The following is a 61,040-nucleotide window of genomic DNA, read 5'->3' on the forward strand; positions in this document are numbered from 1 at the left end:
CGGCCGAGCTCTCGTCACAGCAATGGAATCAGTTAAGTAATCGATTAGACGGCACTCTACACACAAAGAACTCGTGGTCCCTCCTCCGCCATATGCTAACCCATGTTCCTCACGGTCAGAAAATAATAAACAAATCACCAAACTACTGCACGAGGCGGAGAAACAGGTGCAAGACGTTGAAGCAGCTCTTAAAGCCACATACTTCCCGACCTAAAGCAGGAACCATTACCGGCTTACAAAGGAACCCCCAATTCAGACCTGGACGCTCCCATCACAGAGGCGGAGGTATGGGCTGCCCTGGGTAGGCTCTGCACCACGTCCGCACCAGGTCTTGATGGAGTAACTAACAAAGCGCTGCGAAATTTAGAAGCCAAATCATTAGCCTCTCTCACTAGGTACATGAATCAACACTGGGACCAGGGCACGCTGCCCCCGGAATGGAAATTAGCCAAGGTAACTTTCATACCAAAACCTAACAAACCTTTAGACCTTAAGAATCTGAGACAAATCTCTCTCACCTCCTGCACAGGTAAAGCCATGGAACAGTTCAGTTCAGTTCAGTCGTTCAGTCGTGTCCGACTCTTCGTGACCCTATTGACCATGTCACGCCACGCTTTCCGGTCTCTCACTATCTTCCTAACATCACATAACTTCATCTGCAGTGCCTCGAGGATGCCATCTAACCATCGCGTTCGCTGCCTACCCCTTCTCCGGCAACCCTCAAGCTTTCCCAACATCAAATCTTTCTCCAGCGACTCCTCTCTTCTCATCAGATGACCAAAGTAGCTGAGCTTTAACTTTAGAATTTGACCCTCCAATGAGCAGTCAGGGTTTATGGTCGACAATATTGACTGATTTGATCTTCTGGCAGTCCAAGGAACTCTCAAGAGTCTTCGCCAGCACCACAATTCAAACGCGTCAATTGAAACACGTAATCTCGTGAAACACGTGAAACACGTAGTCGATTTAGGATTACGTGTTCCACGTAAGCCATGGAACACGTAATCCTAAATCGACTTAACCGATACATGGAGCAACACCAGCTCTTCCCCATCACCATGCTTGGCTTCCGCGCGGGCCTGTCAACTCAAGACGTCATGTTACAACTTAAGGAGGATATGCTCAATCCCGTTTTCCCTCACATCACCAGAGCTATCCTTGCATTGGACCTGACGAAGGCCTTTGATAATGTTGCCCACTCCTCCATTTTACAATCACTGAGCGACCTAAACGTGGGATCTCGCACGCATGACTATATTGCTGCCTTTCTCAGCAACCGATCCGTCTGCCTACAATTAGGCACAGTAAAAACTTGCCCTTTCATCCTAGGCAGTAAGAGAACGCCCCAGGGAGCAGTTTGTCCCCATTTCTATTTAACATTACTCTTATCCCGTTAGCGAGAGATCTTGACAAAATTCCTTCCATCTACCACTCCGTGTATGCGGATGACATCACCATCTGGGTCAATACCGGCAACCATGGCGAAATAGAACCCAAACTTCAGCTGGCCGCTGACACTGTTGCTACGCATGCAAGCAGCATTGGTCTAAGCTGCTCGGCAGCTAAATCTGAGCTCATAGTCATGGACCTAAAAGAACGGAACCCCCCTAATATTCAAGTCACATTAAACGACACCCCCATCCGCAGGGCCAGTAGAATCAAAATTTTAGGTCTCAGTATTTCTGACAACGGCTCCAACGCCGAGACCATAAAATTAATTCGTGCTGCCATTTTGAATACAGCCTCATTAATTAAGCGTATCGCCAATCGCCATCGCGGCATGAGGGAAGCAGACACACGTCGCCTCATTCAAGCATTTTGCCTATGCAGGATCACCTACTCCATCCCTTACCTCTACCTCACACCCACGGAGACCGAGCAACTCAACAGACTTATCCGCACAGCTTACAAAAGCGCTCTCCTCCTCCCTAAATCAACGCCTACTGAAAAACTACTTCAACTAGGGGTTCGCAACACCTTGGGAGAGCTGGTAGAAGCTCACCTCATTAGTGAGTACCACAGACTCTCACATACCGAGACCGGCCAAATTCTTCTGCGCCGAATTGGGATAAACCTACCCGGTCATACCCCGCGGCCACGCGCAATCCTCCCACCGCTGTTAGCAACAATCTTTACATTTCGCCTCTTCCCAAAAATACCCACCCGGAGCATAATCATGAGAGACGAAAAGCTAGAGCCAAGACTTTGCACAAGCACTACCCTCCTGGCGCTCCGGCAGTTTACGTAGACGCGGCCGAATATTCAAACCGACCAGCTTTCGCATTAGCCGTCGTGGATAGATTCCACAACACGATAGTCAGTGCGTCCATTCCAAATTTGCAGGATTCCCAGCAAGCTGAAGAAGCAGCAATTGTCCTAGCAATCACACACTCCTCTGCTGAGTATATCTTCTCAGACTCCAAAACAGCAATTAGTAATTATGCCCATCGCAAAATCCCCTCCCCGGCCGCAAACATTCTAGCATCATCCCCTCCACCGAATCACCTCATCACCCTCCTCTGGGTCCCTGCGCACAGCGAACACCCAGGCAACACGGCCGCTCACTCCCAAGCCCGAGCACTCGTCAACCGGGCTGAGAGCGACCTGGTGCCTTCGTCTCGCAGTGCCAGAGATCGGCTTCTTAACTACCACAACCTCACCGTATTTTATATAAATTCCCGCCTGCTGTACCCTCCTCCGCATAAATCTCTTCCCAAAAGCGACCAGGCTTTCTGGCGCAGACTTCAGACGGCCACAGTCATGACCCCTTTCCTTCTCTCTGTTATAAACTGTGGCGAAACCTCTCCTCACTGCCACTTGTGTCCTAGCACCAGAGCCGACTTTACTCACGTCTTCCTGAACTGCCCGAACAAACCCAAGCCCCCGTGGCAAGGGCCAAGACACCAGGAGCGATGGGAGGCTGCTCTGCGCAGCTCGCTGCAGGAGGTACAGCTTCTGACAGTGAGCTGGGCCCGAGGGGTCGCCGAAGCTCAAAAGGGCCCGGCCATCTAGAGCGCCCTGAGGGCCCATCGTCGTCCTGCTCCCTCGCTTCCCTTTACCCCCCCTCACGTGGTTCTTTTTTGAATCATTAAAGTTGCTACCTACCTACCTAGAAAGGAAAATGCACGGGCCTGCAACTGGCTCTGTAGCTGAGCCACCTCCGCTGCGGACAGAAGAGAGAAAGTAGAAAGAGAAAAACGTTTGCTGTGATTCAACTTGGTTAAGCCCGGGGAATTGCGAAAGCGATTGATCCTGCTTATACATTAACCACCCAGTTCAGCTAAACATTCAAGCTAGGCCTAGTTGAGCCAAGCGTAGCCAGGCGGTCGTGCTTTCGCAATTCCCCGCGCTTAACCAAGTTGAGCCACAGCAAACTTGGTCCAATGTACGCGCTCCTTTTCGAGACGTTTCTCTCGTTCTCCTGGTTTCTTGAGCGCGTCGTAACCGCTTACTTTCAATCCAACGTTCAGCACTGGAAAGACTTGAGTCCTCGCTAGCGTTAAGTGCACTCATTAAAGTGATTTCAGACTCCCTAGAGCTAGAACGCGTTCGACGAGCTGCGTCTTGTGCCCGGCATTTAGAAAGCCATTGTTCCCGTTCTTCAGCGGTGTCCGCAGCCCTTCGACTCTTCCTGACCTCGCATTGGCGAGCTGTCTTCTGCTGCTCCGCCTGGGTGGTGCAGTGGTAAGACGCCCGACCACTGTGCCGGAGTTCCCGGGTGCGAACCCGACCTCGGCGGCTGCGTTTCGATGGAGGTGAAACGAAGAGGCGTCCGTGTGCTGTGCGATGTCAGCGCACGTTAAAGATCCCCAGGAGGTCGAAATTACTCCGTAGCCCTCCGCTACGGCTCCTCTTTCTCTCTTTCCACTTTCACTCCCACCTTCCTCCCTTCCCTTACGGCGCGGTTGCGGTGACCACAGAAAACAAGTGAGACAGTTACCGTGCCTTTCCCTTCCTATAAATAAATCAGTCTTCTGCTTACTAGTCGATAGCATGGCCAAGCGCGGCGCATGTCTCCCGCCGTGTTCTACGAGCCGAGCTGGGGCCCCTTTTCTCTGCAGCTGGTATGTCGTCACACCGACAGTAGCGCCACTGGTGAGCGGCGCGTGTGCACCGCCATGTTCTCCGACGAGCCAAGCTGGGGTACGGTGGCTACACTGTAGCTGGGGCCCCTTTTCTCTGCACCTGGTAAGACGTCACACCGACAGTAGCGCCACTGGTGAGCGGCGCGCTAAGCGCGGCGCGTGTCCGCCGCCGTGTTTTCTGACGAGCCGAGCTGGGGCCACTTTTCTCTATACTGGCACAACTACAGTGGCACTGTAGCACAACTAATACTCAGCTAGACGCGAAGATCCCGTTCGCCGAAGTACAAACAGCTCTCCAGAAACTTCTAAACGCAACACCACAGCAACACTGAGTCACAAACGCCATACTCCGCAATCTCGACGACAGATCACTGCATACACTCACAGACCTTTTCAACCATCACTAGGAAGCCGGTACACTCCCAAACGAATGGGTGCATGGAAAGATAATCTTTATACCGAAACTGAACAAGCCAATCACCTCCACGAACATGCGCCCCATATCGCTCACATCTTGCATCGGGATACTCTTTGAACACGCCGTGTTAGTACGTCTTACAGCATACATGGACGGTAGCCACATACTATGCTAGGCTTTCAATCTCGGCTCTCCGCTCCAGGATGCCTTACTATAGATAACTACTGACGTACTCGACCCGAGCGCGCCAGTACACACGAAGGCAATTCTAGCCATTGACCTCGAAAAATATTTCGATAACGTCAAACACACCGCCATTCTACAAGTACTGACGGAACCCAACGTAGGTATCAAGGTACATGGGTACGTAAAGGCCTTATTAGAAAACAACAGCCAAGCTGCGCGTCGACAACGCCCACACACAATCCTACACGTTGGCCCGCATAAGAACACCACAAGGCTCTGTCCTATCTCCCTTCCTATTAATATAACGCTTATTCCCCTTGCTCATAGATTACAGGCTATCCCCCACCTTCAGCACACGCTGTATGCTGACATTACCCTCTGGACAATGCATGGGTCTGAAGGACAAATCGAAAATACCCTACAAATCGCAGCGTACACCATAGCTATTATCACACATACCATCAGTCTCGAATGTTCTCCAGAGAAATCGGAGATCCTAATCCTGCCGCCAAAAGGTGGGCTCTACCACACGAACATTGAGATACACATCCAAGGTAGACGCGTCTCTTGTGTCAATACGCTACGTATACTTCTGCAAAACGACGGGAAGAACAAGGAGACACTAGAAAGGCTGAAACAAGCCCTCGCCGCACCCGCGCAACTAATAAGACGGTTCACGGGCAAAGCGCCCGGACTCCGAGAAGCTGATACTCTCCGCATAATCCATGCCTACACAGTTAGTCGTATCCGCTATGCGACCTCTTATCTTAGACTTACCGCAGGCGAAACTCAACAGCTAGACACCATGATTTGGCAAGCGACAAGAAAAGCTCTTAATCTGCCAGGGAGCACAAGAAACGAGAAACTGCTTGCCTTGGGGCTGCACAATACAATACGCGATTTAGGTGAATCACACCTTCAAACCCAATACTTGCGCCTTGCTGCCACACCCACAGGTAGAAAAATATTGCACAAACTCAGCATAAGGATTCCTGCCAACTATCCAAAGCTAAGCACGCTTCCATCTCACAATCTCTACATCAAACCGCTACCTCGAAACTTGCACCTTTTGCGGGATCAAGGCCGCAGGACTGCAAGGGCACAAGCACTGCACAAGGGGTACGGGGACGCCCAAATGCGGTCTGGGCAGATGCAGCTGTAGACGACCGGAAAGCTACGGCTGTAGTATACAAACCAAATACCGACCCCCTCCGTTTCTAACTGCCATCAGGCACCACAGCAGTAGAGGCTGAAGAGACCGCCATCGTCATGCCCTGACAGACACTAGGGCCATTTACATAATCAGGAACTCCAAGACCGCAATCTTCAATTATGCTAGAGGCAGGGTACACCTCTCTGCCAAATGGCTGCTAGCCACAACAACCCCCCACTACCCCCCACCCATTGAGCTCATCTGGGTGCCTGCGCACTCGGGAAATCCCGGCAACGAGGCAGCCGACTCCTTAGCCCGAGGATCAAGAAACCGGGCAAAGGCGGACCTCGGGGGGGATTTCTCGAAGGAGCGCATGCATACCTTCGCTGAGCTCACCGTACACTTCCGCGCCGAACGGAAACAATACCCACCACCACGCTCCTCCCTTTCCACTAGGGAACAGCATCTCTGGCGACAATTGCAAACGAGGACCCTCCCCACTCCCTCCCTATTATCTCACTATCAATCAACCCAGCCAACCTGCCCCCTCTACCAAGCCCCTAAAGCGACACTGACCCATATCCTGCTAAACTGCCCGGTGTCTCCTCCTCCCGGCGGATCGGTGCCACTCCGGACTTGGGAAGACTGGGCTCCAAGGACCCGGCGAAGTAAAGGCCGCAGTTCGCCGGGCTGCCGACGTCATGGACAAATTGAACATGAATGTTTGAGTGCAGTGGGGCTGTGCTGGAACCCAGGGGGCAAGGGGGGCCCCGAATACCCTTGCGAAAATAAACATTTTTTTCCTCCTCCTCCTCTCTTCAGCTGGTATGACGTCACTTCCCTTAACATCAAACGTGTCCACCGCCGTGTTACGCGAATAGCTTGAAAAAGCGCGTAGTAGTGCTTTCGCAAAAAAGAGGCAGAGAAAGACGCGCGCCGCAACAGCCGTCGTCCACCACCAAAGCGGTGGCCCGTCGCAGCCTCGTCCGCCGTTGGCGACGCCAGAAACACAAGCACAAGCTTAAAGCTCGAATTACCGAGCTCACCCAGAAAGCGGCTTAATACGCGGCCCAACTCGCCGACTCCAACTGGGTGGATAGATGTAACACGGCCGCGCCACAAATGTCCAGCCGCAACACATGGCGCCTTTTTCGAGCCCTCATCGACCCAACCCAAACACGAACCGAAACACAGAAACATTTGCAGAGAGCCATACATGCTTTCTCTGGCAACACGACTCAACTGGCACAGAAACTCAGGGACCAGTATCTGTGTACAGCCCAAGACCCCTGTGGATCAGCATACTCTTATGCAGGCAGAGAGAACACAGAGCTGGATCAACTTTTCCAGCTTCATGATCTGCGGGCGGCTCTTGCCAAAATGAAACGAGGCACTGCCGCGGAAAGGGATAAGGTCACCGTCAAGCTATTGGCGAACCTGCCCGACTCGGCATACCTCCTCGACTACATCAATGCAATTTGGCGCGGGGACACCCCCCTATCAAGCGACTGGAAAACGGCTCTGGTAACCTTTATTCCTAAATCAGGCAAACCAATTGACACAGATAACCTCCGCCCCATCTCTTTCACCTCCTGTGTGGGCAAACTAATGGAGACGATGGTGCGGGACCGGCTATCTGAATATCTTGAAGAAAAACATGCATTCGCGGACACTATGTTCGGATTCCGCCCACACATATCCGCTCAAGATGTCCTCCTGCAACTCAATTGGGAAATCCTTGACCCACTCGAATGCCCCCATAATGACCGGGTAGTACTCGCCTTAGATCTCAAACGGGCATTTGATAACGTAACACACGAGATCATACTCACTAACCTAAGCCAGACCGACTGTGGCCTCAACACATTCCAATGCATAAAGCAATTTCTCACGGATCGTGAATCCTACATTCGCATCCAAGATAATGAGCATGGTCCTTACCTACTCGGCACGCGGGGAACCCCCCAAGGTGCGGTACTTTTCCCGCTGCTCTTCAATTTGGCTACGATGCACCTGCCTGCCCAGCTCGATGGTGTCACTGGTGTGCAGCACGCCCTGTATGCCGATGACATCACCCTGTGGGCCACGCATGGCAACATAGGGGACATTGAAACCAGCCTGAAAACAGCGGCGACGATAGTAGACCGCTACGCCCGCCGCTGTGGTCTTCAGTGTTCCCCACAAAAATCGGAATTTGTGCACCTCCACCCCTAGCCAAAGTTCACAACTCAAATCACTCTTTCTTTAGACAGTGGTCCCATACACGAAGCTGACGAGATACGGGTACTCAGACTTTACATTCACAAACAAACACGGTCAGACACAACATTGGCCAAACTCCGTAAGGTGGGGGACCAGGTGGGCCGCATGGTCCGCCGGGTTTCAAACAAACGCGGGGGGTTACGAAGTAAATATGCATTGCGGCTGGCAAACGCCTTCGTGACCAGTCGGATTTTCTATTCAACACCTTATATCCACCTACGGAAACAAGATGAGGATGCCCTTGAGGTCATCCACCGCAAAATTATTAAGCGTGCCCTAGACCTCCCCATCACTACTTTGAACAGCCGTCTTATGGCCCTTGGGGCGGTGAATACTTTCCTGGAGCTCCGGGAGGCGCACCTTACAAATCAGTACACGCGTTTATCACGAACGGAGGCGGGTCGCCGCCGTCTTGCTCGACTCCGTATCGAACACACCACTCTCATGAAAGACAAGTTTCGCATCCCAGAACTGTGGAGACCTCTTCCAGCCAATATGTCACACGAAGATCATAATGGTCGGCGCCTGGCACGAGCGGAAGCCCTAGCCCGACATTATGGCAACAGAACAGGTGTATACGACGTGGACGCCTCTGGCCCTCACCATGGGGGATGGTACACGGCCGTGGTAGGTCGCAACAGCAAAACGGTTAGCGGTCTCACCTTCAGAGTCCACAGTACAACACACGCAGAAGAGGTGGCGATTGCTCTCGCGGCCTCACACTCAGCTTCAAAATACATCATTACCGACTCGCGAGGAGCCTGTCGGAACGTCAGACAAGGCTGGACTCCCTTACTAGCCTATCAAATCTACTCAAATTGCATACGGGTTACGGACCCCGCACTCCGTTACCTTATATGGGCTACTGCTCATCAGGGTTTGGCAGGAAACGAGGCAGCAGACGCAGCCGCCCGCGCGCTCTCTCACCGAGCTGTTTTCTCCTCCCCACCCGATCAGGAACCCGATTTTAATCCAGCCTACACCTTCAAAGATATCACAATGTGCTATCAGAATTGTCATCACCTCAAAACGATGGATGAGCGGCTCCTTCTCCGCCTTTTTACCAATACATTGCTGTGCCCGGCAGCCCTAAAAACATTTTGACCTCTCCTTTAGTGGCAGCTGCCCACACTGTGGAGCGGTGTCTTCCGACATCTATCACATAGTGTGGGCCTGCCCCTCTAATCCGGCTGTTCCCCCATCCCCAACCCAACCCGGGAGGACTGGGAGGCGATCCTGCTCGGCTGCCACGACTTACAGGCCCAACAAGCCTTAGTCGGGCACACCCGGGCGGCGGCAACCGCCACTGGTGTCCCAAACTAGGGACGCCACCTAGTGCTTGTAAGGACCGGTCCCATATGGGCCGATCCGAACATACCTTCAGGCCTTTGTATAGGTAATAAATGTTCTTACCACCACCACCACCGGTGCAATGACGGCCTAAAACAGATAAATATTCGGTGGCTGGCTAGCCCCCGCCGCGAGCGGCGTTGACCTACCGTCCCAGCCCTGTAGGGCCAAGAACAGCCATCCTTCACCACCTCCGTAAGAGAAGGAAGAACGGAAGGCACAATAACTGTTACGCATCTCCATGAACATCTTAACCGCGCTGTAAGAGAAGGAACGATGATCGGATTGAAAGAAGAGGGACCGTGATGAAGTTTGAAAACTTTGCAATGGCTTAGCTCAGCTAGGCCAGGATATACGCATCAAAAGCTTAGGCTTAGCTTGGTCGAGCTTCGTTATCCGATATGTTAGGCTGCACCGGTTAAGGAACTGAGACACTATCACGGTTTCTGATATGTACAAAGCACACGTTTATTCAATGTTAGATTTTATAGACACAAAGCCAGATTAGTGGTATGTTAAGTAGCGTGCCATGATGTTAATTTCGGATACACGGATACTGTTGATAATCTTCCACAAATATGCACCCGCAAGTACTTCGAGTACTGTAACTTTAAAAAGATCGTCTATTACGAAGACATTCTCGGTGAATTATTGGACCAACTAGGCACATCCTGTCTTCCTGCGAGGTGGCTAACAGGGTGATATGAAAACAAATGATCAATCAGTCAATAAATGTGCTCTACCTTAATTGCCTGCCAATGTGATCATTTCTTCCACCTAGTTCTAGATCCATAGTCTGAGTTCACTGCCTCACGCGAAGGTGCTAGTGAAGTTACAGTTGGGAGTTTTTTGTTTTAATAATGGTCGGCCCTCAATACTTTCTCACTGCATAGAAAACAAAGGAGGCATATAATAAATATAATAATAATAATAAAACCAATAATCAGCCAATATTTACGTAATATGCGCAGGAACAACCATGTGGTCTTTGTACTGCAGCACAAATAAGAATTTAAGCATTTGTACGCAAGATTTACACACGCAGATAGAAAACAAAAGAAAGAAATCCCACAGTAAAGGGAATTTAGATATAAGCAGTCAAGCAGATAATGAAAACAAGCAGGAAGGGGTCGTAGAAATGTGACGAAAAAAATCATCCAAAAGAAGAAAGAACAAATTACAGTCAAATACAACGCATACAGCCATTGAAAGCGATAAAAGGATCACCAGAACAGGAGTTGGCCACCCTGGTGCAGTAATTGGCCGCAACCTCCTATGATAAGCTCCATAAAACCCCGGCCCTCAGTCACCAGCGGCTGCGGAACAACTGTCCACGGCGGCGGTCAGACCTGTGACGCAGCAGGGGGTGCTAAGAAAGCCTGGCTCCGCTGGACAGGCCGCCATTGGAAACTGACCCGGGCAACGTTTAATGCTAGAACCCTAGCTAGTGAAGCTAGTTTAGCAGTGCTGTTAGACGAACTAGAGGGCATGAATTGGGATGTCATAGGGCTTAGTGAGGTTAGGAGGCCGAATGAGGCATATACTATACTCAAGGATGGGCATGTATTGTGTTATCGAGGTTTACCAGAGAGGCGACAACTAGGAGTAGGTTTCCTTGTCAATAAGTATATAGCGGATAATATAGATGAATTCTATAGTGTTAATGAGAGGGTTGCAGGCATCGTAATTAGGCTTAATAAGCGGTATAAACTGAAGGTTGTACAAGCCTATGCACCTACATGTAGTTATGATGACCAGGCAGTTGAAAGCTTCTATGAAGATGTAGAATCAGCAATGCGAAAAGTAAAGACGCAGTATACTGTACTAATGGGCGACTTCAATGCCAAGGTAGGAAAAAAACAGGCAGGAGACCAGGCAGTAGGTGACTATGGCATTGGTTCTAGGAATAGCATGGGGGAGTTACTAGTTGAGTTTACAGAGCGCAATAATTTACGAATCATGAATACCTTCTTCAGCAAACGGAAGAACCGAAAATGGACATGGAAAGTCCTAACGGAGAGACTAAAAATGAAATCGACTTCATAATGTGTTCAACCCCCGCCATTGTGCAGGATGTAGAGGTAATCGGGAAAGTTCGATGTAGTGACCACAGGATGGTGAGGTCCCGAATTAGCCTAAATCTGAAGAAGGAACGCAATAGATTAGTAAGAAAGAAACCCATCAACGAATTAGCGGTGAGGGGGAGGGCAGAAGAGTTCAGGATCTCGCTATAGAATAGATATTCAGCTCTAACTGAGGATGGCGACATTACCCTAGAGGCAAGGAACAATAATTTTAAAGATATCATTACTGAGTACGCGGTAGAAGTAGGCGGTAGGATAGTTAGAGAGGATACCGGTAAGCTGTCTAAGGAGACAAAAGATTTGATTAAGGAACGCCATAGTATGAAAGCTTCCAATTCAACAGAACAGATCGAATTGGCCGAGATATCAAAGCTAATCAATAAGCGCAAGGTGGCCGATATAAGGAAGTATAATATGGAGAAAATTTAGCATGCTGTAAAGAACGGTGGAAGCCTTAAAGCGGTAAAGAAAAAATTGGGCATAGGCAAAAACCAGATGTATGCGATAAGGGACAAGGCGGGCAACGTCATCACTAATATGGAAAAGATAGTCAAAGTAGCCGAGAAGTTCTATACAGATCTCTACAGTAGCCAAAGTAGTCAGGACCGTAATGAGATTGACGGTAGGGAAAAACAGTCAGACGTTCCACTAGTGACGAAGGACGAGGTCGAGAAAGCACTAGAAACTATGAAAAGGGGGAAGTTAGCTAGAGACGATCAGATAACTACAGATTTGCTGAAGGACGGGGGGGATATCGTGCTAGAAAAACTGGTCACCCTGTATACACAGTGCTTGGTGTCATCGACGGTACCGGAACCATGGAAGAATGCAAACATTATCCTCATTCACAAGAAAGGGGACTCTAAGGACCTTAAAAATTACAAACCAATCAGCTTACTGTCTGTTACTTATAAGGTATTTACTAAGGTAATCGCTAATAGAATCAGGACAACCTTAGACTGCAAGCAAAGGATCAAACAGGGTTTCGGAAACGGTACTCTACTATCGATCATATCCATACCATCAATCAGGTGATAGAAAAATGCTCGGAATATAACCAGCCCTTATACATAGCATTCATTGATTACGAAAAAGCATTTGACTCAGTTGAAACCTCGGCGGTGATGCAGGCCTTGCGGAATCAGGGGGTAGACGAGCCGTACGTGAAAGTGCTGGAAGATATATATAGTGGCTGCACAGCAACCATAGTTCTGCATAAAGAAAGTAACAAAATTTCCATAAAGAAAGGTTTTAGGCAAGGAGACATAATCTCCCCAGTACTATTCACGTCTTGTTTAGAGGAAGTATTCAGAGACTTGAAATGGGAGCAGTTAGGGATAAGGTTAGATGGAGAATACCTCAGTAATCTGCGATTTGCTGATGACATTGCCTTGCTAAGCAACTCGGGGATGAACTGCAGATAATGATTGATGACCTAGACAGGAAAAGTAGAAAGGTAGGCTTGAAAATCAATATGCAGAACACTAAGGTAATGTTCAACAGCCTCGGGAAGGAACAGCAGTTTACATTAGGTAGCGAAATACTGGAAGTAGTAGGCGAATATGTCTACTTATGACAGGTAGTAACCGCAGATCCGGACCACGAAGAGGAAATAACAAGAAGAATAAGATTGGGATGGAGCGCATTTGGCAAGCACTCGCAGATTATGACTAGCAGCTTACCGATATCGCTCAAGACGAAAGTATACAACAGTTGTATCTTACCTGTACTCACCTATGGGGCTGAAACGTGGAGGCTAACCAAGAGAGCTCTACTTAAGCTGAGGACAACCCAGAGGGCTATGGAACGAAAAATGGTAGGGGTAACATAAGGAGATAGGAAGCGTGCAGAGTGGGTTAGATAAATAACTCAAGTTACCGACATTCTAGTAGAAATTAAGAAGAAGAAATGGACATGGGCAGGACATGTTTTGCGAAGAGAGGATAACCGATGGTCGCTGAGGGTAACAAACTGGATTCCAATGGAAGGAAAGCGTAGCAGGGGGCGGCAGAAAGTTAGGTGGGCGGATGAGATTAAGAAGTTCGTAGGGGTCAAGTGGATGCAGCTAGCACAGAACCGGGTTAAGTGGAGAAATATGGGAGAGGCCTTCGCCCTGCAGTGGGTATAATCAGGCTGATGATGATGATGATGATGATGATTATGATGATGATGATGATGATGAAAAGGGATCAGATACGAATACACAGTGCTAAAGTAAAAATGTGAATGAAACAGATTAAAGCAACTTTGGCAACATAGACAAATATAAGCAGGAGGAAAACTTTAATGGAAATATGTACGAATGACTTGAAAGGGGACGTAATTACGTCTACGTGATAAAAAGAATCGTTCAGACTAGGACGCTACGAACTTCCAGTGAAAAGCAAGAGAGCGAGTTTGCGGAAGCATCAACATGAGGACAAAGAGAATTAGGCAGCTTGTGCGTTCTGTCCAGAGGAAAGATAGAATGCAGAAGCGAAAAAACTTGAAATGGTCTAATTTTCCTCATGCTCTTCTGCGGAATCCGAAGAAGGATGCACTCGAGTATATCAGAGCACATAAAGTGACCAAGAAGGAGTTTATACAAGAAAATGATATATGCCCTGACCCGACGGAAGTTTAAAGAAGGAAGATGCGGCGAATTACTGCGTGTGGAGCGAGAGTTATAGTATTTGTACAGGATGGTTGGTTGGTTGGTTTGTGGGGTTTAACGTCCCAAAGCAACTCGGGCTATGAGAGACGCCGTAGTGGAGGACTCCGGAAATTTCGACCACCTGGGGTCTTTAACGTGCACTGACATCGCACAGCACACGGACGCCTTGCTTTTCGCCTCCACCGAAAAGCTGCCGCCGAGGCCGGGATTTGATCCCGCGTCCTTGGGAACAGTAGTCGAGCGTCGTAACCACTGCAGGAAAACCGATGTTGAAATATGCATAAAATCATTTCCTATATTCTGTCCATTTTGCCACAGTTCGAACAACAGACACATATTCTAAGAGCGGCAAGCATACGGACATGTACAGCTCTAAGAAATGAAGTGAAATACGAAACTCTTATTATTATTATTATTATTATTATTTTTTTTTTTTTTTTTTCAAGATGGCGCCCAGTAAGGACGCATGTGCGCTGTGCTCCCGCCCGTTTTTTGGCAAGCAGCAGTTTTTACGATGTGCCGACTGTGCGAAACGTGTTCACACGAAGTGCGTCACCTGGGCGGATGACGAGCTGCAACTTCTGAAGTCCGGCTCTCGGCCATTCTTGTGTAATTTGTGTGCGTCGTCGTCGTCTGACGGTGTTAGTCTTAGCGACGGTGGTGCTAGAGTCCCTGGTGCCCCGCTCCTGCCCAGCCACCCGACCGGTTTTCCTCCTTCAGCCGCGACCGGCGAACATTGCGGTGAGTTTGCCTCGCTACGGGCTCTCCTCCTCGACGCGCTTGAGGGAATCTCTTTTCTGAGCGATGAGGTTGCCCAGCTACGGGAAGAGAACGAGCGCCTTCGTGTAGAGAACTCGCGGGCTTTCGTGCAACAAGCCGAGGTTATCGCCTCTTTACGTGCCGATGTTCGCGGCCTACGCCAGGAGCTTGTGCGGTGCGCTGCTTCGCAGTGTGAGCGTCCTCTCGTCGAGCGTCCTCTCGTTGTCTCCGTGGGCAATCCTACCCGTGAGGAGCAGCCATCTGTGGACTACTCCGCCGCTCTTCATCGAGGGATGACTCCTGGAGATATTCCCTGTTCATCTTCTGCCTCTGCTCCTCGCCGTGCGGTTGACTTACCCAGTGAGATGAAGAAGCACCGAAGTCGAGCCATTACTGGCGCATCGAGCTCATCTGTCCTGAACGTTGCCATTTACCAAAAGAAGCGTCCGAAGACTATTTTCGTCTCTAAACTCAGTCCCGATACTACATCGGTAGACCTTACCAACCATCTAAAATCAGTGAATATTATTCCCATTTCCTGCCGGCAGCTGAAAACAAGGTATGACTCCTACTCGTCCTTCCATATTGAAGTTGATGAAGAATCCTATAGTAAGCTTGTTGAGCCTTCGATGTGGCCGATGGGTTGCATATACAAGGACTTTCGTGGGAAGCTTTACGACGATATGCTTCATCCCTCTGAACTGACGCAAAATTGCAGTGGCCCCTAATTTGGATATCTATTATCAAAACGCCCGAGGTCTTCGGACTAAGGGATCAGAATTTTTTTCTAGCGTCTTGTCCTCTTGTTATACCGCTGTTGTGGTTACCGAAACCTGGCTGTCAAGTGATATTCCTTCCAATGATTTCTTTCCAAATAATTACTCTGTTTTTCGTAGCGACCGCCCTGAAACAGGTCCCAAATCAAGAGGAGGTGGAGTGCTCATTGCTATTGACAGTTTTGTGAAGTGTGTTCGACGTTCCGATCTGGAAACTGTTGAAGAATGTGTGTGGCTCGAGCTCACTTTAAATCGACATGAAAAACTTTTACTTGCAGCTTTCTACATTCCTCCGAATCTACCTCCTTCAGCCTATGATGATGTTCTGCTCTCAATCGAACATGTTATAACTCGTCATAGCAAACACAAACTTCTTATTTTAGGTGATTTTAATACTCCTGGTATCAACTGGAACTCACTTATTTCTTCTCACAACAATCATTACATATTAAGTAAGTGTAACTCTCTACTTGATTTCATAGCCTCTAACTCTTTGCAGCAACACAATTTCATTGAAAACTGTTGCGGTAATATTCTTGACATCTGTCTATCGAATTTTGAAAGTGTTCGAGTCTCGAGTTCGGACATACCGCTGACTCGCTGTGACAAATTTCACCCTCCGCTTCTAGTTACTACTGCTGTCTCTGCCTCACCTTCTACTAACTCAGATCGGGTGGGGAATTCGCCCCGTTTCGCGTATGCACGTGGTGATTATGTCGGTCTTTTCAATTTCTTCTCTTCCGTCGACTGGTCCCTTTTAAATGACATTAATGATTCAGATGGACAAGTCAGTCGCTTTACAGAAATAGTTCTTGATGGTATGCGTCGGTACATACCTTTGCATACTCCTACGCGTAGGAAGTTCCCTTCCTGGTTTTCAAGGGAACTAATAACGGCGTTAAAGCTCAAGGAACGGGCCCATCGTAAAGCGAAACGCCCTGGGTTTCACAATTGGGCAGATGAGTTTCGCCGTGTGCGTTCTCTTTGCAAACGCTTATACAAGCGGGACTACGACTCCTATCTTGAGTCTTTAGAGAGGTATGCCTCAAATCGTCCTAGTCAGTTCTGGCGTTACGTTCGCAAGCGTTCCATTAAATCAGATTTAAGTATCAGCTTAGTTGACTCTCAGGGTTCGGAAATTCGGGATGTTGCCGACAGTTTTGCACAACATTTTTCCTCCGTTTACAAACATCCACATTGTGATTCCGTTTGCCTCCCATCTGGTGCACTATCTAATTCCATTCTCTTTGACGAGGAGTTGATAACTGAGAGTCTTAAGCGTCTGAGACCATCTTTGTCTCCTGGACCTGATGGCATTCCAGCTGCCATAATAAAAGCCTTCAGTTATATATTCGTACCAGTACTGACTGCCATATTTAATAACTGTTTAAAAAATGCTGCCTTTCCTCGCGTGTGGAAAATGGCACGCGTGTTTCCTGTCTTCAAGTCTGGAAACAAAACTGATGTTTCCAATTATCGTCCGATTTCTCTTCTATGTGCAACCTCTAAGCTTTTCGAATTAGCTTTGCACAGCGTACTTTCCTTCCATCTCAAACATATCATAGTACCGAATCAACATGGCTTCATGTCGGGTCGCTCTACTTCCACCAACCTAGTCACGTTTATGACGTATGCCTCTGCAGCAGTCCTTCAGAGGGGTCAGGTTGACACTGTGTACTGTGATATGAGCAAAGCTTTCGACGTTGTTACTAACTCAGTACTTCTTGAAAAACTTCTACTCTCTGGCGTTGAAGTCTCTCTCGTAGCCCTCCTACGCAACTATCTCCTTGATCGCTTCTGCTTTGTCAGTGTCAATGGACAGACTTCTTTCGTTTACCCTGCAACGAGTGGAGTTCCTCAAGGTTCAGTACTAGGCCCGCTTCTCTTCTCCGTTTTTATTAATGACGTTTCCTCGGCGATAAAGAACTCCTCGTTTCTTCTTTATGCTGATGATATAAAAATATTCAAGGTAATACATTCTTTTCAAGATTGCGTGTTGTTGCAATCTGACATATCTGCTTTTTCTGATTGGTGTGCGATGAATCGACTTACCCTCAATTCTTCCAAAACTAGGGTTGTGTCCTTTACTCGTAAAACACATAGCTTTCTCTACCATTATTCTGTCAATTCTGTGCTGTTGGATAGGGTTGATGAAATTAATGACCTTGGTGTACTTTTTGACCGCACCCTCAGCTTCTCCTCTCACACTAAACGCATTGCTCAGCGGGCTATGCGCACACTCGGATTCGTTTGCAGACTTTCGAGAGAGTTCCATACTCCACTTCCGTTCCTAAAACTGTACCTGTCCATATGCCTCCCGGTCTTGGAGTATGCGTCGGTTGTTTGGAATGGCACTTGCAAATCGAACTTGGACAAGGTTGACAGAGTACAAAAAAAATTTTTACGGATATTTCATTATCGCTTTCCTTTTGCAACTTCCCCCTCTCGCTCCACCAGGAGCGCCCAACTGAATCTTCCTTCCCTTCACTGCCGTCGTATCAGACTTGATATCATATTTCTGTACAAACTCCTTCATGGCCACATTATGTGCCCTCAGCTCTTAGAGTACATCCTACTGCGCGTTCCGCGAAAGAGCATGAGGGAATTCAGACCATTTCAGGTTTCTCCTCTTCATTCCCACTCCCCTCTGGACAGGATGCAGTGGTTATTTAACTCTTTTTGTCCTCACCTTGACATCTTCCAAAACTCGCTCTGTTCATTTACATTGGATGTTCGTAGCGTTGTATTCTAAATAGTACTTTATCACATATAACTCCCACTTTCTAGCCTTAAATTGTATTTACTTCACTTTTTGCTTTTTCTCCTGTTCAATGCTGTCTGTATCTTGAACTACTTTTTATCCGTTTCTTGCTTATATTTCAACTTTAAACTTTATATTCGAATCTTACTGTCCCTTGTTCAATTTTACTTCTTTATTGTATTATTCTGTATTTCTAGCCTGTGTTTTAAGTACCATGCACTTGTTGTGCCTGGAATGGTTGTTTATTTTATGTATATTTCTATATTACTATAATCAATGTCAGTCATCTGTTTTTTTTTTCTTTTCCTCTTCTACCTACCGTTCTTTTTTTTTTCTTTATTTCCTGGTGTGCTAAAAAATTATCTCACTGTATATATAAGTGATGATACTCATTGTTTGCTTAATTTCCGTGATACTTTTCGTCTCAGTTTCATTTCATGTATTACTTAGTTCTTTTTTTTTTGTGTTCTCTCTGTGTGTGTAAACATGTTTGTGCTTTTTCATTTTTTTTTTTTGTGCTGCAGCACAAAGACCACATGGTTGTTCCTGCGCACATTAAATAATGATTGATTGATTGATTGATTATTATTATTATTATTATTTGGTATTTCAGTTTATGCTAGTATACTGTATCCACATCGCCTAGCCGACGAAGCCGGGCCACGTCAAGAGAGCCATTATGGCTTAGACAGGCCCGTTTCGCTGGGCTTATTCCTGGGTGTTCAACAAAGCTTATCATTATTATTACTTTTATTATTATTATTGTAAATAAGAAGATGACCCGGCGCCAGTGCGCCGGCACGAGACGCGAGCACCAGCAGTTCGAGCCAGCGCCTACCTTGCAAGCGCCTATTTGCGAGCCTCAACCTAACCCAAGAAGACAAGCTGGCCTTACAATAAAGCTCGTTATATTACTATTGAATTGCTCAGTATTCATCTTGTTAACCTGTCTCTTTCATATTTTTTTGCTCTCGCGGGGATATAACGAGTAGTGTTATTTGCTCTATACCTATTGCCAATTTTTGTCGTCTTCGCCATAGCTGCCGGGCCCAAACCAGAAGCCGCTTATTGCCTTTGACGGGCCTGAAGCGTTTTGTATCATCTTCAAAGTGGAATAAACCTCATTATATTATTATTATTATTGTTCAAGATTTTTTCAAGATGGCGCCCATTAAGGACGCATGTGCGCTGTTCTCTCGTCCGTTCTTTGGCAAGCAGCTGTGTCGGTAGTGAGAAACGTGTACACTCCAAGTGCGTCACTTGGGCGGATGATGAGAGACAGCTCGTGTGCAATTTACATGCCTCGACGCCTGATGGTGCTAGGCTTAGCGATGGTGATGTGCTGGCAGCTGCGTTCCTTTCTTCCGTCGCCCCGCTCCTGTCTAACTACCCGACCGGTTTTCCCCCTTCAACCCCGACCGGCGAACATGGCGGTGAGTTTGCCTCGCTGCGGGCTCTCCTCCTCAACGCGCTTGAGGGGATCTCTTTGCTGAGCGATGAACTTGCCCAGCTGCAGGAGGAGAATGAGCGCCTTCGTGGGGAAAACTCGCAGGCCTACGCAGAACAAGCCGAAGTCATTGCCTCTCTACGTGCCGACGTTCGCGGCCTACGCCAGGAGCTAGTGCGGCGCGCTGCTTCGCAGTGTGAGCGTCCTCTCGTCGAGTCCGTTTCCGCGGGAAATCCTACCCGGGATGAGCAGCCGTCTGTGGACTACTGCGCCCCTCTTCATAGAGGATTGACTACCGGCGATGTTGCCTGTACATCTGCCTCTGCTCTTCCCCGTGTAGTTAACCCACCTAGTGCAATGAAGAAGCACCGAAGTCCAGCCATCACTGGCGCATCGAGCTCATCCGGCCTCAACGTTGCCAACCAAAAGAAGCGTCCGAAGGCTTTTTTCGGCTCTAAGCACAGTCCCGAAACGACATCGGTAGACCTTACTAGGCATCTGAAGACAGTCAATGTCACCCCCATTTCATGCCGGCAGCTGAAATCAATGTACAACTCCCATTCATCCTTCCATGATGCAGTTATGAAAAATCGCCAGTAAGCTTGACGAGCCTTCGATGTGGCCGACGGTTTGCATTTACAAGGACTTTTGTAAGAAGCTTCACGACGACAGGTTGCATCCCTCAGAACTGACGCTAATTGCAGTGGCTCCTAATTTGATCATCTGTTATCAAAACGCCCGAGGTCTTCGCACTAAGGGACCTGAACTTTTTTCTAGCGTTTTGGCCTGTTGTACGTCGCTGTTGTAGCTATCGAAACCTGCCGGTCAAGCGATATCTCTTCCAGTGATTTCTTTCCTAACTATTACTCTGTTTTTCATAGCGACCGCCCTGAAACCGGACCCAAACAAAGAGGATGGCGAGTGCTCATTGGGTTTGAGTTTTTTGCAGTGTGTTCGACGTTCAATCTGGAAGCTGTTGAAAAATGTGTATGGCTTGAGCTCACGGTAAATCGACAGGAAAAACATTTACTGGCAGTTTTCTCCATTCCTCCTAATCTTCCTCCTTCAACCTATTATGATGTTTTGCTATCAATCGAACATGTTATAACTTATAGCAAACACAAACTTCTCATTTTAGGCGATTTTAATACTTCAGGTATCAACAGGAACTCCTTTACTTCTCGCAACAATCATTATATATTAAGTAAGTGTAACGTGCTACTTGATTTTGTAGTCTTTAACTCATTGCGGCCACACAATTTCATTGAAAACTACTGTGGTAATATTCTTGATATCTGTCTATCGAACCTTTGAAAGTGCTCAAGTCTCGTGTTCCAACATACCGCTGACTCGCTGTGACAAATTTCACCCTCTACTTCTAGTTACTACTTTTGTCTCTGCCTCACCTTCTACTAACTCAGGTCGGGCGAGGAATTCGCCCAGTTTCGGGTATGCATGTGCGATCCCCGCTTATCGACCGATTCTCCGCCGTCGATCACAGCCACAGCCTTCCAGCCCCTGGCGCACGCAAGACTACAGACCTATTTGCCACGCCTCTAGAGTCGCCGGCCATGTGGCTCGTTTGTGCCGCAATCGTGGCCCTCGTCCCTACGACTACACGCGTGAGCCAGAGTACAATCTTTCCCCGTTCCCTTCGCCCGTGTTCTCTGAACCTTCCCGGCAGTCCTCTTCAAGTTACGATCGCCGCTCCCACCACTCGCCGTCGCCTAGCCGTCGTTCCTGTTCTCCGATGCTCAGCCGCCAATCAGTCATTCACACGGAAAACTAACGGCCGCAGTTCCGGAGGCAAGAACTGCGCCATCAGGGTCTAATGCAAGACCTGTTTTCGTACCAGCCAGCAATATTACCGTATTCATTGAGGGAGTTCCTGTCGAAGCCCTTGTGGACACTGGCGCAGCCGTTTCAGTTCTTAATTACGCCCTCTGTCGCAGACTCGACAAAGTGATGACGCCGCTTCCTGCCGTTTCTCTCTGCACCGCCAGCGCTCAGGACATTCGACCCTTAGCCGCCTGCCCCACCCGCCTTCTCATCGACGACGTTCCCTACAGAATAGAATGCATCTTCCTCGCCCGCTCATCACGACGTCATCCTAGGTTAGGACTTCCTTTCCAATCATCACGCCATAATAGACTGCGCCCGTGCTCAACTTGAGTTATCAACCCTCAATGACAATTCTTTCGACATATCCGGTGCCGCTACCATGCACATCGCAGAGGACACCGACATACCGCCTTTCTCCTCAGTGCTTGTGCCTCTTTCTTGTGCTGCTCTTTCCGACGTCACTGTTATCTACATACATTCGTTACGATGCGCTGATTGAAAATCCGTGTTGCTGCCCCATGCTGGGCTGACAATTTTTCGTAGTTCAAGTGTGAATTATGTTTCTAACCCGTGCCCCTGCCCTACCACTTTGCTCCGTGGCCACTCACTGGGTAGCGCTGCCATGTTCGATTGTACTGCCACCTATCCCTTCCTCGATACCACCGCCGGTCTTCACATCAACGTCATAAAGCCTCTTTCTGTCGCCACTCCATCTTCGCTTGCAGTTTTTCGTATGTCCATCGACGCTGGCCTGACGCCCTTACAACCATCCCAGCTTCTCGCTATCCTACAACGTTTCACGCCTTCGTTCGACTCCCAGAAACCTTCGTTGGGACGCACAACTATATATCGTTACCCACCGTATTGATACCGGCACCCATGACCCTTTGTGCCAGCATACGTACCGTGTCTCAGAGGCAGAGCGCCGCATCATTGACGAACAGGTGACCGAAATGCTCCAGCGCAACGTGATCCAACCGTCACACAGTCCTTGGACGTCTCCGGTCGTCTTGGTCAAGACAAAAGACGATTTCCTCCGATTCTGTATAGACTACCGCCGACTGAACAAGATCACTCGCAAGGACGTTTACCCTCTCGCTCGCATTGACGACGCCCTTGACTGTTTGCAGGGAGCTGAGTTCTTTTCTTCATTAGACCTGCGTTCCAGTTACTGGCAGGTGCCGATGGCAGAGGCCGATCGCCCAAAACCACTTTCGTCACACCCGATAGGCTCTATGAATTTGATGTCATGCCATTTGGACTGTGCAATGCCCCTGCCACATTCGAACGCATGATGAACCACCTACTCAGAGGGCTCAAATGGCACACTTGCCTTTGTTACCTGGACGACGCTGTCATCTTTTACCCGGATTTTTCATCCCACTTTTAGCGCCTTGAGACTGTTCTGCGATGTCTGACCGACGCTGGACCCTAATTAAATTTAAAGACGTGCCGTGTCGGAGCACGGCAGCTAACCATTCTCGGACATGTTGTCTCCAAGGATGGCGTTTTTCCAGATCCGGTCAAATTACGCACTGTAGCAGAATTTCCCAAGCCCACTGCTGCGAAAAAGCTCCGCAGCTTCGTCGGCCTCTGTTCTTACTTCCGCCGCTTCGTTCCCAATTTGGCCACAATCATCGATCCTCTGACCAAGCTTCCTTTCAACTACGATCTTTCAGCCTGGTCTCTACACTGCGATAAAGCCTTCGCGACACTCCGCCATCTTCGGACGACTCCGTCAATCCTGCGTCATTTCAACCCTTCTTCTCCCACGGAAATCCACACTGATGCCAGCAGCGTTGGCCTCGGCGCAGTACTCGCTAAGCGGAAGTCTGGCTTTGATGAGTATGTCGTCTCTTACGCCAGCCGGACCTTGACAAAAGCTGAAGCAAACTATTCCGTCACCACGAAAGAGTATCTGGCTATCCTCTGGGCAATAGCCAAATTTAGCCCCTACTTGTATGGCTGTTCGTTTTGATGTGGTCACCGATCATGACTCCTCTCTGCTGGCTCTCTTCTTTGAAAGATTCTTCCGGTCGACTGGCCCGTTCGGCTCTGAGGCTCCAAGAATACGACATCAACGTCGTCTATCGCTCTGGCTGCAACATGCCGAAGCTGATGCCCTCTCACGTTCTCCCTTGGCGTAGCTATATCTGTCCTACAACCATGCCCACCGACATTACCACCGATATGACATCCGAGCAACGCAAAGACGCATGGATCGCTTCCCTCTTCGATTTTTTATCTGGCCGCTCGTGCCGACCTCCTTGCCGCACTCTCCGTCGCCAGTCTCATCTCACCATTTCGCCATCAGAGACAAGCTTCTTTACCATAGGAATTACCTTCCGGATGGTCGAAAGTGGCTGCTTGTCATTCCTAACCATCTGCGCTCTTTGATTTGTTCCCACTACCACAACGATCCCCAGTGCGCCCACGCCGGCTTATTGAAATCCTTCACTCGCCTACGACAGCGGTACTACTGGCGTGGGATGTACAGTTACGTTCGCCGGTTCGTCCAGTCCTGCCCAGAGTGTCAGCGCCGAACAAACACACCTCGCCAGCCCGCCGCTCCTCTGCAGCAGCTGACCCGCCCAGCTGAGCCATTTGAGTGCGTTGTAATTGACCTGTACGGCCCTCTTCCAAGCACATCAACAGGCAATCGCTGTATCATCATTGCAATTGATCACCTCACACGCTACGCCGAAACGGCGTCTTTACCATCTGCTACAGCCCAAGACATTACCTCCCTCAACCTCCATCATATCGTTCTTCGTTAAGGGGCTCCTAAAAAATTGCTGAGTGACAGAGTTCTAAAGTTGTCGAAGCTGTTCTTCGAGAATGCAAAATCGTTTACCGCGTCACCTCTGCATACCATGAAATAAATGGAATGGTTGAGCATTTTAACCGCACCATGGGCGACATGCTGGCAATGTATATTGCTTCCGACCACTTCAACTGGGACCACGTTCTTCCATTCGTCACGTTTGCTAATAACTCTGCCACTCAAGCAACCAGCGGATTCTCGCCCTACTTCCTCCTGTACTACCGTGAGCCTTCTTGTACCATGGACACCATTCTCCCATACCTACCGGATTCTTCTGAACTTACGACTGTTTCAAAAGCTGCAACTTATGCTGAAGGATGCCGCCAGCTTGCCCGGGCCTTCACTTCTCACGCACAGAAGCTGCAGAAAGCCACCCGAGATCAATCTGCACTTCTTCCTGCTTACCGTAAAGACTCTTTCGTCTGGCTATGGGTACCTTCCTCTAGCCCCGGCTTTTCATCAAAACGTCTCAGCAAGTACCAGGGCCCCTACTGTATTGTCAAGCAAACATCCCCCATCAACTACCTCATCGAACCCCTTACGCCAGCTATTGACCACCGTCGCCGCAACCGTGAAATAGTACACAGTAGCCACCTGAAACCTTACTACGATCCTGCCATCGTCACATCGCCATACGCCATCAGGATGGCGCCTTTAAACCAGGGGAAATTTGTAAGGTAATTATTCGGCTCTGAAATGTTCAGCGCCTGATCCTGAAGGAAGAGGATGACAATGCTGACATAAGCTCTACGACTGGTCGCCGAACATTCCCTTGACTGTTCACGGCGTACCGCCCTGTACAAAGTCTTCTATTACATTATTATTATTATTATTATTTACTGCTGGCAGTTGAAAACAAGGTACAAATCCTACTCGTCCCTCCATATTGCAGTCGATGACGAACCGTACAGTAAGCTTGTCGAGGGTTCGATGTGGCCGATAGAAGCACTTTCGTGGGAAGCTTCACGGCGATATACTGCATCCCTCAGAACTGACCCTAAATATCAGTGGCCCCTAATTTGGACATCTGTTATAAAAACTCCTGAGGTCTTCGGCCTAAGGGATCTGAAGCTTTTTATAGCGTTTTGGCCTGCTGTTACAGCGCTATTATAGTTACAGAAATCTGGAGGTCAAGCGATATCCCTTCCAGTTATTTTTTTCCTAAATATTACTGTTTTTCGAACCGACCGCCCTGCAACAAGGCCCAAATAAAGACTGCTCATTGCTACAGTTCTGTGCTGTGCGTTCGGCGTTCCGATCTGGAAACTGTTGAATGTGCGATGCTTGAGCTCACTTTAAGTCAACATGAAAATATTTTACTGGTAGCTTTCTACATTCCTCCGAATTTTCCGCCTCCAGGCTGTGATGATGTTTTGCTCTCAATTGAACACATTGTAACTTGTCGTAGCAAACACAAACTTCTCAGTTTAGCCGATTTCAATACACCAAGTATCAACAGGAACTCATTTACTTCTTCTCACAACAGTCAATATATATTAACTAAGTGTAACATGATACTTGATTCTAGAGCATTTAACTCTTTGCAGCAACACAATTTCATTGAAAACTGCTGTGGTAATGTTCTTGATTTCTATCTATCTACCTTGATCTTCCTTGATATTTATCTCGATATCTGCCTATGGACTTTTTAGTGTCGAGTTCTGACACACCGCTGACTCTCTGTGACAAATTTCACCCTCCACTTCTAGTTACTACTTTTGTCTCTGCCTCACCTTCTACTAATTGAGGTCGGGCGAGGAATTCGCCCCGTTTCGCGTATGCAGGTGGTGGTTATGTCGATCTTTTCAATTTCTTCTCTTTCGTCGATTGGTTACATTTAAATGACATTAGTGATGCCGCATGACAAGTCAGTCGCTTCACATAAATAGTTCTTGATGGTATGTGTTAGTACATACCTCTGCATACTCCAACTCGTAAAAATCCTTTCTGGTTTTCTAGGAAACTGAGAACGGCGTTAAAACTCAAGGAACGGGCCCATCGTAAAGCGAAACGCCCTGGGTCAGATGAGTTTCGCCGCTTGCGTTTTCTTTGCAAAGTCTTATGCAAGCGGGACCACGACTCTTATCTTGAGTCTTTAGAGAAGAGTGCCGCTAATAGTCGTAGTGAGTTCTGGCGATATGTTCGCAAGCGTTCTATTAAATCGGATTCGAGTATCCGCTTAGTAGACTCTCACGGGCTGGAAATTCGGGATGTTGCCGACAGTTTTACATATCTTTCCTCCGTATACAAACCTCCACATTGCGATTCCGTATGCCTCCCATCTGGTGCATCATCTAATTCCGCTCTCTGTGACGAGAAGTTGATAACTGCAAGTCTTAAGCGTTTGAGACCATCCTTGTGTCCTTGACCTGATGGCATTCCAGCCGTTATTATAAAAGCCTTCTGTTGTATCTTTATGCTGGTATTGACTCCTATATTTAATAACGGTTGGACAAGTGCTGCCTTTCCTAGCGTGTAGAAAATGGCACGCGTGTTTCCTGTCTTCAAGTCAGGAAACAAATCTGATGTTTCCAATTATCGTCCGATTTCTCTTCTAGGTGCAGCCTCTAAGCTTTTCGAATTAGCTTTGCACAGCGTACTTTCCTTCCATCTCAAACATATCATAGTACCGAATCAACATGGCTTCATGTCGGGTCGCTCTACTTCTACCAACCTAGTCACGTTTATGGCGTATGCCTCTGCAGCAGTCCTTCAGAGTGGTCAGGTTGGCACAGTGTACTGTGATATGAGCAAAGCTTTCGACGTTGTTACTCACTCACTACTTCTTGAAAAACTTCTACTCTCTGGCGTTGAACTCTCACTCGTAGCCCTCCTACGCAACTATCTCCTTGATCGCTTCTGCTTTGTCAGTGTCAATGGACAGACTTCTTTCGTTTACCCTGCAACGAGTGGAGTTCCTCAAGGTTCAGTACTAGGCCCGCTTCTCTTATCCGTTTTTATTTATGATGTTTCCTCGGCGATAAAGAACTCCTCGTTTCTTCTTTATGCTGATGATATAAAAATATTCAAAGCAATACATTCTTTTCAAGATTGCTTGTTGTTGGAATCGGACATATCTGCTTTTTCTGATTGGTGTGCGAAGAATCGACTTACCCTCAATTCTTACAAAACTAGGGTTGTGTCCTTTACTCGTAAAACACATAGTTTCCCTGCCATTATTCTATGAATTCTGTGCTCTTGGACAGGGTTGATGAAATTAATGACTTTGGTGTACTTTTTGACCGCACCCTAAGCTTCTCCTCTCACACTAAACGCATTGCTCAGCGGGCTATGCGCACACTCGGATTCGTTTGCAGACTTTCGAGAGATTTCCATACTCCACTTCCGTTCCTAAAACTGTACCTGTCCATATGCTTGCCGGTCTTGGAGTATGCGTCGGTTGTTTGGAATGGCACTTGCAAATCGAATTTGGACAAGGTTGACAGAGTACAAAAAAAAAATTTTTACGGATATTTCATTATCGCTTTCCTTGCGCAACTTTCCCCTCTCGCTCCACCAGGAGCGCCAAACTGAATCTTCCTTCTCTTCACTGCCGTCGTATCAGACTTGATATCATATTTTTGTACAAACTCCTTCACAGCCCCATTATGTGCCCTCAGCTCTTAGAGTGGATCCTACTGCGCATTCCGCGAAAGAGCATGAGGGAATTCCGACCATTTCAGGTTTCTCCTCTTCATTCCCACTCCCCTCTGGACAGGATGCAGTGGTTATTTAACTCTTTTTGTCCTCACCTCGACATCTTCCAAAACTCGCTCTGTTCATTTACATTGGATGTTCGTAGCGTTGTATTCTAAATAGTACGTTATCACATATAACTCACACTTTCTAGCCATAATATTGTATTTACTTCCCTTTTTGCGTTTTCCCCTGTTCAATGCTGTCTGTATCTTGAACTACTTTTTATCCGTTTCTTACTTATATTTCAACTTTAAGCTTTATATTCGAATCTTACTGTCCCTTGTTCAATTCTACTTCTTTATTGTATTATTCTGAATTTCTAGCCTGTGTTTTAAGTACCATGCACTTGTTGCGCCTGGAATGGTTGTTTTTTATTTATATTTCTATATTAGTATAATCAATGTCAGTTATTTGTTGTTGTTGTTTTTTTTTCCTCTTCTATCTACCGTTCTTTTTTGTTTCTTTCCTGACGTGCTCAAAAATTCTTTCACTGTGTATATAAGTGATGCTACTTATTTATTGATAACTTTGCGTGATACTTTTCGCCTCAGTTTCATTTTTTTTTTGCTTGTTTGTTTGTTTGTTTTGATCCCTTTTCGCCGTGTTATTGTTTCTCCTATGTTGTTTTATGCTGCACTGTACCCTGTACCAATGTATCTTTCCCACTCCCCTCTTTAATGCCTTCGGGCCCTGAGGGTATATGAATAAATAAATAAATAAAAAATATTTATTTCTTCTTTTGTGTTCTCTCTGTGTGTGTAAATATGTTTGTGCATTTTCATTTTTCTTTCTTTTTTTTAGTTGTGCTGCAGCACTAAGACCACATGGTTGTTCCTGCGCACAATAAATAAAGATTGATTGATTAAAGATTGATTATTATTATTATTATTATTATTATTATTATTATTATTATTATTATTATTATTATTATTATTATTATTATTATTATTATTATTATTATTATTATTATTATTATTATTATTATTATTATTATTATTATCATTATTATATAATAAATATAATAATAATAACCCTCAGCTTCTCCTCTCACACTAAACTCATTGCTCAGCGGGCTATGCGCACACTCGGAATCGTTTGCAGACTTTCGAGAGAGTTCCATACTCCACTTCCGTTCCTAAAACTGTACCTGTCCATATGCTTGCCGGTCTTGGAGTATGCGTCGGTTGTTTGGAATGGCACTTGCAAATCGAACTTGGACAAGGTTGACAGAGTACAAAAAAATAGTTTTTGCGGATATTTCATTATCGCTTTCCTTGCGCAACTTCCCCCTCTCGCTCCACCAAGAGCGCCCAACTGAATCTTCCTTCTCTTCACTGCCGCCGTATCAGACTTGATATCATATTTCTGTACAAACTCCTTCATGGCCACATTATGTGCCCTCAGCTCTTAGAGTACATCCTACTGCGCGTTCCACGAAAGAGCATGAGGGAATTCAGACCATTTCAGGTTTCTCCTTTTCATTCCCACTCCCCTCTGGACAGGATGCAGTGGTTATTTAACTCTTTTTGTCCTCACCTTGACATCTTCCAAAACTCGCTCTGTTCATTTACATTGGATGTTCGTAGCGTTGTATTCTAAATAGTACGTTATCACATATAACTCCCACTTTCTATCCATAATATTGTATTTAGTTCACTTTTCGCGTTTTCTACTGTTCAATGCTGTCTGTATCTTGAACTACTTTTTATCCGTTTCTTACTTATATTTCAACTTTAAGCTTTATATTCGAATCTTACTGTCCCTTGTTCAATTGTACTTCTTTATTGTATTATTCTGAATTTCTAGCCTGTGTTTTAAGTACCATGCACTTGTTGCGCCTGGAATGGTTGTTTTTTATGTATATTTCTATATTAGTATAATCAATGTCAGTTATTTGTTGTTGTTTTTTTCTCTTCAATTTACCGTTCTTTTTTTTTTCTTTCTTTCTTTCCTGGTGTGCTCAAAATTCTCTCACTGTGTATATAAGTGATACTACTCATTGTTTGCTTACTTTCCGTGATACTTTTCGTCTCAGTTTCATTTCATGTATTATTTATTTCTTTTTTTTGTGTGTTCTCTCTGTGTCTGTAAACATGTTCGCGCTTTTCATTTTTGTTTCTTTTTTTTATTTGTGCTGCAGCACAAAGACCACATGGTTGTTCCTGCGCACATTAAATAAAGATTGATTGATTGATTGATTGATTGATTGATTGATTGATTGATTGCCAAGGTAATGATTAGGCCCGCTTCTTTTCTCCGTTTTTACTAATGACGTTTCTTCCGTGATCAAGATTCCTCGTTTCTTCTTTATGCTGATATAAGAATATTCAAGGTCATACATTCTTTTCAAGATTGCCTATTGTTGCAATCGGACATATCTGCTTTTTCTGATTCGCGTGCGAAGAATCGACTTACCCTCAATCTTTCCAAAACTAGGGTTGTTTCATTTACTGGTAAAACGCACAGCTGTCTCTACCATTATTCTGTGAATTCTGTGCTGTTGGAGACGGTTGTCGAAATTAATGACCTTTGTGTACTTTTTGACCGCACCCTCAGCTCCTCCTCTCATACTAAACGCATTGCTCAGCGGGCTATGCGCACACTCTGATTCGTTTGCAGACTTTCGAGAGAGTTCCATACACCACTTCCGTTCCTAAAACTGTACCTGTCCATATGCTTGCCGCGTTTGGGGTACGCGTCGGTTGCTTGGAATGGCACTTGCAAATCGAACTTGGACAAGGCTGACAGAGTACAGCAAAAAATAGAGCAACCCTAGCAATCAGTTATTTGTTGTTGTTTTTTCTCTATCTATTGTTTCTTTTTCGTGATGTGCTCTACAATCCTCTGACTGTGTATATAAGACATGCTGCTCATTGATTTCTTTCTTTCCCTGACACTTTTCATATCAGTTTCATTTCATGTGTTATTTCTTCTTTTGTGTTCTATCTGTATGTGTACATTCTCATTTTTTTTTTCATTTATTTTTATTTGTGCTGCAGGCCGAAGACCACATGGTTGTTCCTGCGTACATTAAATAAACATTGATTGATTGATTATTATTATTATCTTATTTATATTCCAACATTAAACTTTATATTGGAATCTTACTGTCCCGCGTTCAGTTCTATTTATTTACTGTATTTCCCTGCATTTCTAGCCTGTGTTTTAGGCATCGCACACTTGTTGCGCCTCGAGTGGTTGTTTATTTTATGTATGTTTCTATATCACTATAGCCAATTACTGTTATTTTTGTCTCTATCTATAGTTTTTTTTTCTTTTTTCGTGATGTGCTCAACAATTCTCTCACCATGTATAAATGTCGTGCTACTTACTGATTTCTGTCTCTCCGTGACTGTTTTCGTCTCAATTTCTTGTCATGTGTTATTTAATTGTTTCTTTATTTGTGTTCTATCTGAGTGGGTAAAACTTGTGTGTGCATTTTTTTTATTTTTGCTGCAGCACCAATACCACATGGCTATTCCTGCGCACATTAAATAAACATTGATTGATTGATTGACTGATTGATTGATTGATTGATTGATTAATTGATTGATTGATTGACTGATTGATTGATTGATTACATGCTTCCTTTATATTCTATTTAACCAGCACGTGTTGAGGGCCGACCATTTGAATCAGATACTGAAGTAAACAGCCAGGTAATCTGGTTTATTTAATGAATCCTGGATTTTTTATCAGCGGGAGCTTAAAAGCAAATTCACCCATCTGTGACTTCACCCGCACCTTCTCATGAGGCCGCGAACTATGACTATGAATCTAGGAACAGGTGGAAGGAATGATCACATTGGCAGGCACTTAAAGGAGAGCACATTTATTGATTGATTGGCTATTTGTTTTCATATCACCCTGTGAATTACCTCGCAGGATACCAGGGAGTAGCTGGTGAAGGGTGTACCTAGTCGAAATCCATAAATTCACCGCAAGATTCCTTGTCATAGACAATCTTTTTGGTGTTGCAGTACTCGAGGTACTTATCGGTGCATATTTGTGGAAGATTCTCAACAATATCCGGTTGCGCCCACATCACACACTCTGCAAGACCAGAAAACATTGATATCATAATAAAGTAACTTTCAGAAAATGAGCCTAAAATAGAGATATCCAGAGCCGCAGACCAGGTTATGACCAGTAAAAAGCCAACGCCGATTGTAAAAGACGATTTGCAATATGTATCGTCTGCGATAAAACCTAGTACTGGTTTTTCAGAATACATTTCTTCCGATGTCTATAAATTTCTCATGTTTTCTTGTGTTTTCTGCACACATTCTGACTGACCGGAGGAGTAAGTAAGGTGGCAGAGGTGACAAAGAAAGCAATGCTTCAACGCCTTTATTGAGATAGTACTACAGCTCTCTGACGTTTATATTTTTTTATGTTACAAATCAGCAAATGTGAGGGGACTGTTTCATCGGACTACCAATAGTTCAATGTCTTACCTCGCTTTCCGTTGTGGTAAAAATCGTGAAGCATGCAATTGTAGTCAATGTAGAAGAAATAGGCCTTGTGTTCATGCCCTTTATCTGTAATGCGTGCGCAATGATGAGTGCAAAAAAAAAAAAGGATTAAACAGACATAAAACCACTCTTCTGGAGAGCACACGAAAAATGCTACTTCTTTCCAGTAGTCATTCAAACCGCTATATTCGAGAGGTTCCACATTATAAGTATACAGGACTCACTGTTGAAATATGAAGTTATCTCACTGGTATCCGCCTAAGCATAGCCATGCGGCTACAAAGGAAGAGATAGATGGATTTATTGAAAGGAAAAGGCAGAGAGTTTGGCCCGAATAATTCAAATCTGGCCTGCTACTCTGCACTGGGGAAGGGGAAGGAGAGAAGAAAGAAGGTCATGATGGGTGACGATGTGGGAGAAGGCATATGAAATATATATGCAGACACAGCAGCTTGCTTTACAAGCGCGAATCAAGTCCGCTGGCGCTCAAATAACGGCGAAGAGCCCGCACTGCCTGGACGCCCTTCCCCTTGTCCTGCCAAGCGCCGTTCCGGTGAGTCCATCTGTCCAATTAAATGTAAGTACTTGCTCGTGCAAGCCGCGTTTAAACGAAGTCTATGTATCAAGCATGCCTGATGACGCGGAATATCACGCGGAATAATAAATTTAAATGTTCGATCGAGCCTTCTTAGACGGATGTGTCGGGCGTCTGGTTGAGCCCAGTAAGCTGCTGTAGCAATATTCATACAACTCTTTCGAAGACACGTCGTATCCGCTCTTGAAAAAGGCACAGCTGTTTGGAAGCCATTGATGAGTGCGCTTTTCGCTTCAACATCGGCCTGCTCATTCCCATGGAGGCCGCAGTGGGCAGGAATCCATTGAAACATTATCATGTGGCCTTTCCGCTGGGCAGATGTGATGAGCTCCAAAATGTTTAGTGCCAGGGACTGATAGGCAGTGTGGCGTAAGAAGTTTTCCAAAATTTGTAATGCAGTCTTCGAGTCCGTGAATATACACCATTGTTGAGGTGGTTTCCCACATATGTAGCGAATAGATTCCCGAATGGCTACAAGTTCGGCAGCGGTTGATGTAGAGGTATGTCCCGAAAGGAAATGCAGAGTCGTTTTCTGAGCTGGTATGACCACACCACAGCTGCAGCGGATGCCTATGCTGACACAGATCCATCGGTGTATACGTGAATATAATTGGGATATTCTGACCAGATGTGTGCCAGAGTAAGTTGTTTGAGTCCACTAATTGGTACCATTGATTTCTTTAGTATTCCGGGAACACGAAGGTGCACCAAAGGTTTATCCATCATCCATGGTGGTTGGGTGGGACGATATGGGAGGGCATACCCTGTCGGTACTTGCGACTGATGGCAGCGGAATGCACTTGTAAAACTGCAGTCCGGCCTCTCATCCAGAATCTTGCTGAGTGGGTGAAAACGGTGTCTTGTAAGTGCTCGTAAATATACACGAAGTGGTTCGTGTGACAAGTATACGGACATTGGGCGAGCATGTGCCTCTTCAATTGCACCTTTGTTAGAGGTGCACCTGGCCAGTCCGAGGCATATTTTCAGTGCCTGCGCTTGCACGCTCTCTAAAGTCCGCAAGCAGAAAATGCTCACACTAGAGAGTACTGGGAGACTGTACCGGATGTAGCCAACAAACAGAGCCTCGTAAAGCCGTATTAAGAAGCACTCAGTTGGACAACATTTCATGCCAGCTATGTAACGAAGTACATGGCAAAAATTAATTAGCCTTTTCTTCACCATAGCAATATGTTTCGATCAAGATAGTCGGTGGTCAATAAATACTCCCAAGAATCTGTGCCTGGAGACGTATGGTATTACGACTCCATGAAGGGTAATCGGATAGCGGCTGACACATTTTCCCGTAAACGCGATCACTGCACACTTTTCTGCCGCTAAAAATAAACCTTGACGCCGTAAGTACATCGATGTTGATGACACAGCTCGTTGCAGTCTCGCACGTAGTTGTGGGCGCGTCGAACCAGAGGCCTAGATGCAAATGTCGTCAGCATATGCACTTATATGGATGTTAGTTGGCAGTTCACTTACCAGGCCAATTAGCGCAACGTTAAATAAAGTTGGGCTGAGAACTCCTCCCTGTGGAACTCCACGACCGACCTGAAAGCGGGTACAGTATCTCCTTCAGGCGTAGTCATGTAAACAGAGCGGCCGCTGAGATAGCTTACAATCCACAAGTACAGCCGGCCACTAACTCCCACGTCGTCAAGTACATCAAGAATAGCTTCATGGAGGACGTTGTCGTAAGCTCCCTTTATATCTAAAAAGACAGCAGCTACTAGTCGACGGTGACGCTTTTCGTGTTCTACTGTCGCCACAAGGTCGATGACGCTGTCAATGGAAGAGCGTCCGCGGCGAAATCCAGTCATCATATTCGGATAAAGATCATTACTTTCTAGATACCACTCAAGTCTTGTCAGCACCATGCGCTCAATAACTTTTCCAAAACAGCTTGCTAGGGCAACTGGCCGGTATCAGGTAAGTTCGAGAGGAGGCTTTCCAGGCTTCAAAAGAGCAACCAGGCGGCTAATTTTCCAGTGTTCAGGGACAGTACTAGAAGCCCATATATCATTGAAATAATTAAGTAGTGCAGTTCTACCATCCTTGCCTAGGTTTGATAAGGTTGGATAAGTAATCCCGTCAGGACCAGGTGCAGATGAATGCCGACAAGAAGCAAGAGCGGCGTCTAATTCAGCTATTGTAAAGGGCACGTCGTATTGATCATTCGGCGAAGGTGGTGCAAAAACCTCTGAAATTGGTAACTGTGCCTGGTTTGTGCCCACAACCATTTTACAAAAATCTTCAGCTACGTCAACTTCATTGCGGCGTTGATAAAGGGCCAGGGCACGAAAAGGGTGCCTTTCTCGCGGAGGTGTGCGCAAGCTTCTCGCAACATGCCAGATACGCGACAGGGGCTTACGGGGATCCAGTGATGAGCAGAACTGTCTCCAACGTTGTCGTCCTAACCTCTCCAGGTGGCGCAAAACTTGTCGTTTAGCTCGGCGAGAAAGTTCGAGATCTTGCGCGGATTTCGTTCTTCTGTACATCCTTTCAGACCGCCGACGGATCGCGCGAAGCCGCTCGAATTCCACGTCGATGCTGGACACTGACACCGGCACACAAACATAGCGAGTGTTCTCACTGAGAGAGTAAGTAATGAGTCCTTCTATTTGAGATGGGGACTGGAGGCCCACGCTGGAAGTCTCCACCGCTGCCCTAAAGGCGGGCCAGTCTGTGTATTGAACACGAGGTGAAGTGGCAGGTGCAAACCACTTGATGCATATGTACGTTGGTATGTGATCACTCCCATGTGTTTCCGCATCACTACACCAAGAAACGGAGGGATGGAGGCTTCTGGAAACAAACGCCACATCCAAACAGCTGCTGTAGGTTGTTCCGCGTAGAAACGTCGGTGAGCCGTCGTTTATATTGACGAGATCTTGCGTGTGCATAAAGTCTACCAGGTCTCCTCCTCCATTGCTCATTATGGCACTACCCCACTGGGAGTAGTGAGCATTAAAGTCCCCCACAATAATACGAGGAGCTGCACAACACTGGATTGTTGAAAATAGATATGATTTGTCCAAGCCATCCCTCGGTGAAATATAAGCGCCAATTACAGAACATACTCGTCCTTTCAGGGTTAACGTCAAACAAATGTAGTGGTTCGTGTTGTGGGGCTGTAGAGCATGGCGGACGTGCGCAATGTCTTGGCGTACACATACCAGCACTTTGCTTGTTTCGTCTGCTTCTCTAGACCATAGCAGAACATACCCAGAAATGTGGAAAGCAGCCGGCATATTGGGCTCACAGATCACAATCACAGGAAAGCGGTACTTTTGTACCCGCTGTCTGAAGTCACTCAGTCGACCACGCAGGCCTCGGGCATTCCATTGCATCACTACACTGCGGCGCAAGTGCATCGTCACAGAGGTGGGGTTAGTTTGTTGCGCCATTGTGAATTATTGCAATGCCGCCAAGAGCGGTTGAAATGCGTCCAAAAACTGAACAGCAAACTTTGTTGTTTGCGTGTTGATGCTGGAGAGCAGCTACAAAGGAAATCTATACAGCTTTCTCAGAAGCAAAATAATTTCGTTTATTCTGGATGCGTCAGACACCCAAGTCGTTATCGGGTCTCCACAACTATCAGGACCCGCTAAGCCAGGCGGCATTCAGGCCGCCGGCATTCAATTGAGCAGCCACAAAATCCAATCTGCGCGTGTTTGGCAGGCTGCTGGGAATTGCCTTCGTCTTCTGTGGCCGGACCTCGATGGCGTCGGAGTCAAGATGGGCAGGTCTGAAGCGGTCAACGGATATCGCATCCTTCCGGCCGTTGATGAGCAGAAGAAAGTGCCTAAGAGCACGCCGGAACTCCTGAAATGGGCCATCGTATGATGGCCGTAAGATTGGGCGTACGGCATCGTGGCGAACGATGACGTGAGTGCCCCGCTGAAAGTAGGGGGGGTGGAGTGGACATGATGAGAATACTGGCACTGACGTGGTGTAACGACAGCGCTCATCAGCATCCGTGGGTGATGAGGGCTCAAAGAATTCGCCAGGACACGGATAGCTGTGCCAACGTTAGCTCTGCTGCACAGGTAGAGGAGTCACTGTAAAGTGCGGTGCGGAGACCAAGCAGGAAGAAGGGTAGGCGCTCAATCCACGGTGAAGACAAGGTGAGCGCCATAAGTGAAACTTACAACTACGGGTGAAAACGATCAATGACACCGTTGGAAATCGGGTGGTAAGAGGTCGTCCTTATGTGGCCGACGCCGAGGAGCAAAGATAGGTTGGCAAATAATGCTGAGTCAAACTGACGACCACGATCAGTCGTAATGGTGGAAGGAACACCGTAGTGGCTTATCCAGAGTTTGATGAGCCCTCTTGCGATCAACTCTGCCGTTATGTCCAGATGGGGCATCGCTTCAGGCCATCTCGTGAATCTGTCACTGCAGGTTAACAGGTAGCGGTGGAGCCGCAGGGAGGGACGGAACCGACAATATCGATGTGTACGAGGCCGAAGCGGGCGTCCGGCTACGGGAAGGTGCCAAGAGAAGTTGCAGTGTGTCGATGCGTTTTGCTATAAATACTATAATTCCTTTCTTCGATCCGCTCGCGCCCTACTGTCTGCTAACTTTCATGATTAGCTCAGTTAGTAGAGCTATTTCCCCGAAGAGATGGTGATCCTGGGTTCGAGCTCCCGACCAGGACGAGTTTCTCTTTAACTACGATTTGTCTGAAAAAGCTCTATAGCATTCCTTTATAACCGTATGCCTGCGCTTAGACGGATGTTAATAAGTAATCACTGCATTATTACAAAATTTACTCCACCCTGGGGGATTCCCCTTAACTAGGAACTAATATTCCCTCTTAAGAACCGCCTAACCTGAAGCGCTCATATTTTCTCGATTGTGTTCACGAAACATTTCCTCTCCAGGCAGAAATATAAACGGGACTCCTTGCCCTATAACGATTTTTGCCTAAAAAAAAACTTTCCTTTCATCAAACGCCTAATATACTTGTGCTACGCGGAATCCTCACGTTAAAACAAGAAGGTTTTATAAATTAGAGCTTATTCAAAAGAAAAAACAATCCGCTTCATTTTTCATAAAGGCACAATATCTTACTATCCGCAAATCATATGCAAACTAACATTCCACTTATTCACGTGCTAAAAGGAAAAAGAAACATTCACCTCACTCGATTCCTCCATAACATAATAACAGGTCAATTCGGAATAGGCGCCCCCTATTTAATCATGTATTTATAGGGCTAAAAAGACCCGCCACTCAATTGAACACCCCTCGCAACCACATTTTGTTAGAACGAACGAATATAAATATACATTTTCATCTAAGTCATTTTCGACTAGAACACGCTCCCTCAGCCATTCAACCAACTTCGAAAAGTGCAAACTATTTTCTAGATAGCACATGTCAAAAGCTTCAGCGAAACAATATTTATGAATTCTTATCTTATATTTGATGATACCTGTTTCCTCCTTTCCGTGACACTCAATATTCTTATGGTTACTTCGTGTTATTTTTGCGTTTCATTCGCCTCCTGCTAGTGCCAACGTGTCGTGCAATATTGTAAAATAAATAAAAAGGTACCATGCTGTACACGTCTGTCAACTTAAAATATTTGCGCTTAAAAATTTGGTCACTGAATTATCACATGCATCTTGCATTCACGTGCCAATAAAATTCGTGGGACCGTTGATGGAACAAAGGGCTTCTTCCCCCTGTGACAGAACGTTGCTGCATATTTACCATTCCAGTGATAACGCTTCGTAAGAAGACCATTTTCGTTTTTAACGTGCATTACGAACCATTGGCCCATTTGTTCCACAAATTTGACCGAAAATTCATTCCATCGAGGAAGGCAGTAGCAGAGCTGTGTTAAGAGTTAAGAGCGTGTACTTGTGTTTTTCAAATTGCGAATATACGTGCACGACATAGAGCACGTTTTATGTCTTCTTTTGCGGCTCCACCGAACTTCTACAGAGCTGGTCACCAACAAGGCAGGATGTCAGTGTTTTTTCACTGCACTACCGTTGCAATACATAAACGGGCAGATGGGGAGAAAAAAAGAAGCAAGTGTTTAAAGCAATACTGCAAAATGCGAGAGCAAGAAAGCGGCGCGCATTATTGTAGTAAACCAAAATACGATTTATCTACCGTTGTCCATCTCATATACGACCACATCAGGTGTAGGTCCAGGCTGTATGTCCACGGTGATACGTTTTCTGTAAGAAAAGCAAAATTAAAAAATCAGTGCAGTTTGAGCCATTACCATTGCCCTTAGCAGGAACGATGAGATTTTTAATGCTGGGCGCATGTCAAGGATAAGACGCAATAGAAAACAGACATTTCTAATTTTGCTACTGTGGCCCTTTTATTAGGAAAGTTAAAGAAAAAAGACAAATCGCACTTGAAAGCACGTTCAGTTGCCTTTGCTGCATTCCATGTGTAAAAATGGTGTTGCGGCGCTGTTATGATCGGGCTTTTAGCCGTGGTTCCCGCGGTCCCTGCAGTCAAGCGGGCGCTGGCGAACGCCTGAGACCCGCTTACAAGCCCGGTGCTGCACCGCAACACACAAGCGCACTTAGGAGAAGCCTCAGCGTTGGCCGTGTCTCAGCTTGTCGAAGCAGAGGCCAGACATTCTGGCGCCTCCACGACCGCCGGTGTCACGACGGCGCGCGCTCCTCTCCTATTTCTTCGTAAACCCCGCTGCGCGCCCCTCCTCCGCAGTGGGCCAACCCAGTTTCGAACCTCGCAGCCTGCAAAGGTGGTTCAGTTTGTCTTGCAAAGGTACTTCCTTTGAGCCTCAACTAAAGTGCTCCCTTAGAGCCTCAGCTGCAGCAGTCCTAAAAAGAAGGGCCACATAATGGGCTTTTGTCGCGCCAGGCGGACTTACTGTTCTCCGATGGCGGAACGGATCACTGCCACATCGGCGCAACTATTTGGGCCGTGACCCCTTGTCCCAAAAATTTCATCCCAGGAGAGCCGAGCACCAGGCCGGGTGAAAGCTTGTACCCATTGAAAAACCGGTGGGTGACCGGCAGCACCAGGGTTCGAACCTGGTACCTCCCGAATGAGAGGCGGATGCTCCACCACAAGGCCACCGCTTCGGGTTTACGGTTCGCCCCGCGGCGGGAACCCAGTACCCTCGTTATTGGGCCTATTGGCCCGCGGCCAACTACAGCATCCGGATTGGACAGTTTGAAGACAACGGCTTTCTGCCCCTATAAAAGAAGGCGCTCAACCGGTGGTCGGCCAGACCCGTCGAGACCGTCGTGAGAGTCGTCGCGGGCAGTGCTGCGCGCCTGGAGTGGACGTGTCGGCGTCTTCCTGGCCGTCGCTGCACGAAGACAGTCGCGTGAAGCTAGTAACTGTCGGCCCCCGTGCGGGTATAGTTGTAGATATTGTAAATATACCAAGACTGTCAATATTGTATAAATTCACCTTTCGTTCACTTCATCATATGGACCTGGCGCCGTAACACCCGGACACAGACCAGAATCATGACAGCGCCTAGAACTGGTCGCCTAAACCACGATAGCGTCGTCTACATGATCATTTTTTACGAAAAATACCAGTAGTGCCATTTTATTAATACTGTGAGACGGGACGAAGCACCTATTGACAGACCAGCAGATCCAGCAGCGATTCATTCCACTTCGGCTTCTTCAGACGAGCTGACCGATGATAAATAATATGTACAGATAAAGATGACAAAAACGCAAGCGGGCTACCTCACCTCCGGCCGGTCTCTTGAAACCTCTCCAGTGTCCTTTCACACCTTTCGAAGTTGTCGACATCGACTTGTATAGACCCCTGTTCTTGACCTGCAGGGGTCTATACACCACTGCAGCGGTTACTGCAGTAACCGCTGAGCCGTTACTGCAGTAGACCGCTGAGACCGCAGTTCTTCGTACCGGCTCCGCTTCTGAAATCGCCAAATTCTTTCTCCGCACCGTACTTCTTCGCCACGGCGCACCTCGTGTCCGCCTCAATGATCGTGGCAAGTAGTTCTTCTCCTCCGTGCCTGCAGAAGTGTTTTAAGCTTCGGGCACGGTGCACAAAACTACGTCCGCTCACCAACGTCAGACTAATGGCCTCACAGAACGCTTTCATCGCACCCTTTCTGACATGCTGTCCACATACATCCACCTTCATTACAACTGCGACTCTTTACTCCCCTTTGTCACCTTTGCCTACAACACTGCCGTTCAACTAACCACCACATACTCTCCGTTTTTATGGCGATAGCAATACTGCGCCAGGTTTCGAGCCGTCGTGTATCCTCGGCGGACGTCACGCTTGACCTTGAACAGCCGAGCTCCGCGAGATGACAGCACCGTCGGCGCACAGCGCTAAAGCTCCGCGCGCTGCCAACAGATGGTCCGCCGTTGATTCGGCCTCGCCGTGACTGCTTTGCTAAGCAGGCTGCTAAAGAGAGGTGTCGACGACCAGCTGCGACAAGGAAGCGACAACGTGGACAAGATACAGTGGAAGAACGTGAAGAACGTCATGCTAAGCGTCGTGCTAAGCGTCGTGCACAAGATGAAGCTTGGCGACTACGTTCTAGCTCTCCGAGTGCTTCCACCTCGTCGGCTACTGATGAACACATGACTGCGCAGGAACGCCGCAATGAGCTGAAGAATCGCCGAAAGAACAGTCGTAACCATTGTGTGTCATGTGTTACTCTATAGCAGAGGTGGGCATTTGACCTCAAAAACCCCGACCTCACCTCAAACTCAAAAAATATTTGGCGACCTCACTCAACCTCAACCTCATCAATTGAGGTTGAGGTCCCCCAGGCGACCTCACCTCACTTTTCAGGTGACCATTGGCGACCTCACTCAACCTCACCTCAAACTCAAAGTGTGAGGTTGAGGTCGGGCGCTCGACCTCAAAAAAAAAGAATCATTAAATTAAACCGCAACTTAAAGCTAATATACATTTCTCGGTAATCCTAGGGCATATAGGCAGCCAGAATTTTGTCGTATGAAGGCTGTATTTTACTCCCAATTTTATACAACAATTAATATCCCGGATAAAAGCAGAAAAACTCCGGACACTACATGTCCAACTCTACACTAGCTAAAGTGGCAATCCTCTCCCCCTCCTCGCCTACCCTTTTGTGGTCGGTTTCAATTTAAGGCCTATATGGGTACAACGTTCCTATAATGCAATACAAAGAGTTTATCTCATCTGACCCACGTGAATAAGATTCGTATTAGAAATAAAACAAGCCAGTTCTTACTATAAACTGAAAAGCCAAATGCTGTTGACCCTAGTGACGACGACAACAATGACGATATGCTCTTTTTCTTTTCTTGCCACATAGCGCTAAACAGACAGGGACATAGCGAGACACACGGGACGGGCGCTTTTTTTTATCGCCCGTCCAGTATGTCTGGATGTGTCCCTGTCTGTTTAGCGCTATGAGGCAAGAAAACCGACACCAACTCGCCCAAGCTTCCATCCTTGCTCTTTTTCTTAATTCGAAAAAAAAAATGATGATTGCCGAGCTTTTTTTTTAATTCACTGTACATTGTTTTGCGACAGAATACATTAAATTAGGAAAAAATAGGAATACATTCGTGCCTCTTTAGTACGGACGCTTTGGTTTCCGACCAAAGCTGTCCATAAAGCGACTCTGAATAAAAACGAAAAGTATATAACTGAGAAAAAATTTATAATTAACGGCTACTGTTTCAATTAATTTGGGTATATAAACACAGCCGAGATATCGATGCTACCCTCTTCTCCATAGATCCGTCGACCCGAAACGTCATGTCTGTTCTTAAACCTTGTCAGCCATCCTCTTGAGTAGCTGAAGTCAGTAACGCCTAGACAGAGCGTAGAATAATATTTCTCAGTAAACATCCCTCTCTTTTACTGAACTAAGATTCTGTAAGTCATCACAGGTAAAACCTATCAAGACGGAGGAGAAGAAGCACTCATAATGTTGCCGAGGCAGCGAGCCTTCGTTTGAAGCATTTCGTCGCTCACGACAGCACCATTCGCGTGCACATTCCCGAACCACATTAACAAGGCTGACTCCATTTCTTCGAACTGTACTGGGCGCTGTCGGACTGTGGCTTTCGTTGCGATGCCGACGTTGAGTTATCGGAGTCCTGTAGTATATATAGATGATATACATTATAAAGGCGCCAAAACAACACGCACACACACAAGAAAAAAAGAACGGGACAGAGCGCCCGTTCTTCTTTTCTTGTGTGTGTGCGTGTTGTTTTGGCGCCTTTAACTTATAATGAATAGACACCAACTAGCCCAACAAGAAGTTCTCTTAAGATGGTATACCGTCGACCTGGCGAGGCTGAGGCCTAGTTGAACTTTGGTCCAGTCTTTCATGGCTTGGATTGACTGAGATGGCTTTTGCCGCTTGTGTTTACAGATTTCCCGCTTCGCGCCTAAGTTCAGCTCCATTCTTTTGCGTTTAACTCCCGCTATGCCAAAAGTCAGACTAAAGTTGAGGGTTACAGGTTCCTGCTTCTTTGCACTCTTTTTTCCTAGTTAACCTCCCTGACTTTCCGTTCTTCTGATTCTCTTTCTTGCCTTGTACTGTTTCTGTAAGGAATTGAGGGAGTCAAGTTGGCAAGCTACTATACAGAGGGCTATCAAACAGCCCTTTCCAGTGCCGTTTGTATGTGTTCCTATGAAACAAACACTGCAAGCTGAAGTACATTTTAGAACGACGGCTAGCTGACTACGAAGAGCTCAGACCTTGTCAAGGCCGCATCGTTGACTCAAGGCGAAGCCGACATGCGGATCGCTGTGTTGCAAAATGTGGTAGTTCGGCAGCGCAACAGTGACAAAAACCAGGAGCATGAGAAGGAAGGGCCTCCAGGACGCGACGCCCGGTCCTGATTGCGTGCTCGTCGCCTTTCTTTTGTCGCTCTACTTCGTGAGTGTGTCTTAACCCTGACCGAAAAGCGTTAACGGCTTCATGGAACACACTTTGTGTTCTGGGATAGAAAAACTTCAGTTCCCACCCCCAATTTTGGCGCTTGTCTTCCTTCTTCTTATTTCTTTCTTACGCTTTTACGGGCCTCTCTTCTGTTCACGTTCAGCAGAATTTATTGCGACCACATGTTGCTATTTTCCCGCCCACGGTCTTTAGTTACGGCGCTGCCGCTGCACCCAGATATCTCCCGGTGCCCTCCTTTTGCAGACTTTCTTAGTTAGCTGACCCTCGGTTTGCTGTGTACGATCCCTGCCATCCACCCTCCTTTTCTCCTCCTCCTCCTCCCTTACTTTCCGCTCTTGCCCCCCCCCCCCCCCCCTCGTCCTAAAACGACGACACGCCCGCTTTGGTTCTTTCCAACTCCACAGGACACGTTCAGGCATCGACCGTATCGGCTGTCGCATAGGTTCCCGGCCTGCGCACCCTTCTTTAACTTGCGTTCGGACTCCCCTGGTTTTTTCAAACGATGTCCATATTAACGAGACAAAAATACATGGGCCGAATAGGCTGTGTGCATTCATCCCCTGTCCATTGTTCAGAGAGCGAGTTTCTATATTAACGAGGCATAAATACATTGAAAAACCTTCGCCCCAGAAAACTGTCCATAATTCGGGTCCTCCATATTAACGGATGTCATATTAACGGGCACAAATTTTCCATAATAGCCACTCATGAAACGACTTGTGAAGACTAAATCCTCAACAAAACAAACAAAAGAGCAAAAAACAGTAAAACACCAATTAATCATAAAACTCGGCCAACGCCGAATAAACCTTCAGAAAATTTCCAAGAGGAATGCTGTTTATCTTAAGAGGTCCCGACCGGCCACTCCTGGACGTTTGTTTATAATTCTGTGATCCCGTGGCGTATAGCAAGAATCGGCGTAATTGCTTTTTCGAACACCACGCTTACATTAAAAAAAAATACAAGGGTCGGAACTGCTTGGAAAAAGGGTTAAACGTGAACCACTTTGCTGTCGCGAACATTGGCTCGCCCGTCAAATTCCGCCGGAGCAAAATGTCCAACTCCCACCCGCCTAAAACACACACACACGCACACGCACACGCGCACACACACATGATATAAATACTTCTGCGTCTGAACTGAATACTGGATGCCATTTCGCCAACAATTCTGAGACGAGCTTCTGTTTTCCTTTGAAGATTAAACTAATAAATTGCACGGTGCTGTCTACGAAGCTGCTTCGCCGCATGCACCGTACGTGAATCTAGAGAAACCGTTTCCCCATTAGTGTCGTATAGTTACAGCACATAAACGTAAAATAAAGACAAGAACAACAGAAAGGAGGCGAGCAAGCAGCCCGGAAGGACCGCGCCCCCTGCTGTGCGCGCGCTCCTCCCTTCGCCGTCCGTCTCCATGGCATCTGGTTTTGCTCATGCAGTGAATGCCGAACTGTCACCAATACACACCAAAGGCAGTGGGGTATGTGTGTCGGCTCCGCTTCCAGAGACTGCATCGCGCTTTTCAATACTTGCAAAAAGAGAAAAACTAAATGACCGCGCCGGTAAGTGGAAAGGAGGGTTGTGCTATGGGCCTCTGAAAAGATGCCAAAGAAAGAGCCTAATGTGAGGGAAGAAGCCTGTTCTCTTTTCGACAGTGTACGAACTTAATTGACATACAAGAAAATATATATAAAGAAATACCATGTTGACGAAAGTAATAACAAATGTCGCACACTAAAAACAGAAGAGAGCTGCGCTTCCCAGAGCGTATAGAAGGTTTGAGACATCGACTTAGTACTGCATTCCTCAGTGCTAGCATGTAATTGGGTTCATTCACGTATATCTAAATTGATTTTTAAAGAAAAAGACAAATGTCTGAAAAAATTATTCCGACATCTGGCCACAAAAATTTTCATCCCATTGATTTGTCCGTCTGGAGCAGACGGGAGCACAAAAGAGACACGCTCAGTTCGCTACACCAATTCGTCCGTCTAGACACCAAAATGTCGAGCCGGAAACCACCTCAATACTTTCTAGCTCATAAAAACATGCAGGAGAACGCTTTTCTCTCTTTTTTTTTTCTGCGCCTGAATGAGAGATTTCAAGAGAAACCTGATATTATGAAGTTAAGAATCCCTTACTCTCCTCCTTTCTCCTGCATTGTTTGATTTCACTAGAATTTGAGAGAGAAACAAGGGGCTTAGCGGAGCGAAATCATTTTTTTTGTTTTCAATGGGCTTCACTGTATGCAAGCCCCATATATTTTTTTCGTCTCTTCTATCGGCAAATAGTTAACATGTGCAGGCTTCTTTCCTGTATACCACTGCGTCTTATAAGCTGTGCCGTCCGTTTCATCCTCTTGCATGTTTTACCGCTATGTTGGTTATATACGGAACGCTAACACCTTAATCCCATTGCAGTTGTTCGGGGCCACCTGTGAATCTGTTAGAAGGAACAAGCAGCACAAGACCAAAGAGAGGTTGTTTTGGAGAATACAAGAATATAAATTTACAGGACCTGGATATAGAACGATGACATATAATTCGAAAGGGAGGACTTCGATAAAATGCTCAGATGGTATTGTGCCGGTTTTCCTGGTTTGTTCATGTTTTCCTTTTTTTTTTTATCTGTCAGTATCACGTCCTCTAACAATTTCGCTGCACCATTTTCTGTTAAGTTTCCGTGTAATGTACAGCGGGGTCCTTTATCGAATGTAAGGCAGCAGCCGTGACGTTAGCGCCTGGAAACGGGCATGCACACGACAAACAGTCCTGCTCCGCGCCGTCTGCGCAAAGACAGTTTGCTTCACTTTTTAGTTTGCTTGTTTCTTTGCGGCATCCGACAAAAGCACCGCGGGTCAACGTGAGTTATGTGCTTTGCACGCTCCTGGGTGTTTGAGCCGGCGGCAAGCATCGGCAAAAACAAGTCAGAGGAAACGGGGGTGGCGGGCGGGGGGCATGAGGAGTTCGTGAAGTAAACAAAAAAAAAATATCTCCTTCCAAGAAGAATAGAGGGAAGCGTCCTCGTTACGGTGGAATGCCGAAAGCTGGGCAGGGGCTGCGGCATCCGGTCGTCCGAACGGGGGGTAACCAAACACCGAGAGCCGGCTGGCACACCGCGGCAGTACGCTCGAGCTCCACGTCAAAAGGGGCGCTCTTCGAAGAAAGCCGCGGCAACAGCAAAAAGCCTGGACCTCACAATTTCGACCTCACACAATGACGACCTCACTCAACCTCAAACTCACGCGTGAGGTTGAGGTCCAATTTCGTGACCTCACTCAAAACATTTCGAGCTGTCACCGACCTCACCTCAACCTCACCTCACTCCGTGAGGTTGAGGTCATTTTGAGGTTGAGGTCGACCTCATGAGGTTGCCCACCTCTGCTCTATAGCCAAACTATCGAACCACACAAGCGTAGCCATGCGGCCATTGCTAACGCAATTTACCAGGCTTAACCAGAGCTAAGCCACTAGCAATACTTTTTTTCTTGTTTATGGCCACCCCGCTACCTTCTCGCTCGAAGCATCTTTTTTCTCCGCTTCCCCACCTTCTGCCTCACCTTCGTGGTTCGTTTCTCGTGTCGCTTAATGCTGTGAGCTTGCCCGCCTTGAAACTGAAGCCACTCAGCTTCCAGAAAAACAGAAAAACCAGCTATGATTCGACCCACCACCCAGTGTCTTTCTCCTCTGGTGGCAAAGTACTGCTCTGGGCCCCCACTCGCTTCCGCGGCTTATGTGAAAGGTTTTGAGCCGCTTTATTGATCCGTATACCATCCTGAAACAAACATCTTCAGTGAACTATCGAATCGCCCTCGTATCGCCTGTTCGTGACCGTCGTTGTCGCGACAACAAGGCGTCGCGTTTGAACCCCTTTACCCACCGCCCTTGATCTACCATCTGCGACCAGGAGAGGGGGAAGAGTGTGAGCCCTGCGAATGAACGTCATCTTCACCTGTACATATACATCATCATCGGTCAGCTCGTCTGAAGAAGACGAAGTGTGAACGAACCGCTGCTGGTTGTTAGCTTCTGGATCTGCTGGTCTCTCAATAGAAAAGTGAACCTGCCGGTGCTTCCTCCCGTCTCACAATACGAAAACCGGCAAACCATATTCTACTTCTTTCAAAAACACATGTTCGATTATGGATGTTTGGAACCAGGCTGCCAATTAAAAAAATCAGACTTTGATCAAGTTCAGTTGTGTCACTCTTCAGCTTAGCGATATAATTTAGCTACGTAAAATCCGAAGTCAGCAAGCTGATGAGATGACTTTAAATCTATTTTGCTTGAAGTACGTTTTTGAGCAGCAAACCAACAACGCAGAACTGTTTATTTACACCAATGCAGGCCTAAGTAAAGTAGCAATTAATGGATGTCCTACACTGCGTACGTTGTTCAAACAAGCTTATTGTGAAAGAGCACGAAAATCGGCGAGTTGACACTTCTGGTGCCCAGACGTAGCAGTCAGAGTATGCTTTGCAGAATTCCCGGCAGATGGCGTAGCCATTCGCATTTACTATAGGCACCCTACAATAGGCACACTAGGCACTAGGGACCCTACATTTCCCGCAGCCGGGCTCGAACGAGAGCGCACGTCAAACATTTGCACGGTTTATTCCCCTGAAGTTATATGCGCTACACTTATGTTGTACTGCCGTGTATTATAGTATAATCTTGATTTATTAAGAACATAAATATTTCCCTAATGGTCTAATACTCTAGAGCACGATCATCAAAATTTCTTAAGGGGCTGTATTCAGCTGCGGAATAAAAGGGTGCGTCACGTCTGTAGCGTTGACTGCGTCACCACAAAATGTCCGAAAGTTATTAGGTGGCTTTGGTGGAAGCCTTCGGATAGGTGAGCTCTTGATAGTCCCTTTAACCTATGGATTGCTATGCAAGGTTAGCGCCCTAAGACGCGACCACCTGTTAGGCACAGAAGCTGCTTCGGCCGAGGCCAAGGCGACCGAGTGCGTCTCTAAACACAAATAACAAAGCTGGGTTAACGGTGCTCAAAGTACACGTTGACATGACCGGTCCCATTAAAAGAGTAAAGCTATCGAAATATGTCTTGTCTCATAGCATGCTACACTAGTAATGCTACACTAGTATTGATTTATTCTGTGATTACGTACCCGCTGTGCAAAGAAAACGCCCGTCGCCAATTCTAGAAAAGTTTACCTGCTATGTGGTGGCTTTTGAGGCGTGTAGCGCTAGTCGGAGCGGATGTTAAAAAGATGTGAGCCATAATAACTAGTTAGCTGGCTGAGTTAATTTTAGCTTTTAAGTAGTAAAATGAGGCACTTCGTTTTGTACACGCCATTCCTTGGTGCATGGGGCACGTGGCTCAAACGCCGTTTTGCCTGGAACAGCGAGCACCGCAGCATGATTGGAGCAGAGATGGTGACGTTGTGAGTGTTGCTGATCGGGTGCCTCAATAGTGAGCTTTTTTAAAGCTACGGGAGGTGGACACAATTTGTCGTGGCGCAGTACCTGTCTGCTTTTCCGAAAATTTACGTAGTGATACCAGTGTTGCCCACGACCACCTGCGATTATCATATTGCAACTCGGTGTCCAGCACCAGAGTTGGGCATTTGACCTCAAAAACCTTGACCTCACCTCAAACTCAAAAAATATTTGGCGACCTCACTCAACCTCAACCTCATCAATTGAGGTTGAGGTCCCCCAGGCGACCTCACCTCACTTTTCAGGTGACCATTGGCGACCTCATTCAACCTCACCTCAAACTCAAAATGTGAGGTTGAGGTCGGGCGCTCGACCTCAAAAAAAAAAAAAGAATCTATAAATTAAACCGTAACTTAAAGCAAATACAGATTTCTCGGTAATCCTGGGGTATATAGGCTAGCCAGAATTTTGTCTTATGAAGGCTGTATTTTACTCCTAATTTTATACAGCAATTAATATTCCGGATAAAATCAGAAAAACTCCGGGCACTACCATGTCCAACTCTGCACTTAACTGGCAATCCTCTCGACCTCCTCGCCTACCCTTTTGTGGTCGGTTTAATGTAAGGCCTACATGGGTACCACGTTACTACGCGTAGGCCCATAATGCAATACGAAGAGTTTATCCCATCTGACCCACGTGAATAAGATTCGTTTTAGAAATAAAACAAGTCAGTTCTTACTATAAACTGAAAAGACAAATGCTGTTGACCCTAGTGACGACGACAACAATGACGATATGCTCTAAACAGACAGGGGCACAGCGAGACACACGGGACGGGCGCTTTTTTTTAGCGCCCGCCCCGTATGTCTCGCTGTGTCCCTGTCTGTTTAGCGCTATGTGGCAAGAAAATCGGCACCAACTCGCCCAAGCTTCCATCCTTGCTCTTTTTCTTAATTCGAAAAAAAATTGATGATTGCCGAGCTTTTTTTTAATGCACTGTACAGCCGCCCTGATTTTTAACAATATAGCGCGAGCATCGACCAAACTGCTCGTCAGCGCCTTATAACGGCGATAAGCGTGCAACACGGCGAGAGTTAGTGCATGCGCAAGAATGTGGAACGTCGCAAACAGATATTGTGACAGGGCGTGTGTCTTGTGATCCGAACAGCGTTGCAGAAGACGCTCTCTCTTCGTGCGCGTGCGCGAACTCTCGCCGTGTTGCACGCTTATCGCCGTTACAAGGCGCTGAGCAACGATTTGGTCGACGCTCGTGTTATATTGTTAAAAATCAGGGCGGCTGTACATTGTCTTACGCCAGAATACATTAAATTAGGAAAAAAATAGGAATACAGTCGTGCCATCGTTAGTATGGACGTTTGTTTCCGACAAAAACTGTCTATAAAGCAAGTCATCCATAATAACGAGTCGTGAATAAAAACGAAATTTCAGTTCAGTTCAGGCGTTCAGTCGTGTCCGACTCTTCGTGACCCTATGGACCATGTCACGCCACGCTTTCCGGTCTCTCACTATTTTCTTAACATCACATAGCTTCATCTGCAATGCCTCGAGAATGCCATCTAACCGTCGCGTTCGCTGCCTACCCCTTCTCCGGCGACCCTCAACCTTTCCCAACATCAAATCTTTCTCCAGCGACTCCTCTCTTCTCATCAGATGACCAAAGTAGCTGAGCTTTAACTTTAGAATGTGACCCTCCAATGAGCAGTCAGGGTTTATGGTCGACAATATCGACTGATTTGATCTTCTGGCAGTCCAAGGAACTCTTAAGAGTCTTCGCCAGCACCACAATTCAAACGCGTCAATTCTTCGGCGGTCAGCCTTTTTGACAGTCCAACTCTCGCATCCATACATCACAACTGGAAAGACCATAGCACGGGTTATACGGATCTTGGTTGGCAGACTAATGTCTCTGCTCTTTACTACTCGGTCAAGGCTAACCATTGCTCTCTTTCCCAGAAGCAGGCGTCTCCTAATTTCATGGCTGCAGTCTCCTTCCGAGGTAATCTTGGTGCCCAAGAACAGAAAATCTGTCACAGCTTCCACTTCTTGTCCATTGATGCTCCAGGACTTGATAGGGCAAGACGCCATGATCTTCGTCTTTTTAATGTTCAGTTTAAGCCCAAACTTCTCACTCTCTTCTTGTACGCGCATCAGAAGTCTCTTGAGTTCCACTTCACTTTCTGCCATTAAAGTGGTATCATCCGCATATCTAAGGTTGTTGATACGTTTTCCAGCAATCTTCACTCCAGCTGAAGACTCGTCCAGACCGGCCTTCCTCATGATGCACTCTGCATATAGGTTAAATAGGCAGGGCGACAGTATGCAGCCTTGCCTCACCCCTTTCTCAATCGGAAACCAATCAGTAAGACCATGCCCAGTTCTGACTGTGGCCTCTTGCCCTTCATAAAGGTTCCTGAGGAGACAGATGAGGTGAATTGGAACTCCCATCTCTTGGAGAGCTTGCCACAATCTGCTGTGATCTACGCAGTCAAACGCTTTCGCATAATCAATAAAGCAGAAGTAAATGGGTTTCTGGAACTCTCTTGCTTTTTCCGTGATCCAGCGAAGGTTGGCAATAAAAACGAAAAGTATGTAATTAAGAAAAAATATAATTAATGGCTGCTGTTTTAATTAATTTGGGTATTTAAACACAGCCGAGATGTCGATGCTACCCTCTTCTCCATAAATCCGTCGACCCGAAACGTCTTGTCTGTTCTTAAACCTTGTCAGCCATCCTCTTGAGTAGCTGAAGCCAGTAACGTCTAGACATAGCGTAAGATAATATTTCTCAATAAACATCCCCCTGTTTTACTGAACAAAAATTACGTAAGTCATCACAGGTAAAACCTATCAAGACGGAGGAGAAGAAGCACCCATAATGTTGCCGAGGCAGCGAGCCTTCTCTTGAAGCATTTCGTCGCTCACGACAGCACCATTCGCGTACACATTCCCGAACCACGTTAACAAGGCTGACTCCATTTCTTCAAACTGTGCTGGGCACTGTTGGACTGTGGCTTTCGCTGCGATGCCGACGTTGAGCCATTTATCGGAGTCCTGTAGTATCGATGCTACCGTCGACCTGACGAGGCTGAAGCCTAGTTGAACTTCGGTCCAGTCTTTCACGGCTTGGATTGACTGAGATGGCTTTTGCCGCTTGTATTCACAGATTTCCCGCTTCGCGCCTAAGTTCAGCTCCATTCTTTTGCGTTTAACTCCCGCCATGCCAAAAGTCAGACAAAAGTTGAGGGTTACAGGCATCTGCTTCTTTTCACTCTTTTTCCCTATAGTTAACCTCCCTGACTTTCCGTTCTTCTGATTCTCTCTTTTTTGCCTTGTACTGTTCCTGTAAGGAAACGAGGGAGTCAAGCTGGCAGGCTACTATACAGAGGGCTATCAAACAGCCCTTTCCTGTGCCGTTGTATGTGTTCCTATGAAACAAACACTGCAAGCTGAAGTACAGTTTTAAACGACGGCTAGCGGACTACGAAGAGCTCAGACCTTGTCAAGGCTGCATCGTTGACTCAAGGCGAAGCCGACATGCGGATCGCTGTGGTGCAAAATGTGGTAGTTCGGCAGCGCAACAGTGACGAAAACCAGGAGCATGAGAAGGAAGGGCGTCCAGGACGGGACACCCGGTCCTGGTTGCGTGCTCGTCGCCTTTCTTTTGTCGCTCTACTTCCTGAGTGTGTCTTAACCCTGACCGAAAAGCGTTAACGGCTTCATGGAACACACTGTGTGTTCTGGGATAGAAAAACTTCAGTTCCCACCCCCAATTTTGGCACTTGTCTTTCTTCCTATTATTTCTTTCTTAAGCTTTTACCGGCTCTCTTCCGTTCACGTTCAGCAGAATTTATTGCGACCACATGTTGCTGTTTTCCCGACTGCGGCCTCTCGTTGCGGCGCTGCCGCTGCACCCAGAAATCTCCCGGTTCCCTCCTATTGGAGTCTTTCTTTTAGTTAGCCGACCCTCGGTTTGCTGTATACGATCCCTGCCATCCACCCTCCTTTTCTCTTCCTCCTCCCTTCTTTTCCGCTCTTGCGCCCCCCCCCCCCCTCACCTCCCCTCCTAAAATGACGACACGCCCGCTTTGGTTCTGTCCAACTCCACAGGACTGGTTCAGGCATCCGACCGTATCGGCTGTCGCATAGGTTCCCGGCCTGCGCCCCCGTTCGGACTCCCCTGCTTTTTTCGAACGATGTCCATATTAACGAGACAAAAATACATGGGCCGAATAGCCTGTGTGCATTCATCCCCTGTCCATTGTTCAGAGAGCTAGTTTCTATATTAACGAGGCATAAATACATTGAAAAATCTTCGCCCCCAGAAAAACTATCCATATTTCGGGTCCTCCATATTAACGGATGTCATATTAACGGGGCACAAATTTTCCATAATAGCCACTCATGAAACGACTTGTGAAGACTAAATCCCGAACGAAATAAACAAAAGAGGAAAATACAGCAAAACACCAGTTAATCATAAAACTCGGCCAACGCCGAATAAACCTTCAGAAAATTTCGAAGAGGAATGCTGTTTATCTTATGAGGTCCCAACCGGCCACTCCTGGGCGTTTGTTTATAATTCTGTGATCCCGTGGCGTATTGCAAGAATTAGCGAAATTGCTTCTTCGAACACCACGCTTATATTAAAAAATTACAAGAGTCGGAACTGCTAGGAAAGAGGGTTAAACGTGAACCACTTTGCTGTCGCGAAATTCGGCTCGCCCTTCAAATTTCGCCGGAGCAAAATGTCCAACTCCCACCCGCCTAAAAAAAAAAACACGCGATATAAATACTTGTACGTCCGAACCGAATAATGGATGCCATTTCGCCAACAATTCTGAGACGAGCTTCTTTGTGGTATTCACTTGTTTTCCTTTAAAGACTGAACTAATAAACTGCACGGTGGTGTCTCCGAAGCTGCTCCGCCGCATGCACCGTACGTGAATCTAGAGAAACTCTTTCCCCGTTAGTGTCGTATAGTTACAGCACATAAACGTAAAATAAAGATAAGAACAACAGAAAGGAGGCGAGCAAGCAGCCCGGAGGGACCGTGCTCCCTGCTGTGCGCGCGCTCCTCCCTTCGCCGTCCGTCTCCATGGCATCTGGTTTTGCTCGTACAGTGAATGCCGAACTGTCACCAATACACACCAAAAGGCAATGGCGCATGTGTGCCAGCTCCGCTTTCAGAGACTAGATCGCGCTTTCCAAAACTTGCAAAAGAAAAAGAAAAAAGAAATTCAATGACCGCGCCGGTAAGTGGAGAGGAGGGTTGTGCTATGGGCCTCTGAAAAGATGCCAAAGAAAGAGCCTAATGTGAGGGAAGAAGCCTGTTCTCTTTTCGGCAGTGTACGAACTTAATTGACATACAAGAAAATATAGATAAAGAAATACCATGTTGACGAAAGTAATAACAAATGTCGCACACTAAAAACAGAAGAGAACTGCGCTTCCCAGAGCGTATAGAAGGCTTGAGACATCGACTTAGTACTACATTCCTGAGTGCTAGCATGTAATTGGTTTCATTCACGTTATCCAAATTGATTTTTAAAGAAAAAAACAAATGTCTGAAAAAATTATTCCGACATCTGGCCACAAAAATTTTCATCCGATTGATTTGTCCGTCTCGAGCAGACGGGAGCACAAAAGAGACACGCTCAGTTCGCCACACCAATTCGTCCGTCTAGACACCAAAATGTCGAGCCGGAAACCATCTCAATACTTTCTAGCTCATAAAAAGATGTAGGAGAACGCTTTTCCTTTTTTTTTTTTTCTGCGCCTGAATAAGAGATTTCAAGAGAAACCTGATATTATGAAGTTAAGAATCCCTTACTCTCCTCCTTCCTCCTGCATTGCTTGATTTCACTAGAATTTGAGAGAGAATCAAATGGCCTTAGCGGTGCAAGAACTTTTTGTTTTTCATTGGCCTTTACTGTATGCAAGCCCCATATATTTTTTGTCTCTTCTATCTCGGCAAATAGTTAACATGCGCAGGTTTCTTTCCTGTATATCAGCTGCGTCTTATAAGCTGTGCCGTACCGCTACACTAGCACCTTCATCTCATTTCAGTTGTTCGGGGCCACCTGTGAATCTATTAGAAGAAACAAGCAGCACAAGGCCAAAGAGAGGTTGTTCTGGAGAATACAAGAATATAAATTTACAGGACCGGAATATAGAACGATGACGTACAATTCGAAAGGGAGGACTTTGATAAAATGCTCAGATGGTATTGGTATTGTGCCGGTTTTCCTGGTTTGGTCATGTTTTCCTTTCTTTTTATATCTGTCAGTATCACGTGCTCTAACAATTTCGCTGCACCATTTTCTGTTAAGTTTCCATGTAAATAATGTACAGCGGGGTCCTTTATCGAATGTAAGGCAGCAGCCGCGACGTTAGCGCCTAAAAACGGGCATGCACACGACAAACAGGTCTGCTCCGCGCCGTCTGCGCAAAGACAGTTTGCTTCGCTTTTTAGTTTGCATGTTTCTTTGCGGCATCCGACAAAGGCACCCCGGTTCAACGTGAGTTATGTGCTTTGCGCGCTCCTGGGTGTTTGAGCCTGCGGAAAGCATCGGCACAAACAAGTCAGAGAAAACGGGGGTGGCGGGAAGGGGGGGGGGGGGGGGGGGGGCATGAGGAGTTCGCGAAGTAAAAAAAAATATCTCCTTCTAAGAAGACCAGTGGGAAGCGTCCTCGGGCTGCGGACATTACGGTGGAATGCCGAAAGCTGGGCAGGGGCTGCGACATCTGGTCGTCCGAACGGGGGGTAACCAAACACCGAGAGTCGGCGGGCACACCGCGGCAGTACGCTCGAGCTCCGCGTCAAAAGGGGCGCTCTTCGAAGAAAGCCGCGGCAACAGCAAAAAAGCCTGGACCTCACAATTTCGACCTCACACAATGACGACCTCACTCAACCTCAAACTCACGCGTGAGGTTGATGTCCAATTTCGTGACCTCACTCAAAAAATTTCGAGCTGTCGCCGACCTCACCTCAACCTCACCTCAATCCGTGAGGTTGAGGTCATTTTGAGGTTGAGGTCGACCTCATGAGGTCGAAACCTCATGAGGTTGCCCACCTCTGTCCAGCACTAATGGTCAAAAGTAAGCAGTTAAAATTTACTTTGCGACTGAATAGTTAACATGATTCGCTTCTTCAGCAGTGTTCGTCCTTACTGGTATTACGCTGCGACAAGTCATTCCTACATCTTGATAAGCATATTAACGGGCCAGTCTCTGCTCTCTCAAAAATAATATGTGCCACAAAGTTCGCAACTTACGGTGGGTCGCCTTTGACAAACCAGACGTAGGTTGCGCTGTCATTCTGAAACTTGGTTAGTTTTGCTCTCAAGCAGTCGAGATCCCCGTCCTCATCTTCGTCGAAAATAGCAATGCCACGGGGAAAGTACTTGAAACTCTGGAAACGTAATGCAGGGCGTGTACATTGCGATGCAGGCACAGTTTTGAACTGTATACGCTACTAGCGGATATTGCAATTGCGGGGTCTTGTTAATGACCTTATTTGGTATTCATAACAGGACGTTGGCCACTGCAGTAGACAACAAGCAAGATGATGCTGCTAGAGACGCGTAGATGATGTTTGTAACTAGTTTGTAGCCAGCTATGGAACCACTTTATCGGCAACGATAAGGACACGTCATCCTTAAATATGGATTTCACAATGGTAGCTCTACTACTCCAGATACATTTCTAAGGACCGCTGTAGTATCTCCCGGTGACCTTTGAGCTCAGCTGAGGCTAGACCGAGACTTAGCCTGGTTATAGCGACAAGTCTCACTTAGTGTACTGCATGTTTAACTGATGCATTGCCACATGACTACCAGAAATATATGTAGTGAATTAGTTCAATGCAGGGGTTTCGAAATTGAACTTAATGGTACCTCAGCTCATATAAGTATAATTTCACTGACCTAACTGCATGCCTGAATCAATGACCTGTAATTAGATAATGATTAAAAATTTGAACTTTTAGCTACAATGTCAACCGATATAGCTAAAAATTACGATGAGTAGAATGCGGGAATATATATCATCCCACTGCGAATGCTTGATTTCGGCTGTACCCTGGGTTAAAACCCAGTAATTTTGTTTACACTGAAAGAATCATTGAATAGCGTGTAAGACAAGGTAAAATATCACCGTAATTTTGAAAATAAGTGACAAAGTGAAGCATCAAATTCATTTTTTTTTTTCAGTGCTGGGCAGATCGTTCTATGCGCCTATAGTATGAAAGTTTCACACCGAAGGGCCCCAGTGTGATGTGTTGTGTGAATTTGTGTGTAATTAATATTTGAATTCCTTATTTAGTTGAGGCATTATTGCCATATTATTTCAATATAAACCGAGAACATCTCATTCCCACCGTAATCTCGTATACCTAATGCTTCTACTATTTGTTGGCCTTTTCGAAGTTTCAGAACAGCCTCGTCTTCTACACTTTCTGGCCAAGTTTATAAAAGCAATTTCATCTGCCGCTGTCCAGTAATTTTAGTGGCAGCTATAAAGGCACAGACCCTTCATGCCTAAACCCCAGCCTGACACTGGATTACTACTGCATTGTAGGCCATGGGAAGAGTAGACGGCAAGAATATAAGCACTCTGTGCAAAAACGAATTGCACGCAGTTGACACCTCAGCAATCGTGTACGCATCATGTAATCAAAGTGCAGACGAGGCCCATATGAAAGTACTGAAAAATAACCAATTCTTTCACAGAGACCATATTTCTTCGCAAGGAGAGAGGCGCAACGCACGGAAATATGGGAAAGGTCGTGGTCCCGCACAGGAGGTAGTTATGCTAATGATAGTGGTGATGCTCCGCGTACTTTTATCTAACAGCGTGCTTAAACCCCAGCATAGCTACTTCTTTCGAGACAGACAGAGAGGGAGAGGGAAAAGAGGGGAGGGAGACAGAGAGTGAAACTCTTCAATGTAAAAAAACAAATTCAGCGGGTGTTTAGAATTTGCTGCTATGCTGTGCCACATTGGATAAGGAATTAAAAATAAGGTCACTCCAATGTGCCCCTACGTAATGCTACTACTACACATCTGTTCGCCAAGTAGTTCAGACTGTTCTACTCCCTTAGAACAATTTGTCTGTCCTGAGTAAATTAAATTTCACCGGGGAAAATGCTGACACGAACTCCCAAGTGACATTTTAATATTATAAGGAAATTGAAACGTCACCTGCAAATCTCATCAAGCTAGACGAATCTGTCGTATTTTTCACATTTCAGCTCACCCCCAATGAACCGAAACAGCAGCAGAATAAATAGGGGCCGTCAAATGGCAGTACTATGTCACATGCGAGTTTGTACTGCGAGAAATAATTGGGCGGCACACTCCGCCTATGAAGTTACGACGCAACAGTGTTAATGACTCCTCTTGTGGGTTCTCGTCCACTTGACTGCTACTCGCTTAACCGCTAGTTCATTATTTTCGTGCATTTATTATCGCTCACAAACACCCATTAGCACACAGTCGTCAACTCCCACGCCATATAACCCACCCAAGACGATATAAGTTCCTGCTTTATCCAGGCCATATAACATGTCTGCGTGGTCCAGGGGTTCGTGTCTCGATATAAGAGTCCCGATCATGACGTCACACAGCGCGTCTACCAATCCGTGCCCCTCCATATGTCACCGTCCAGCTGCCAGAGGCATTCCCGTTTTTATGGGCTCGCAACGTCGGTGTCGTAATTTCTGGAGAACGAGCCCGTAATTAAATTTTTCTCAATTATACCAGCAGTAATCTCAACCACAGAACTGATGGGCCGGTTATGAGGCATCTCGTCGTGGGATGACTACGAAGTTCAAAGTAATTTTTCGACGAAACGCACTCGAAAAACTCTAGACAGGAACATTTCCAGACTACAATTCATCTTAGACCCTCCTACGCTGCCCCTTACGAAGTTCTCTACGCCGTCGACACTAGCTGAAAAGGCTGCCTCTTTTCGATGGAGGCGAAAAGCAAGGCGCCCGTGTGCTCTGCGATGTCAATGCACGTTAAGTAACCCCAGGTGGTGGAAATTTCCGAAGCCCTCCCGTACGGCGCTTCTCATAGCCTGAGTCACTTTGGAGCGTTAAACCCCACAAAACCAAACCAAGCTGGCTGAAACTATAGTATGAAAAATGCCGCTGGCAGAAAAATAAATCAATCAATGAGAATCGTGAAATATATAAGCAAGCGCTTTTGTTTGTAAAGTCCGCTACATGCGAGTGACCCATGGGACAGTTTATATATTCAAAATTTTCTGTATGCGACTCTCCCTCATAAATAATTCACGATCGATAAAAGCATTGAATTTTGTCAACAGCAAAGGAAAAACTAGCGACTACGGTTTCTTTTCATGCTTCCTAATGGGGATTTAGCAATTAAGCCTTCAGCTTATCTAGTTCAACGACTAGGCTTACTCGACATCATCATTCGAAATCAGTAACAACTTATCTTGCAGGACAGACGAATTGAAGCCTCATTTCAACTCCTACCATTCAGGGCATGGCCGTGTCAATTACCAGAGGCTCTTAAAGCTCTCATAACGTCTAGAGGCTGCGAGGAATCAAATCGGTGGTAGAAAGGTTCCGATGATTTCCATCTGGAACTACCACCTGTCTGAGACATGTTCGTGATTTTCAAGACATCGAGGGCTCATACGGTTCGCGCTGTCGGAGCCGCTGAAAAGCAATTGTTCTCGACAATGGCATGCTAACGCGTTCAGGTAAAACCCTTGCTCTATTTTATCGACCTAGAATCAACTGCAAAGAGTAGTTAGGTCGAGTCAGTTCTGCATGTGAAGTGATTTGCGGTGCAGAGGGCCGTCAGGAATCGGTGTGAGTGCATGCAGAATGGTGAATCATACATACTTCGAAAGCGTTTGTGAAGTCGAGTGCGCCCGCAGAACAGCCGAATTTAACAGCTAGACACACAAAATACAAGCCGGGCAGTGTGGAAGACAGAAGCGACCGCATTTTGCCGACGGGGTGGTGGTCTACAAGCTCGAGTGCGTGCCGGACCAATATATACGGCGAGGAGAAGGCTAGCGAGCACACGTTTCGGACAAGTGTGCGTTCTGTTTCCGTCATTGTGGCTCAAATTAAATTGCTGTCAAGCCAGAAACTAAATTAAAAATTTGGACATATGGCTTTCTTTCTGACAGACCGTTCTAATTTCGTTCAACCCTTTAGCCGTTTTTTTTTCGTGCGTTCCGACACTAGTAACATAATGATATCTACCAAATTTCCCAAGCGCTTTCTCTTACACGCAGATGCAAGTGAAATTTCTTTGCAGCTTGTTTTTCTAAAACAACA

General features: G+C 46.6%; 1 protein-coding gene across 1 annotated transcript; it reads right to left on the reverse strand.

The window, feature by feature from the left end:
- Positions 1-32,118: 32,118 nt before the first annotated feature.
- On the reverse strand, positions 32,119-60,707 carry LOC146193353 (uncharacterized). The gene is made up of 5 exons (XM_084600084.1): positions 60,597-60,707; positions 56,992-57,128; positions 39,507-39,574; positions 32,757-32,840; positions 32,119-32,352 (listed from the first exon to the last, which is right to left on the reverse strand). Exons 1-5 carry the CDS (start codon positions 60,699-60,701, stop codon positions 32,216-32,218), a joined length of 531 nt encoding a protein of 176 aa, XP_084456210.1. The 5' UTR covers positions 60,702-60,707; the 3' UTR covers positions 32,119-32,215.
- Positions 60,708-61,040: the final 333 nt, after the last annotated feature.

This window comes from Amblyomma maculatum, chromosome 4 (assembly GCF_055883805.1).
Source record: "Amblyomma maculatum isolate TAMU_Amacu chromosome 4, ASM5588380v1, whole genome shotgun sequence".
Taxonomy (NCBI): domain Eukaryota; kingdom Metazoa; phylum Arthropoda; class Arachnida; order Ixodida; family Ixodidae; genus Amblyomma; species Amblyomma maculatum.

What these genes read in the sequence shown, in the direction of transcription:
- LOC146193353 (XM_084600084.1), bottom strand. Translation starts at nt 60,701, where the DNA reads ATGCGGTCGCTTCTGTCTTCCACACTGCCCGGCTTGTATTTTGTGTGT. An exon ending in ACTTCACAAACGCTTTCGAA is followed by an intron (nt 57,129 to 60,596) that starts GTATGTATGATT and finishes TTACGTTTCCAG; the next exon opens with AGTTTCAAGTACTTTCCCCG. An exon ending in TTTGTCAAAGGCGACCCACC is followed by an intron (nt 39,575 to 56,991) that starts GTAAGTTGCGAA and finishes CTTTTCTTACAG; the next exon opens with AAAACGTATCACCGTGGACA.